This window comes from Blastomyces gilchristii (genome assembly GCF_000003855.2).
Source record: "Blastomyces gilchristii SLH14081 genomic scaffold supercont1.1, whole genome shotgun sequence".
Taxonomy (NCBI): Eukaryota; Fungi; Ascomycota; class Eurotiomycetes; order Onygenales; family Ajellomycetaceae; genus Blastomyces; species Blastomyces gilchristii.
Window position 1 is genome coordinate 3,699,934 of NW_003101682.1, and position 72,089 is coordinate 3,772,022.

A 72,089-nucleotide genomic window follows, 5' to 3' on the forward strand; every position below is an offset into this window, starting at 1 on the left:
TTTAATGTATTGTTATTAGAATTAATAGGTGTTGTAGCTGTTATAGCTGTTATAGCTATTGTAGCTGTTGTAGCTGTTATAGCAGAGTTAACTGCAGAATCTGTACTCTGTAGATTCTCTTTATTCTTTGAAGAATTAAGTCACAAGCAGATCTTCTTTATAAGAAGATTATTATTCAATATCACAGCTGTGAATTTAAAATCCTGTATCTTCTCTATCTTCTTTTGAACATAATTTCTTCAATTATTGAGTAGAACTGAGTAGAAGATATCAAATATTCATGCATCTGAGAAGAAAGTATTCATTATCTTTAATTTTATAATAGTGAATCAGAACTTATTAAAGAATATGTATAGATTAATAATCTATATATTATTAAATAACATGAATTTCAGAACTGTCTCACAGAGTAACTGTGTTTTTCAGACAGTATTTCTATTCAATTACATTTCAGAGAGTATAAGTAATCTGATTTTCATTATATTTAAAGAAACATAATCTAACATCTGCACTTAATAAGTTTGAGATGAATATATAGAGTTATCAGTTTCTGATATCTCAGAATAATACTTATTCAGTATTTCTTTATAGCAGGTTCTTTGTCTATTATTTCTCTATTATATATTAATACTATATATTAATCAGTTTCACTTTCATGAAGATGCTTTATATAATGTAATTAAATGTATCAGTTAGACTGTTTAATCTCACAGCATTCTTAATATCTTTCTTAAATTAAGAGATTGTCTTACTAACACAGCTATCTGATTCATAGTGACTGAATTTTAATCTTTCACTGAGATTAAAATCTTATATAACTGTATAAGCTATTAAGATAATAACAGAATAATTGTTAATATTCTGAGATTAATCTGTAGAGAATCTCTGTTGACAGAGTTTTTTCAGTTGTAATTTAAGCTCTAGAACTCTTCATCTCTTCTTTATTTTAAATATTATCTTAAGATATTTCATCTGCTAATCTGATATTATCTTATCTGAATAGTAGATATCTAAGTGTTCATTATTCTCATCATAAGAATCAGTATTAAGCTATTAAGTAGATCAGAGAGCCAGTCTGATTATATCAGAAACTATATTGAAATCAGCTTCAAATTAAGAGAGTGTTTCAGAGTGTTTATTAATAAAGCTTTTAAATACTTCAGAAGAATGTTCACTGACAGAGTATAAGTGTGAAAAATTATCACCATCAACTGTCACTGACTCAGTGAATAGAATATAAGATTATAAACATGTATATAAGTGAGATTTTATTAAATTCATTATCTTGATATTTATTTATTAAATTCTTGTTAATATTGTTCTCTTTTTCTTACTTTTTTACAATGTGATGTATTTTCTATAAGCTTCTTTTTAAGTAAGCAGTAGTATTATTAATCAACAAGATCTCAAACACATTAATACTGATAGAATAAGATAATTTTAATACCTGATAAGCATATTGAATGAAGCAGTAGTTAAAATAATGATTATATTCACAAGGAATCCCGAATTAGCAGTGAGTTTGTGCAAAACAGATCTCATAATCTGTGAAAGGTGTAAAGCTTGCTTGATTGAAAAGGTTGCTAGCTTGTGAGAAGTTGTTGACTGTTACAGCTGTTGCAGTTAGTGATCTCACTAGATCATATAACCCATCACTATATTATGTTCTTGTAGATAGATCTATCAATACAACCTTCAACTATTCTACAGGTTATAGTCTGAATAGCATGTTTTTCTTTTTAAAATATTACACCAATATTTTTGACAAGAGTAGTTCACTTTTTTTTGAAAAGACTCTTACTTTTTATTAGAGATATTTCATTTTCCCTGAATTCATCAGTCAGCAGATTCATATACTTTTGACTTTTGAAAAGCATGTTCTCTATTGTGAAGAATATCACTTTTTTTTTTTTTACATATCTAGAAGAAGCAGAGTCATCTCAACATGAGTGATACACCTGTTACTTCAGAGTTCAGCTCAAGACTCAGAATCACCTGCTCTACTAGATGATTTATTGATGGAATGATTACTCATTATGAGAAAGTTTCTGAGTTGCAAGATAAGACTGATGTCAGTTTTTACCAGAGTATGAAATTTAATGATGAAATAATGAAGAAGCTTCAGAATAAGAGAAAGCAGAGTTAACATTCATCTACAGAATCTTTCAACTCAATAAATTCTTCACTATTCTTCATCTCTGAAATGCTGACTTTTAATGATGATTTGAATCAGCTCATCTATTGCACCGCAGGTAATCTTATGAATCTTATGCAGATGATACTTCAGAATCAAATAACTGTAGCCGAAATCACTCAACATCTCACTACATCTGTTTCTGTATAAAGAGATACTACAAGAGATGAGTTACAGAAATATCAGAAGGAAGTCAAATATACACTAGATATTAAATCAGTGATTACATTTAATGACTTTAATTATGAAGCCTGATGTGTTAATATGTTGACTGATATAAAAGTTATTGATGAAACTGACATTCTATTGAGAACTCAATAAGAATTCTCTTTTACATGTTATATTAATTCTGAGAAGTGGAAGATCTGTTTCAAGTCTCTATATAGATGTATACTATCAAGTCTTGTTGAAAACATTTGAACTACTATTAAAATCTTGAAAGCTGACAATACTGCAGCTCTGTGAGATAAGATTAATATTGAATATGTAATATCACTGACTGAAGAATGAGTTAATATCTTCAAGAAATTGACAAAATTGTAAGTCAAGAATAGTGACTATCTTACTTTTCAGAGACATTTTCACTATCTTGTTATCTGTTACAAGAAGCTCTATCAGAGCACTGAAGATGTATATTATAATTCTTTTCTCAATAATCTACAAGATTATCAAAAATCATTTATTAAGACATGTTTGAATAAGTTTTTCTTCACTGATCAGAGACTCATTGTTAATATTAATATCAATGATTTGATGAAGAAACTAGACTGACCGTGTGACCGTGTCTGAGACCAGGATCAAACTTTACAGTTGTCACATTGTCTAAAAGCATTACTTCTGGTCATGATTTGTGTTCATCACATTGATCTCAAATCACATTATTTCAAATATTAAAGATCTCAGATTCACTTTTCAAATAAAAATCTAGTCTCAGATAAAAAATATATTTGAATTCTTAGTCACATTTTCATTCTGATCTCATTATTGAGAATGACATTAAATGAGACTATGAAATCACTTCTCACTTACATAATATCATAACATAGTACTCATTTGTTGAAAATTCAACAGAGAGTATTATCAAATATCATTACTTTTCTGAACACAAATCATAATTCATATAATTTTAATTATGAAAAAAATATAAAATATAAAAAAAAAAACAAGAAACAAAAAATAAAACAAAAACAAGAAAAAATCAGAATGAACAAAAAAAAAAAAAAAAAAAAAGAGAAAGAAAAAAAAAAAAGAAAAGAAAAAGAAAAAAATAAAAAATAAAAATAAAAAAAATCAAGGTCACAGAGCTGCAGTACTCTTAAAATACTCACTTCTCAGAGTCTTTACAATGTTCATCATCAACTGTGTATTTCTCACAGTGAGAATAACACAGCTGCAATGAATTATTGTCTTAATATTATCTAACAAATAATCAGTATATATCTGTATAAATGTGAATATTTAGAAAACATACACTTAAAAAGTGTGACCAGAGTGAACTCTGCTGTCACTTGAATGATATCAAGAACAGAATACTGAAATCAATGATTTCTCTCATTGATTTCACAGACAAGACAGATGAAGATGATCTTGAAGAATATAAGATTCTCTGACTTCTGATAAAAACAGATCTCATACAGAGACTCTATTTTCATAATATCAGAGACTGAGTATTATCAAAAAGTGTTACTTTCATGCAATGTATATACACTTACTGTGACAATTCATTCTCTGCACATGTGACAGAGAGTTGTGGCTTTTTCATGTTGCACAGCTCTCTCTGAGATACTGACATCAGTTTGCAACTTATACAGTCTCTCAGTTCAGCACACACTGTGTGTATACAGCTCTGCATACTGAGACTGTATTAATTATTATAACCTGATGTGATACTTGCTTTTCACAGGCCATGTTTTATTTGAGAGAGAGAGAAGAGAAGATATGACTGTGATTTTATTAAGAAAGAATAGATAATTAGTAATATTAAATATAATTTAATTCTTCTACATTTAAAATTTGATTAGTCTATACTCTTCAATTTGAGAGTTTCTAAGAGTGTTTTAATAGTTTTCATATCAGCTTGAACTTAGTGATGAGTTGAAGAAGAAGAGAAAAGAGAGAAGAAAGAAATGAGAATAACTTATCTTTATAATATAAAAACAGAGAATTACTGTAATCATTCTCTCTAGTAACAAAGATCTGTTTTCTGCATGTATCTCTAATATAGATTATATGATAACTGCATACAAAGAATATTAACACTGCATGCATTGAATGAAGATGATATTGCTATATAACACTGTAGCTGTTTCTGTATGTCTCTGAAAGCTGTTAATATTTTCTTTATCTCTTTATATTTGATAAGTCAGTAATATATTTCAATGCACTCTCTCTTCTATTATCATCATTATCATCATCATCATCATTATTATCATCATTATTATCATCATTATTATCAACATTATTACTATCATTATTATTATTATCATCATCATCATCATTATTATTATCATTATTATCATATCATTTCTGATCATCTCTTCTGTCTTCATCTCTCTTTAACACTCACTGAAATCAATCATGTCATCTCTCTTCAAATATTCTGCAGTTCTGCAGATCATCAAGGCATGTGAGTGCTATCACAGATTGAAGAAAGAGAAGAAGAAGATATTCAAGCAAGAGAAGACAGATTGTAAGACATATTATAATGTCTTGAAGAGACTCTGTAAGAAAGTAGAATAATAACAATTTTAAGTAACACTTCTGATAGATTTAGACTGAACTAAGTATAGAAATAATACAGATAATGTCATCTGTGAGAGATTGAAGAAGAAGACAGTAAAGAGTCTCATACAGCAGCAGTGAAATCAGAAGAAGTTCTGAGAATGATTTGAGTTCAAGATAAAGAGAGAGAGAGAGAAGAAGAGTATTACTATAAATAAACAGTAGCAGAAGAAGATTGAGAGAGTATTGAAGTAAGAGATAAAGAAGTTAAAACTGATAAGTTTTTTATTTATTGAGAGATAATGATTTTTGATAATACTTCTATTCTCTAATTAATTAGCAGGAGCTGACAGAGAAGAAGAGAATTGAGGCCTTGTTCAGGTCTCAAATGCACTTCATGATTCAGAATATTGAGAAGACAGTCCTGCTCTCTGAGCATGTCAATCTGCTTACTACTGAGATGAAACCTGAGACAGCAGATCAGAAAATGCAGGATTTTGAGATACAGATTGATCTGGCTAAGAGAGAGCAGTGAAAACTCTTCTCTGAGAAGACAGTTAAGAAAGATTTTGAGGTGATTATTATCTCAGATGAGAAGAAGAAGAAGAAGAAGAAGAATGAGAAGTGAATTATGAAGAATGATAAGAAGAATGAGAAAGAGAAGAAGTAGATTTTTTTCTTTTTATATTAGTTAGTTATAAGTTTAAGTTTTTAATTATTAATAATTAAAATTGATTTTGAGTTTTCAAAAATTATTGTACAAGTTGTAATTAAGTCAGGAATGATATATATATATATATATATTTAACTATCATGATTCATAAATCACTATAATGTATAAGTATCAACATTTTTTCAACATTAATATTCACAATATTAATATATTTTTAATGATATCATCTGATAATGCAATTTGATAATGCTCTCTTTCACAATATTAATATATTTCAAGAAATATAACAGAGATTAATCAAGATTGTTTATTTACTTTTATACATTAATGATATTCAATCTGAGTTAGTACTAAAATTATAACTAAGCTAAGAAACAAGATTATTTTCTCTTATATTAATTCTTCTTACACACATCAGTGATTAGTTATTGAAAATAAATTATCATCTTTCTTAAATTATTATTATATCTTCTGAATTCACTTCTTTCACTTCTTTTACTTCTATTGAAGATTCATAAACTCTTCAAGAAATTACTGTGAATCACAAAGTCTATGTTATTTACAATTCAATATAGAATACTCTCTTTTAATTATAATAAATAATTACTTCATTCTTCATATCTGATTCCAGGTCACAAAATTTATGAAAAACTTAACACAAATACTGAGATGAACTATGAAATAATTATTAACAGATTATATTGTAAATTACAGAAGAGTCATCTCTCTGCTATAATCACTGTAACTTTATTCAGAAATATTCATTATAAACTGATCATGACTCTGAAGAAATTTCTCAATATCTGAAGTCATCAGAATGCAGATAATAAAAGAAAAATAATTAGAAAATTACTACTGAGCTGATAAGTTACTCTATCAGATAACAATTTTTGATAATACTAACTTTCTAATTTGAAGAAAATTATGCAAAAATAATCATATATCAGTACTCTGATTTCATAACTCTTATCTGATAACTTTCATGAATAATTATTTTGCATGTGTATATCTCTGAATTTTTCTCTTTGATCAATTGAAAACCCTGAATTCTGAACACTTCTTTAAATACTTAATTCAAATCTTCATATTTCATATCAATTCTGTCTTTGATTCAATCTCAAGATACACTACATAGTTAATATATAATATCTAGAATCAGAGTTGAAGAATCATCAAAGAGTGTCTCTCACAGTGAATATATGAACTAGTACAAACAATCTTACATTTATAAGAGTTATATATTATTACATTGATAAGAACTGAACTTATCAAGAGACATTAATTGAATTTGAATTATTGATTAGTAGTCATACTGAGAATTATATAACAGAGATATTAATAACTGTGATTAAAAATGATTAAAAATGATTATTAAGATATTAGTCTCAGTCTTCTTATAATTACAACTGATAATGCTGTGAATAACTACACTATAATGAAGAGTTTGAAGCAAAAATTGACTTTGCATTTCTGAAATGATAAACAAGGTCATATTTTCTGCATTACTCATGTGATTCAACTTGTGATACAAACACTGATAAAGAATCTTAATATTGAGATAAAGAATAATGAGATGACTGATTCTTGAGATAAGAATGAGATGAAAGTAGTTACTTAAGTAACTTTTGTATTCACTTTACAAAAGATAATGTTTTTTGACAACACTTTTTAATATTGCTTTTTAATAATGCTTTTTAATAACACTACTATTAATTTTGAATAGATTGACTAATAATTTAAATATCACAGATTTGAAACATTATTAATGTGATTTGTATCTTCTCTAAACAATAATAACAATTTTATAATATTCAATAAATAAACAAATCAATCACATCACTGAATATGATACAGAATGTTAGAATATAATAAAGTTTAATATATAAGATGACTGTTCAGACTCTTCAATTATGTCAGATAATTGATTATTGAGTGCAATACTCTGATTGAGAAAAGATTCAGATATTGAAACTTTCTAATATGAAGTGAACTCAGTTGAAATATATAATTAATTTACTGTTTCAGTTTTATAAGATAATAAAGACAGTCTCAATCACTTATATATCAATGCTGCAGTCAGTCTGATAAGTGTATAACAGTTTATTTACTCATCTTAAGAAGCAGTTGAATCACTTAAAAAGAAATTCAGTCTGAGATAATGCTATAGCACAGACTATTATTACTGTAAGAAATAAACTAGTATATTACTACAGTAAAACTGAACAATCTTTTACAGAGTACTATGCTATAGCAGCTCTACTAGATTTCTCTCATTGAGTTAATATCTACACTTCTCAAGATTGAACAGAGAAGAAATGAGACTCATATATCAAATTAGTCTGAGACTACTACAATGTCAACTATCAGAGATTTGAACAAGCAGATGTTCAAGATGTGAAGACAGTGAAATACAATTCTCTAGTAAGTAATGATCTTTGATAACACTTCATATTTCATAGAACTATAATACTAACTTTGAAATAGAACTTGCATATATTAATTGCAACTGAAAATCAGGCAAAACTACATACTTATAAAACTGAATTTGACTGCTATCTTCAAGATGATCTGATAAATTTACACACTAAATCAATTCTAGAGTTATGAAAAATTATTAAGAGTATATATTCAACTGTTACACTGATGATGCATGATATTCTGATAATTTCATTGACAGAGATGAAAATGAAGTAAAAGTTCAACTCAAGTCAAGATATTTATCACTATCATTGAGAACAATTATAAGAAGAAACAATCAAGAAACTCATGATTATAAAACATAAAATTATCAGACAGTTTAATACCTCTGATCACAGTATATTAGAGAAGTGTAGTTTTCATGAGAAAGTAAAGAATAAACTTACACAAGAATGTATTTAGTTATTTCATAAGTGTTATCAATAATCATTATCAAATTCTGATTATATAAGCAATCACTGAATGAACTGAATGAGACTGATTTTGATCTTCAGTCTCAGTCTCATTCTGATTTTGAAAGAATGATCATCTTTCACAGTTTATTCTAAGAAATTACTCTCATTTCACTGTTCTTGAATTAAATCTGGTTATTTTTCACATCATTTCTCTCAGAAATGATCTATTTTCAGATTTTTTTGAGACTTGGTCCTGGTGGGACTCACGCCAAGAAATGTATGAGACCAGATCAAATGGGACTAAATGTGAAATTCATGGTCTCGCTGGCCAGTCTAGAAGAAACTGATCAATCATACATTCAAGAAGATCATCACTGAGTGAAAAAAGCAGTCTCAGACTGATTCTGTGACTGTGAAAAAGAATAAGAATAAAGATGAGAATAAAAGTATATCTGTATGAAAGTGCATTCACTGTAGAAGATATGAACATACTGTTAACAGATGTTTCATCTTACACTCTGATAAAAAGAAAAAGAAGATGAACAAGAAGAATGATGATAAGAAGAAAGAGAAGAAGAATGACTTGATAAGTTCTTAATCAGCAGTAAATACAGTAATTACAAAGATTAAGTTCTATTTCTCTTTCACAGTCACTGAAAAATCATTCTCTAGATCTTGATATTTGAACATATGTGTAAGTCTGAATATGACTGATGAGCTTCATTTTTTTTCAAATATTAAACCTTTTAATAGTAACATCTCTGTTGATTCTGCAACTGAGAAAACTGAGTTTGTTAAGAAGATTGAGACTGTCACTTTAAAGATTGAGAGTGATAATGTTAACTTACAGAATATTCACTATATTTCTAATATTACAGTTAACCTGCTCTTATTTGCAAAGCTTAAAGATCAGAAATTCTGATTTATATTATCTTTCACTATTCCCTCATTTTTCATTTACAGAGCTCTGAATAGTGTCATTTTTCATGCAGTTCAGATCACTCAGAACAACATATATAAGATTAATAAATGAGAGTTCAATGAGAATTTCAATCATCTGAATAAGATAGTCAAGTATATCACAATGTCTTATAAGTATGATTTTGACTGAAAAGTTGATCTTTCTGTGACTGTTACTACTACTGTTAATAACATTGATTCTACAGTTCTGAATACAGGTCTCAAAAATACAAGAATATCAAAGACTCTTTTGAACTGATACTGTGATCTCAGTCACATTCACACTGATGCTATAATTATTATAGTCAAGAATTCTTATACTGAAGTCACTATTAAAGGTTCTAAGACTAAGTTCTTTTGTAAGGAATATGTCAAGACAGATATGATATAAGATTATTCAAAAACACTGATGCCTAGATCTATTTAACTCATTGAGAAGGTTTATATTGACCTTATAGATAATGAATGTACATTGAAAGATCTCACTGATTATCTCTTAGAGTTTCATCAGAGAATTAAATACTGAATACTTATCATCTGTGATGTGACTCACTACTGTTAAGTATATTTTTTAAAGTTCAAGAATGAGACTATTCAATACTTTGAGATATGGCTCAGATTCATAAATAATCTCAGATATATAGCTTCTACTTTTCTACAGACTGATATTGATAGTGTGTTCTGATTCATATGTATACACACAGTTATAAATTCATATAATATTAAATGAGAATTAATAACATCTTATTTATCACATCAAGATAATATTTCTGAATGTGAGATTTGCACTATTATGAGATAGATTAGAGCTGCTCTTTTAAAAGATAATCTCTCTAAGAAGTTCTGAGCAGATGTTCTAGAGACAGTGATTATAATAATTAATAATACTCTCATATCTACAGTTCTTTATAACTTGAAATTTTAATCCTCTACTGTAAAGACTTCTATAATTTCAAGTTCATATAAGATTTCTTGATGTATACTTATAAACATCTCACTAAATGTGAGACATTTTCACTGATTGAGTGCAGAGATTTTTATTCACTTGCATGAATTTCAGAAGTCTGTGAATGAGCTTTCTTCATATACTGATTTCTATCATATCATTGAATTCAGTGACATATTAATATATTGTCTATGATATCTCAAATCTGAAAAAGATTATTGTCAGTAGTGATGTGAGATTCTTAATTACTGAAAAACTGAAATCAGTTGTTATATCTGTAGCATTTATTAATCATGTCAGTGAACTGAAATCTGATATTCATCTAGTTAATGATGAAGATGCTTCTAATATTAATAATCTGAATTCTACATAATTGCAGTCTGTGAAATTACTGACTACTTACACTCTGAGCTCTGTTACAGATAATCTTCTGAAGTTCTACAAGAATATCACATCTTAGTTAGAGAGAGTAGAAGATTATTGAAAAAGTTCATATAATATAAAATTACTGATCTGAAGAGATATAATATATAAAGTTTAATCTCTAGATCTGATAATTTGAGAGATGAACTGATTACTTCAGACTGTTAAGTATTTCTTGAGAAAGATAGATCTGTGAACTCAAATACTAATTCTGATAATATTCTTAGAAAATCATATTGAGTGATTTATAATAACTGACTTAAGAGAAGTTCTAGAGAAGAGACTTATACTTCTGTCATCACTGATACTGTTAATTATATTCTTTTTACAATAGCAGTACTATGCAGTTGAACACTCTATCAAGTGAATATAGTGATGATATATCTGTATAAGTATCACACTAAGAAGGTCTATATAAGATAACTCACTGAATTTAAGACAGATTTACTAAAAACACTTATCTATATAATTGAGAGTAGTCTATACAGTCTGAACTCTGCAGTGAAGATCTGATATAATTACTTAATAACTCTACTGAGTAATCTTGAATTTACAGTCAGTGTCTATAATTCAGCACTCTGATATTATATATTCAGATATCATCTCTATGTAATAATCTATGTTGATAATTTTAACATTATATCTGAAGTTTCTGAGAATGCTGATTATTTAGTAAGTATACTCAGTGAGAAATTAAAAGTCAAGAATCTATATTAACTGACTAAGTATTTAAGTATAAAAGTCAATTATTCAGACAAAGAAATTGATTTGATATATTATTAATATATTAAATATCTTATTAAAGATTTCTATCTTGATAATACAGCTATTATTAAAATATTAATAAAGAATGAATTCTGTATTAATAATTCCTCTATATTAGAGAAAGAGACTGATTTCACAATTCAATGATATTAATATAATATAAGTTACTTATAATATCTTGTAGTTAAAACATGTTCTGATATTACTCATACTGTTTTACTACATATTTAATAGAACATTGATTCAACATTTCAATGTTGAAAGACTCTATTATATATTATATATTATTTAAAAGAGATTATAAATCTGAGTATTTTCTATAGACACAGTTTATATAAGAGATTTATTTCTATTAATTCTTCTATTCTCTCTGATTTCTCTGATGATTTCTATCTACTCTTCAGCTACTCAGATTCTGATTAGACCAGTCTTTTAAATAATGATAGAAAATCAATATTCAGCTACATTTTTAAGCTTGCAGATAGTCTGATTTTATAGTATTCAGTAAAGCAATCTTGTATATCTCTAAGTTTCAATGAGACTGAATATATGACTCTTAGTAAGATAGTTCACAAAGTAATATAAATTTAAAACCTCATGATTGAGCTTAGCTTCATTACTACATCTCTGATACAGATTCTCACTGATAATAAGAGTACTATAGATCTTATAAAGATAACAGTTATTACAGTCTGAAACAAGTATATTAATACATGTTTTCATTTTTCATATTAACAGTTAAATCAGAAGATCATTGATTTAGAATATATTCTTATCACTCAGATAACAGTGAATAAACTCACTAAATTTCTAGACACTGTGATATTTATATAATTCATGATTTTACTAGATCTTACAGATGTAAAAGTTGGGAATATTTAATTTTACATTTGTATTTGATTTTAACAGACTATCTTGATGGTTTGAGTGTTTTTGTATGTAATTCTTATTATCTTGAGAGAAGGTGTTGGCCGTTACAGCTGTTGCGGTTAGTGATCCCACTAGATCACATGACCCATCACTATATTATGTTCTTGTAGATAGATCTATCAATACAACCTTCAACTATCCTACAGAAGTTATATGGTGGAAGGATTAATAAGCCATATCATGTGACCTGACAATAAATCGGTTATATACAAAACAAAGCTTCTAGCTCATTAGAGACGACGAGTGTCATTAAATACACGGAATTCGTCGCTTTGACAAGAGTGGAGCGGAGCAGGGAGCGCTGTCGGAGGAGTGTAACGCCGGGCAAAATAAGAGTTTTAAAAAGAAGTGATAAGGGAAAGGTGTCGCAGGGGGTTGGTTATGTCAGATTTGATTACCATCCTCTTGGAGTAGTTTATTTAGATACCGAAAAATTTCACCCATTGTAATTGTCTTTGTTTGTCGATGTAGATGGTTGTGATGTCGATTGTGCGCTGTTGTCAACAAGAGGGAAATTGTTTGTTCCCGGCAGACTGCGGGGAGCTTTATCGGCGAATACTGTTTTGTTTACGCCAAAAGTGGATCGTTAGAAATTGTACGCTGCCCTCAATAATATATATAGGTGTAGATCTCTTGAAGAGTAAAGGGAAGACCGGCAAAAAGATTCACAGTAAACGCTTACCTCGCTCATATAGTGCGTAACTGGTGTAAAGCAAAATTGGGAGTGCGACCACTGCCGATGTCCATCTGCAAGAAAGTAAATAAATGAGAATTGTTGGTTATAAAGCGGAATGGGGATGATTTGTTCCTAAAGGGAATCCTGTAAGCCCCTACCTTCGTGCAAGGCTTTTATACTGCTTCGTATTTCTGATATCCTGCGGCTTAACACCTGGAGCTGGTTCCGGTCTCTGCGGTTTTACCCGCTGTGTCTCTCTGCGGGCGGAGGCAGCCTGTGCTAACTGTGGTCTGATGGCGGGTGGATGAGGGGGCGGCTGTCGAGGGCCGGAAGGTGAGGCCTTCTTGGATGCCAGGGTAGCCATGTCTGTAGTTATAGCTTGGCCTGAAGATTCGATGGGCCTTGGCGCTGAGGCCTTCTTAATCTTATCTTCTATGAAAGTTGCCTTTCTTGTTGGTTTACTGCTGCTGGCCGCCAAAGCTGTAAGGATTTTGGAACCTTGCACCGTAGCAACAGTGGCGTCAACGGGGTGTGCGGGAGGAGGTGGTGTCTGCTCCGCCACTCTTTTTGGCTCAATTGTTCTCTCCCTGCCTCTAGCCGATTGAGCAGGAGGTTCAGATATCTCTCCCGCGGCCTGAACGGAGTTTCTAGCCTCTGGCTGCCTCCTTCCAGTAGCCTCCTGCTTCCCAGCTAACTCCGTAGTTTCGGAGTGGGAAATCGACTTGGATTCTGCGGACGGCGTTCGCGGCGCAGGTGGCTGTTCGGCAGCTGGATTGGATGCGGAGGTTCTAAGCCTGGATTTCACGCCCACCTGGTCGCTCTTTGCCCTGCTATTATTACCTGGTATTTGCGATGGCGCGGAGGGAGGCTTCGGTAGTCCTTGCGCGGGGTCAGGAGCCGTGACGGATGATTTCTTTTGTCGAGTGGGAGCGCTTTTCTTCTTCGCTGCTGGTTTCCGATCGATTGGTGCACTGGATGCGGGTTTGGGGTCGGATGCTGGCGGTGAATTGGCTTTGGGCGAGGATTTGCGGGTAGTTCGCGTGGTGGATGGGGTTGACTTCTTGGTTGTGCTTGTGCCTGTGCTTGTGGTTGTAGTTGTCGACTCAGAGGTTGCGGTGGATGTTTTGGTTGCGGCGGCGACGGCTTTCTTCGGCCGGCCACGCTTTTTGGCGACAGTGTCTGGAGTGCTGGACATGAGTCTGGATATATCTAAATACTGCACTCGATTCCTATTTGTTATTTTCGCATTTATCTATTCTATAAACGAGATTAAACATAGGAATAAAAATATAGAGCCAAAAAAAATAGGAATGCAAGCACTTTTTCATGAAACGCGAGAATAACCCTCCCCCCTGTAATTACATAGTCACAGCGTCCAGCCAATTCTGCCTACTGTCAATATGTTCCTGCGCTAAATCCCCAGACCAAGAAACTTCAAGGCAATTTAATCCGCACGCGCGTTCGGCAGACGCGATATGGCGGCGGCCCAGGGAGACTAATTAACAGGCTACCGCGCCCGCAATTTTTGGTGTCGGTTCGGGCGATTGCCCCAGCTACCGAGAGCTACGACATACACTGGGCATAAAGATAGCAAATGAAGAAAAGGCCCTATTGTCAGAAACTCGAAACAACCGTGGTGGATAGAGCAAAAGGCTCCAGTGTACGGAGTAGGTAATTGATATGTTAGGGCTTACGACCAAAACGGAAACCCTAGCCTTAAGCTGATAGCAGGATATTTCCAGCAGAAGCTACATGAACAGCTTGTGCTGCATCCAGCCTTCTATTGATAAATGATGTGACTTGATTTTCATGAGTGAAATGGGAATTCACATAATAGTTAGGTGGACTTAACAAGAACAGGTTTATTCACCATTATAGTGTCTTAAAAACGATGGAATCATGGCCGCTTCCATACGCACGCCTCTCTTCCCAGCTCAACAAAATGAATAGTATAATGTGGGGTTATTATTTACATCCTTATCCATACCTGACTATAGTGGAGGTAATAGAGTATGGTACATGAATGAGAGAAGTAACTAAGGGTAGGATGAATAAAATAAAGGGCCGCGCGGACTTGTAAATTCACCGCCATACAGCGCAAGGTCAAAAACAGCCCACGTCAAAATTCAAGCTTGTAAAGCATATGCACAGGGTAGAAGGATACGAGAAGCAAAACAATAAAACTCCAAAACAACTTGAATCACCGCCAGCAGTGCCTTCATGTTTGTACCTCATTCCACGATAATGTACGCTTCCCAGGCTCTATATTTATTCCCTGAGGCATCAAGCTTGATGAATTGGAAAAAAAAAAGAAAGAAAGAGAGAAAGAAAGAAAAGAAAAGAAAAGGAAAAGGAAAAACAAAAGAAAAACTCCAAGATTGAGTGAACCTTAGTCCCTCTTGCACCACCTCTGTCTGTCTCGTAAGGAAATTCGTTTCCATAAACAGTCCGGACATGGAATAAAAGAAAGGGAGACTTCAAACAAAACTCCAACTAACTCCAAAATCATGCAAAAGCAATTCATCGACTTTTCCCAGTTCTGTTGTATTGTACAGTCATAATATGGGGTTTCTCCCTATCATTTCCCTTTACTCTCGATGGTTATTTTCCGGGGAGGTACGATAAAAATGACCTTTCCCGGCGTGACGAGATATAAAGACGTAGGGTAGATTGACATGTAAACAATGAAGTAATGAGGAACGAGAGCAATATGAAAAGCATATCGGCATTTGCCCCTTTGTTTCAGAGCGGAGTCTATTCCTGTCCGACCTGGGAAGTGGTGGGAGCAGCATCTTTCTTCTCAGCGGAATCTTCCATTCCACCAGCAACAGCATCATTCACCATTTTTCTCGCGGCTGGAGTAATGGATTCGAGACAAGTCTGGCGTGCAGCTCGTTTGCGCCGCTGACGAGGCTGTGTGGTCTCACGAGTTGCAGCGGTCGCTGCAATAGCAGCCGCCCGCCTCGATGGGCGACCGGGGCCACGGGTTGCGAGCAAGGCAGGGTTGGAATCCACCTCCATGGATTCTGCATCTGCATCTGCAGGACTTCCACTTCCACTTCCACTTCCGTTGCCTACGCTGCTCGTCTCGGGAATTGGCGCATCTATGTTTAGGCGACGCTTTTTGTTTCGGGTCGTTTTACTCACGTTGTCCTTAGGTTCGTCATCATCCTCCCTTTTCGGATCAGCGCTTTCCAAGGATTGACTAGCAGCAGCCCGCTTCCGCGATGCTCTCACTCTCTTGCTTGTTCCAGTAGATGTACCGGATGGTTTCGCGGGCGTTTTCATCTTGCTAATTTCGTTTACATCACTTGCACTTGCAGCTGCCCCCTGAGCAGTGTAAATTTCATCATATTTCTCAATAGCATGCTGAATATCTTCCAGCGATGTGGAACGGTCAATAACGATACCTCGCATACGAGCTGCGCGGAAAATCTTGACTTTTGCCGTTTCCAGCGCAACATCCTCTGCGACGAATGGGCCCTCTAGATCCTCGGGAAGGTTTGGCTTGCGGCCTTGGGGAGGATAGCCAAATACATCGTCCAGTTCGATCTGGATAAGGGACTTTATCTGGGGAGGGGATGGGGCAATACGTGGGTTATTGAATGAATCCCTTGGTCGGACCCATGCGTAGGTGGTTGGAACAATAACATTTTCTTCGTTATGTTGGTTGCCGCGCCCGGTATGGACCCAGCCATCACCGTCAGTCCAAGGGCGGGGGAGGTAGGAATGGGACAAGACACATGGGTCAAGAAACTTCTGGTCCGTGATAGAAGTAGGCCATTTGGGGGTATCATGCTCAACAACTTCATCAGAAACGTATCCTTCCACCATAGCTGGCTGTCCAAAGTTCGTTTGTTCACCAATGTTGTTTTGCTGTGCGGATGAGATGGCGATGGCAGCAGCCACGTCTGCAGAGGCACCGGTGTCCTTAACCACACCATTAGCGGAATTAGCTTGACTAGATGCGTCAACTGCAAAATCTTCAGCAGGGGTGGCGGGCGTAGCAACGTCAGTCTCCAACGAAAGAACATTGGCAACGGAAGGGGTAGGCTGCGAAGAAAAGGGACTTTCGCCTGGGACCGTCTCTTCACTTGTTCGCGTGGACTGGGTTTTCAGGGATTTCTCAGCAGCAGCATTGTTCAAAGCGGTTGCCAACTGTTCAGCGTACCAATCCCGACGAACCCGGTGGAGATCGATTTCCAATGTTGGTTTGAAATCGGGTTTTGAAGCAGCAGTTGCTAGATCAAGGAATTGCTCCATGATAGCGTCTGTTTCTGGGGACAAGGCTCGCGATGAAGGAGAAGGTGCTGAAGCATCTAAAGGAGACATCGTTGTTGTGGACGTGCATAAGCGCCTTGGTTGCTGGTCGGGCACACGGAGCCCAGATGCACCTGTGTCAGTCACACTTTGGAGACTGACTGCCGCTGCGATCTCATCAATGGAGCGCACGGTCATCGATCTGTTTGACGACGCAGGAGCCATATTTCCAGCTTCAACGGCGTCAGAGGCTGCCTTGTTCGTAGTGTTCGTAGCGTCTATGTCACCTTTTGCACCATTAGACTCCTTGATGGCGCTTGCGACAGAATTCTCTTTAGCCTGAGTAGAGTGAAGTTCAATCTTTTTCGAGGTTTTTGGAGCCCGGGCCCTGGTGCCTGATCTCGCCTGCGAGCTCAGTTGCGCCTCTATGGCCCTAAGCGTGGGCTTTCTGATGCGGGTCGATTGACGGGGAGGCATTTTGGAAGATATTTTGATTTCGGGAACAGTTTTGTTCCGACTTTCGAAAGATACAGACGTTGTGTTCGTGGGAGTGCTTTCTGGGAGGAAGTGGCCCGAAGAGTAAGGACAGGATGAGAGGGATGAGGAAGTAGACGGGCGGCGCTGGGGACCGTCAAGATGATTCTCCAAAGCCCTAGCATCCATTGATTGTTGTTTGTCATTGACACATTGTGGTGAATGGGATGCCTTGGGGCTGTGGTAGCTTGACAATCCGCTAAATGCCGCATATTCACTATCCAACCCCAAGGAAAATTCACAAGAGTTGATTTGTGCAACAATGACACGCACAGCCTTTGTCACATCAGGATCGTTTGATAGTATCGCAAACGCCTCTGTGAATCTCGGGGAACGAGAGGATTCCATATCAAGGACCTTAATCAGGGCATCTGTAGATGCTTGGTATTCCGATTGTAACTCTGGGTAAGTAAGCGTCGCAAGGACATCTACCACAAGTTTCCCTGTAGCAGCAGTGTCAGCATCTATACAATGATTATCAGCCATTGTGCCAAATAATCTGTCTCCAAATCCTGGTTTGAAGCTCTGCAATTTGGCTAGCCTTGGTGCAATTCTTCTTGCCTCCAAATCCATCTGGCAATGAAAGGATTTGGTAGAAAAGGAATCCACCGAAGGGCTTCGTTCTTCAGGAAGACGTTCTATACCCATTGTTGTTTGGCTCTCGTCTTCGTGCTTGCTAGTATACTCTATAAGGATTGAAAATAAAAATTAGACAAACGCCCTCACGCCACGAGCGGAGAGATATTTTACTTACCATGAAACTTGCATGTATCGGAACAATGAACCCCACTAACAAGATACAAAATATCATCATTCCGTACCCGGCTTCGACGGCGCCTCGGTCTTTGAGATACGTTACTTGTTGGTGAATTCTGCTCTGAGTCTGGGACCCACGGGTACGTAGATTGACATTTCTTGGTGCTGTCGATTTTTTGAGCAAGCCAAATTGCGACAGCAATTGGATTATTGTCCCAAGGATAATTTACAAGACTGAATAAATCCGATTTCGATGCAATTGCGGATTGTATATCACGCTCCTTAGCCAGGGCGCCACTATGGCGGCCTGCAACACGGCTAAGTGAGGAGGAAAAAGAAGGCCCAGTTGATGGACGGCTCTGCGTTTCCTTCCGGGAAGCAGAAAATACATTAGCATCCCCACTTTCCCGAACACTGCTAGAGTGTTGAGAATTGTAGTTATTAGTCCTTGGACGCTTTGCTGAGCGAGGACAATCGGATTGAGTTGAGGAATACGATGTGTGCGACGAAGGAGAATTCCGTGAGAAGCTCGAAGAATCGGTCTCGTCCTCCACCAACGTTACTACAGGCCGCTCCACAACCAGCGGCTGGGCATGGTTATATGCCTACCATCAATACCAGGATGTTAGATCAACAGGGAGCTCAGAAAATGAGCATGATGGCCAAAGACAGTTAAGAGTTGGTCAAATACCAGAATAGTCCCTCCCATAATCATTACGAACTGCGATATATGAGGCCTGAAAGAACAGAGTAAGATGTCAGAGAAATCCCAAAGCAGATAAATATATATAACACAAAACAAAATGGATCTGGATTGGGGCATTCATGTGCCATATCTAGAGTTGTTTCAAAATCTTCACTGGAAAGGTGGGCTATTGACTTGTTGAGGTTCAGTCACTACTCACCTCTTAGATAGCTCTTCCGATCAGCCAGCGGAGGTCAAAGAACAATGAAACATAGACTAGGAAAATCGCGAGTTACTTGCTATTCTGTTTGCCTGTTTTGCCTGTTAAATAAAGCTCACACCGCTTCGTTTGGTGGAGATGGGAGACTGCGGGAAAGTCCAGTTGCAGCCACAACCCTAAAGAATTGACGAAGGGACGAGGAGTGCAGAGCTCACAACTTTCCAAGGCATTTACGGTAAAGTGCATGTCAAGGACAAGAGAAGGCTTTTGTAGAGCACAGCAGTTGTATGGCGGAGATGTGGTAGTGAAGTGCAGAGTGCAGGCCGCAGCCAAATACTGTGATGTCTTCCGCGCATCTCTGGGAGAAAACAATTAGGGCTTGCGGCCCTACGTGACTTGTGCTAGGGTTAGCTCGGCGCTAGGCCAGATGCATCGACAGTGGCCAGCTTTCCAGTCCAACGGCCAAAGGACAGACTGCGCTATTACAAACAACAGCTAAACTACAAATCCAATAACCAATACTGACCGCTAGGGTGGCATTGATCGCTCTCAATTGCGGTGGTTTCATACTTTGAACTGCCATCCAGAAAATCTTGTTAGAGAAAGACTCCCTCTTTCTCTGAAATCCTCTCACCTCTCGAGGATGCAGTTGCGGGAGCTTCTCCGAGCTGGTCTCCTTATATCTCCCCTCCCCTCTGCCTGGGCTGCTTCTGGCTGGGGATTTGATGATGCATCGGTCTCAATCGCACAGAAGGGCGCTGGAGTTGGCAGTGGACTTAAAGAGAAGTGCGCTATATACATATTACCCTCACTGCTGGTGCGCCCAGTAGTTAAAGCACTGTTGCTAACTATATTCATCTATATTGGGGGTATTTAGGCTGCTAGAGAGCAAACCACTATCGAAGCCGTTCTCGTTCGGAGAGTCAGATATCCTCAAGCTTAGCTTAACGACACGGGAAGGCAGTGCTACTAAGAGACCTCACCAGGCTTTCTTGCTACTGAAAGAGCACGATAGCGGACTCGACCTATCATACCCATTAAGTGTGAAGGAAACCGGAAAGGCAAAGATAGAGTTGGTTAGTTGGGCAATTCCCCCACAGTAACGCTATACAAATGGAATAGGCCGCAATGTTGACAGCCCCACGCTTAATTATGTAGGCACAAAAAGACCTTCCTGGTCAATTTCTCCGGTCCTCGAAACCAATCGATGCCAGTGTTGTGATCGCATCGTTCGGATCTGCAATTGGATATGACAGCCGTGTTTTCCAGTTGGATGTCACCCACGACAATGCTGCCAGCGGGCCACTCCCTTCCGAAGCTCTCAGATATGGCAAGCGCGATGAAATCCACCATACCTTCAAGGCTGATCCGAAAAGCCCTCCTGTCATCATAACATTAGTGTTTGTCGGAGCAGTCTTAGCTGCACTTCCGATCCTTGCAGGTTGGGTACGTAAAGTGGACTAATCCAACGTGAGCTTTTAAAGAAAGGGGGAAAGGTTAGCTGACATTTCTACAGTGGTTTTACCTAGGTGCGAATTTGCATCACCTCCCAGTTGCACTGAAATCATCACCTATTTCGCATTTCCTGTTCCTTGGTTCGATTGTTGGGCTAGAGGGCATATTCTTCCTTTACTACACGGCATGGAACCTGTTCCAAACCGTACCCATTGCGTTGGCAGTGGGCGCCATTGCTTTTGTCAGCGGAAGTCGCGCATTGAGCGAGGTCCAGGAGAGGCGCCTCGCAGGGCTGCGCTAGGGGGTCTGGTTTTGCTAATGCTTTTTCGTCATGCTATTCGGGGCAAAATGGCATATGACAAAGAATCTTCACTTTGGAGCTGGAATCTTCCTAGCGCTTTTTTCATGAACAGATGTATCTCTAGGTCGTTATTTATTTAGTAGAACCCATGCATGCGATTCCTAGAACACCTGTGTGTCTTATTTATTCTGCTCTCCCCTCCCCACCTTCTAGCCCTAGACGCAAATTAGCGTTCCACCAAACCTACATTCCTGTCAGCTTTGGCCCCCGTAGAAGCTTGGACCGTCTCCGCAAAACCATCCATCATTCTCCGCTCACCGAGCTAGTTACTGTACAGTATCGTTCTCCGACTCCCCAGTAACGCTGCACACACAAAATTGCAATGGGCGCATCATCGTCGAAACCCATAAAGGCGGCAGCTAATGCAGCTGCACGGCGTCAATACCCCAAGAAACCCTCCGCACCGACCACCGGGCCCGGTGGTGCCAGAGCCGCGGATCCAGCGGCCAGGGCATCAAGCCGACGGGAACAGCCAGGACCAGTATTCCATGCAGAAGAGAAGGCGAGCGCTGTAAGATTAGAAGGTAGGCTCATAATTTCTTTGTGTTTTTACATATTTGCGCGAAATGAATATTAAAAAAAAAAAAAAAAAAAAAAAAAAAAAACTAACAACCCGGCCTCAAATAACCACAGCCATCGACCTCGAAGCCCGCGATCCTCAGTTCGCCGCCTCCCTCCGCTCCATCGGGCCCGTCACCCCCAACCCTTTCAACCAACCCCAAAACCCGCAGCTTCAGCAATCCCTCTCCATCGTCTTCCCCCCCTCCACCTCCTCCTCCACATCCTCCAACCCAGCCCTCCTCGTTCTCTCCTCCCGCGCCCGGTTAGAGAAGGCCGCCGAACTCGAACTCGAGTCCGTTGGCCGACCGAGCCATTCCGGGCGCGAGTTTTTGGATGTCGTGAGTATTAGGCATATTTTGGCGATGAGGGATAAGGGAGGGGTGTCGGAGGAGGTGATTGAGAGGCAGTTTCGGCTGAAGAAGGGGGTTGTGCGGTCGTTGGGGGGAAGGGGGGTAGTAGGGCTTGTTCGGTGATATTGGCGGAGGGGAGGTTTCTCTTTTTCTCTAGCTGGCTTTTTTTCTTTTGATTTTTTTATTGGGATTAAAAGGTTGTACATTTGCATTTCGACAGGTGCGCTCTATGTATGAATATGAAGGTATGGTGGATATTTTGGTGATGATAATGAGCTTTTGGCACGGAGTATATTTGAGTAGTTGGAGGTTTGCATGGGATTGAACTCTGATCACTCAATTAATACCCATTTGCTAGATAAACTCTCTGAGAAATATCCAAGACATTAGTTTAGAATTGCATTCTCGTAAAGCTCTGTGTCAACTTATCAATTTGATATGTGCCCAATCATATACTCAGATATGATCACGGTAAATAGACCAATAACCAACCCTAAAAAGCAAAATCAAGATTTCAAAATACCACTAATGACAGAGCAATGACTGTACTATTCCATACTGACTTCACAACCTCCATAGCATTTTCCACAACTTCCCCGATCCCAAGATACCCCCCTTCCCTTCGACACGATATATACGCAGATATCACTCAGATATAAAACATAGTATCCACCAGGTCAGAATGTATGCGAACATCGTCACCAATAGGCACAGGACCCACATCACTAGCACCAGACGAAGCAACACTGGTGTCAGGCGTGACGTCGAAATATCGACTTAGGTAGCGCCTGGCGCGCTCACAGACTAGATCCGCATAGTACGCCGGCGGGCAGACGCTGACGGCCTTGGTTGCTCGTCCGAACAGGTAGCAGAGATTATGGGTTAGGTCTTCAAGCTCATCGGCAATGCTGTCGAAGCGGCCTGCAGTCTTCCGCCCGGTGAATATCTCATCGAGGATCACGTAGTAGTGGGCTGGCCGAGCGGTCCCCTGCAGTGCGGTGTGGGCTTGGAGGAAGAAATCCCAGTGGCGCGATTCGGTGACGCCGCGGTCGACGACGGTTCCGCTGTTGGGATTTGAGTTGTTGTCCGCGTCCTTGAGATCGGTTGGGTAGAACCGCGTATTGTGCCGTTTGCCGACGATGATGATGGTGAATTTGGGGAGGCCTTTCTTGGTTTTGTCGGCTGGGTAGATAGCTTTGCACGCGCTGCGGAGCAGGGGTAGTTCTTCGTCCAGGACTTTGCCGTATTGGCCTTCTGATACCCCGTCGCGGTAGATCAGGATATTCTCCGGGAGGCTCTTGGAGTTGTTCTTCTGCCAAAGGCGAAGACGAGATTGGAGCATTATATCAAGATCACTCACCATCTCTGCGCGAGCCTGCTGTTGAAGACGGATGGTGGCGGGCCATTGACCGAGGACTTTATCCACGCTTGCAACCATCCCGGCTATGCTTGGTGCAGTGGAGAGCGAACCCGGGGCAGGATGCGTGACATCAATGCCCACAACCATTGTCTTACCTTCCGATATAACCCCCAGTTTGGACGGCTGAAGTTTGTGGTTGACTCCTCCGAGCTTCAGGTTGAATTTTAGCGCAACGTTGGCGAAGTATTGAGGCTGATTCTTCCTGAACTTTTCTGCGACTACGCAAATAGTATGGATGCCGTCCTTGATATCTCCCCTATACTTTACCTGGCTGTAAATTTGAGGGCTTGCAAAAGGTAGGATCACCAGAACCAATCTCACTCGCGACTGCTGGCGAATCTCGGCAAAGATGGGGTCCAGTGGTATATCCTCCACATCTCGACGAGGGGGAACGTTGACAGCGATTGGACGGCTAGGCACTGGAACAGCGAGCCCTTGTACCCTTGCCATATCTATAAATCTATCAACGCTCTCCATAACAACCGCTGGATCGGTTCGGCCGTCTTGGTAGTAAAGGAATGTCCAGGCAGGTAGCTGGGACCCATGTGAGAATGCGACTTTCTGAAGGTTCCAGTTCCCGCCGTGAGGGCTTTTAAAGCTCTGTCCCTTGTACTGAATAATAGCGGGACCCTCCAGCACTCGACCAGGAACAGTAATCAAGTTTGGCAACAGAGATAATCCCATACCAGCCTAAGTAATTAATGTAAGCAGGTCACGCTAGAGCTTGTCGCTGTAGAAACTGGGTCAACTTACCAGCATAGGATTCAAATGTGGGGTAAACCCGAGCACCTGGGTTCCATTTACGACAATCGACTTGGCATTTTCCACGGGTCTCCGGACTGCAAAGCGAATCATGTTCTGAGTCTGTTGGGGGGAGATTTTGGCATTTGCCGGCTGGCCAGGCAGAACGTGGCAGACCTCAGCAGGCAGGTAGATCGGCTCCTCCTTGCTGCCAACATTGACAACTGGTAATGCGTTGTTCAACTCGGGGATATTGGGGTAATCTATCACGAGTAAGAAATGAAGGGGGAGGTTGGGGCTTTTTGTAATTTTTGCTTACTGCGTTTAAAATAGTCGTAGACGCTAATATATGAACCCGTAGAAGAATCTCCACCCGGCTTCACAGGGCCCTTTTTCTGTTTTTTCCCGTTCTTCTTGCTTTGGCCCTCTGCCGGGGGTGTTGGTCCATCAGGAAAGAACTTGACATCTTTCGGACCTGCTCCTAGCCAAGGTACCTGTGGCGGGTTCTGCAAATAACGCCCATCACTCTGATGTGCAAGACCTTCAATAGTTTTGATTCGCAATATGACCCTGCCTGATTTATTTTTGCGGACGATATGATTGACGCTCACGCGTACTCGCTTAAGGAATCGGTTGAGTTTGTGAAAGTGCGTAGGGCCTCGTATGCTGGCTGAAAAGCTGTTCATAATATCTGGCAGGCTCCCTTCACTGTAGCACGGGGTAGCTTTGACTTGGACATTCACAAGGAGGCGGGAAGTCGTGGCACGGACGCTGACGAAGAAGCCCTTGAGTGCAGTGAGTCCACCAGAAAGATCATAGCTTTCCCCGCCCCGGCCAAGTGGAAAGTGTTTGTTTGCGCCAATTGAAAGCAATTCGCGATTTGTCTTGGGGTTGTGGCCCAGGACGATATTCAATGCCTGGATGATCTCTTCTTTGGCCGGGAGTTGTTCCCCGCTCCTGGGTGAGGAGAGATATTGGAGCAACGGTGCCACATCGAGAGAACCAATTGCGACGACCCGAACCTTGTAAGTCCTGGCTCTGGGAGCAGGTTCATCTTCATATTCGAGACGATACGTTATCGAAAACATCTCCTGGGGAAGGTTGATTGCGGTTTTGCAGACCAGTGTTGCTTTGTAGTCAGTTGCAATTTGGTTTTTCATGTTTCCGAAGTGCTCTTCCAACAGAAGCTCGATAATACGCTTAAGCTTTTTGCCAGCAGGGGTTTTACCGTCCTGTTCCTGGACTTCCACCTTATAGCGGTGCAGGGTGAGATTGAAGCTTGAGACGATTTCGAAATAATTGGCCCACAGTAAGACTGGTCTTCCTTGTGTCCCGAAGGCTGGTCTTAGAGGGAAATTCCTGTTAATTGAAAGAGATTCTAAACTCAATTCCTTTCCGGAGCCAGCAGGTCCTTTATAGCTATTCTCGACCTTTTTGACCTTGGGATCCGGAGCAGGAATACCCCCGCTAGCTTGGCTGTGACGGGTGGAGGAACGGTAAGCGGGATCATTTTTTTTTAAATATTCGAAAGGGATTATGATGCATGCGGATGATTGTCACTTACGAATACACCTCTGGCCCACGAGTTCCGCCTCCTCGTCCTCCGCGAAACCCACCACGATCACCACGGCCGCCCCGATCTCCCCTAAACCCGCCACGGTCACCACGCCCTCGTCCGCCCGATGGCGCATCGAAGATAGGATGTGGACCTCGGCCACGGTCAGAGCCGCGTCCACGTTGTCCACCTCGCTGACCCCCGGGGTCTCCCCCCATTCCCCTCCCTCCGCCCCGCCCTCTCTGACCTCGAGGCTGCTGTCCTGACATTTGGCTGCTTGGTTAGGGAAAAGAATGATACAATCAACTATTAGGAAAGTTAGTGGGCTGTATTAATTTTCATCTTTGTGTAAAATGGATAGATGAATATTAAATAAAAGAGAGTAGGGGAGGGGACTTACAAAAAATCGGGATTAAGCTGACTACTGTATATCCTTCAGACCAGCCGTGGATTTGAGATGAGGCTCCAGTGAATGACGGGACCCCTGCTGGAGGCCTCAATCCCAGCGCTAAGTTTGCAGGGTATGTAACTCGTTGCCAACTGTCTCTTTGCCATTCTTGGCATGTTTTGTTTGTTTTTTTGTTGGGGTGTAACCAACTAAGTGTAGCGGCTCCAGTGGCGTTGCCGTAGGGATCCTTATGGGAAGAACGTAGGGTTATTACACGACCGGATTATGGTTGTTCCACCATTTCAATCGGCGACACGGTCGCTGAGCTGTAAATCATAGTATAATGATGAATGAATGATGGAATCACTGTAAATAAGTGATAAACTGAAAAAATCAATTATTATATTAATGATGTTGCTGAATTCAATCTATATAATCACTAATTCTAAAAACTGTCTCATTCATCAGTATTGTTCTCTATTGAAAATTATAGATACTTCTATCTAAATTCTTCTGAATTAACTGAATTAAGTTTCTTTCATAGTCTTTATTTCTAGTTATATTACTCTCATTGATCACATCACTGAACTTATGAATTGAGATTTATAAATTAGTTATAATCTGAGAGATACTATTATCAGTTATCTGATATTTAAGAGTTGAGATTTCAGAGTAATTAGATACTGAGTATTTAAAAGTCTATATAATTATTAATTTCTGAATAAATCTGAGAATTATTTCACTGACTCTAGTTTACTGTTTCAGTGATTATTTCATAAGTTCAGAGACTCAGAACACTTATCAGAGTCAGAAAATTAGAGAAGAAAAGAGAGAAAGAATTAACAGCAGTAGTAGAAGAGTCAGTGAGAATTATAAAGAAGAGAAGAGAATTATTACTATTAATAAATTTCTTATTACTACTACTCTCATTAACTGTATTACTGAGAAGTTTAATAATTATTTTAAATCAGTTTATTATTTCAAATATTTCAATGAAAATACACTGTGCTTTCTCTCTGATACTGTTAATCAAGTTTATAAGATTCTTTATCATTGCTTTTTAACTCTTATAATAATTATTAATTAATCTCAAGATATTCTGCTGAATAGCAAGCTTTGTATTTTTAATATTTAATTTTTTCTTTTTAATAATAATTTTCTTCTTCTTTACAGTAATTTTCTTCTTTTCAATCTTTAATTTAACTCTTTTAATATTCAACTTAATCTTCTCAATTTCAAGTATAACTCTTTCAGTGAGACTGATAGATATATTTAGAACTTTTAATATAATAGTTATACTCTTCATATTTTGATTTTCTGCTTTCTGTTAATATATCTTTACTTTCTTGATTTACTTGAATAAATTCTTCACTGTCTTCAGTATAACTGACTTAACTGATTTCTTCATAACTGTTAGAGTGATAAGATAAAACTCATGAGTTTAGATCAGATTTTCAATTTCATTATTGAATTTATTAGAGTATATCACACAATCTTTCTTTTCATAGTTACAGTTTAAACATGACTTTATACTTTCTTTAACTTTGTCACAAACAGATTCAATATAATGAGAGAAAATATATGAGACACAGTACTTATATATTATTAACTTACTAGATTTGATGAGAGTATTCAGCCTGCTTACTATCTCTTTCTCTGATGCTTTTACTACTGCTGCATATGTATGCTTAGAAGTGTCTTCAGTCTTTTTAATGTTGTTGCTACTGCTGTTATTACTACTGTTATTACTACTACTGCTGCTGCTATTACTGCTACTGCTATTGCTGCTACTGTTGTTAATGTTACTGTTATTGATGTTGCTGTTATTACTGTTGCTGTTGTTACTGTTACTGTTATTACTATTACTACTACTGTTGAATGAAATAATAGATCACTGATATTCTTGATATACTATACACATTAGATATCTTGACATTAGAACTTTTAATATTCAAAGCTTTCTATTACAACTGACAGAATACTAATCTTACTGAAGATGAGAAGAGCTGAGTAAACTGAAAAAATTGATATTCACATTATAATATAATTGTGAGAAGAAGAAAGAAAGAAAGAAAGAAAAAGAAGATAATAAGTTATTCTTCTTATATATATTGTTGATTCATCTTTGCAGATTATCATGCAATAAATATAAATATTTTTATATTTCATTTCTGAGTGTAATCAATATATCTGACAGATTTTATTCATATCTTAATACTTTCTGTGCAGACTATCACTGAATAAATTACAGCTATTTTGAATATAAAATCATTTCTATTAACTAGAAACAAGTGTTCAACACACTGTTAGAAATATATCTACAGAATTTAAGATTTTCTGATATAGTGAAATCAGTGAATTCTCTGCAGTCATAACTATATAAATTGTAAGATAGAGAATATAACAACTTTCTTCAGTGAATATCAAGACAGATAGATTCTAATTATATATATTAAAGTATATATTAACTAATTTATATATAAAACTCATAGAAAACTAAATATATTGAAATATAAATAGATTATGTTGAAAATCTCTACATCACTGATCTGTCTTTTGCTAAAAGTATCTCTGAAAATTTGATTTTTTTTCATATCTTCTTCTCTGCATCTTTCATCAGATATCTCTTTTTTACTGTTAGAGTATTCTGAATCATCTCAGCAAAGTCATCTTTAATAATTTACTAATATTCAGAAATATCACTTATCAGATCTCAGAATATCAGAATATTTTATCATTACAGTATAGCTGCAGTGAAATTTTCATTTATATCAGTATTATCAAATATTTTAATCTGAGTTACAAGATTGATATATATCTCTATTTTTCAGAATCAGTTTCTAGTTTTTCAATCTGAAGTTTTCAATTCAATATCTTTAACTAATGAATATTTAACTTACATTTCATATATCATTATTCTTGCTCAGAGAATTGATCAAAGTCAATAATTTCTCATACTTAGTAAAAAATCAGAAAGAACTTTTCAGTGATAAATAAATCATAGAAGTATTCAAAGATAATTAATTCTTCATAGTAGTTATGTAATCTGATTACTATTAAACTTTCTCTGCTCTTTGTCTTCTTCTATTGAATATGATTCTATATTAATAAATAGTTAGCTAAGTTGATCAAAAATTTTTTAATATATCACTGAAAAGTTTCAAATTCTTCTAAGATATTTCACTGAAAAGTTGATATATTTGCTAAAATCTAATACTACTTGTCTTTATTTCTTTAAGAGTTTGAGACTTTCATGTTTTAATCACATTCAGCATCATCATTCTGCTGGATGAAAAGATGTATAATGTTTTATTCTTTATTTTTATCACACTTGTAACTGTTCAATCCAAATTATCTTTATTAAAAGAAAGAAAATATATTTATTTTATCTTCAGACATAGATGCTGCTCTGTCAGCTGAATTTTCTTCTTATACATTTCTGTATCTGAATGCTAAATTCAGTGACACCTTTTTAGTAGACTGTTTAATATCAGTGATAAGTTTGACTTCTTCTTATCTAACTGATATTTATTATTACTATCATTGATTCATTATATTCATTCTATATTCAGGTATATTAATATCAGATTTCTTTTAAAATTGATGATTTGTCTTATTAAACTTATCAGATGAAAGAGTTCAGAGAGATCTAGTAGAGCAGAATTTATAATAATATTTATTTTCAGAATCTTGATAGAACTCTGATAAATTTGTGATATGAATAGAAATATAGTGATTTGATTCTTAATATTAAATTAATGTAGATTGTTGCTGATTGCAGCTCTTATTAATATATCTCTTTTCAGTAATTTAATCTTATCTCTTTATTTTATCAAGATCACTTATTCACTTCATTTATATCTTTTCAACTATGTAACTTTTTTCTACAAATTATATCAGAAAGTAAAATGTTGTGTCTATTTAATTAAAATCTGAAACACTATCTGCTATCTGTCTCTAGACAAGAATCTGAGAATGATTAATATCTCTCTTTCTCAGAAACTGCAAATGAAGATTTTATTAACAGTGATTCAGATATTGATACTTCTGATAAAGAAGTATTACTATTTTCAGTAAGTTTATCACTTTTGATAACTCTATTATTATAAAAACTAACATTCTCTAAAGACAGAGTCATATAATGAGAATGCTACTGATAATATTAAGTATATTAAGTAACTTTTAAAAGCAGCTGCTGAGAAGAATATTTCTGAAAATAATGATTAAGAGAATTCTGATAAGTCAGTTACTGATGATATTAAAATACCAGCTGCTGATGCAATTGCTATTACTATTACTAATCAATTTATTGATTCTGATCCAGTAATTGATATATCTCACAAACACAGTAACTTTGAAATGAATTCATTTATTCTGATAATAAGACTCTGAGCTGAAGAGTCAGATATTTTCTAAAAAAACTATAAATCACTACTATAAATTCTTTATTTATTGAAGAATATATTGCTGATAAGTCTGCTCTCTGAAGATCTATCAACTCTGAAAAAGCAATACAGAGCATAATTTTCAATTTCATCAGTTAAGAAAACCTTAATTTCAATAGTATCATTAATATAAATGTCAACTCTGAGTTCTGCTGAGAAAAATCTCACTGAATTCTTCATGAGATTACTATACTTTCAAAATTCAATTCTCTTGATATCTGCTCTTCTTAAATCCTCAACTTTTCAATGACAAATGTATATAGAAATGACAGAAATTATCAACAATTTCACACAGTTATAGTAATCTCACAGTTGAGAGAGCTCTGTCAAATATTATTTCAGTGAATTTATCTGATATTTATTAATAAATAAACCTATTTTTTCTTCTGATTTTATTCAGTATCAGTGTGAGAATCTTGAATGCTACTGTAAATCAGAGTTGAATGATATATCTCATATTAAAAGAGTGTATTTTATCAGACATGATCACTGATATTTAGACATGAGATCTTATATAATAGTTCTAGAAGTTTAAGAAGCTGTTTACTATACTTTACAGACTATACAAAGATTATCATTCTTGAATTCATTATTTAGTTTCTTCAAAATAATTGTAATGAAGAATGAGATGAAATATATCTTAATTATTCAAGTTCTTAATTAACTTGATATTTATATAAATATAACATTTGAATCAGGTTCTGATCTGCTGATATATAAGAGTCAAGATCAGTATTTTCTTCATCAGATCATAAGAACTAAAACTGAAGTGATTGAGATATAATCATATTGTAAATCTTCACTGATTCAGACTGAGTTAAAAATTGCAGTATATGAATAAGATCTTTTGAAAAGCATATTTTACTCTGATATACAAGTTATTTCTCTATTATATCAATTATTTATTGATAAATTTGATTTATATTGAAATATATATTGAAGCTTGATAAGTTTTTATTTGATTTCTGCACTATATGCTGTCAAGTGCTTAAAGTGAAACAATATTTTTATTCTAATCTTTGATTTTCATAATATTAATTTTTCTGACACAGTTACTGCATTGTCACATGACTTATCTACATTAAATTATGAGAGAATTATGATGAATATTGATGAAAAAAAGATGAGAGTGATTACATCTTATATTACATTTCTTGAAAATATGTCACAGTAAAATAGTAATGCAGAGATCAAAGAATTAACAGTAAGAAGATTATATTAAAGCTGCTTTATCAATGATAAGAATCAACTGAATCTGAACTATAATCTATATAATAATGACTGATTTCACTATTATATATAACATCTTCAGACTAAACTGAATAATCTGCTGAATTTCACACACAGAGATTAAATATATCAAGAGTAAGAAATAACATTACAGATCATATCTCTTTTTCAGATATATTTAAGTTTAAATTTAATCTCTTTTTTCTTATCTGATTTATGTTATAGTGAGTTCACTGATATATCAGAGATTTCATACTCATTACTGATCAGTACTGTCTTATTACTGTATAATTAGCTAGAATACTTCTAAATATTACAGATATTCTCTTTTTCTCACAGTTGAAATTGTCTGCAGTCACTGATCACTCATCTCAAGAAGTATCAGCTTTAAGAACATGCTTGAGCTTTAATTATTATATCTCTTATCTTACAGTGTAAGCTCAAGAAGAAATGACTTAATTTAGTAATTAAGTAGATCATTTCTGCAGTATTTTCAGTATTAAATTAATCATCTATTAATCTTATTATTCAGATATATGCAGTCATTGTAAGAAATAATAGTCTATTAATGTCTCAATCTCTGAGAGAAAATAATTCTGAAGTGACTTATTAAATCATACTTATAGCTCACTGATAGCTATAATTTCTTATTAAAGCTGCAGTAAGAGTAGCAGTGATATTTAAATTATTCTAAGCTGATTCAGTTATTAGTTATCAGTTATTCTCTGCTTTAATAATGAGTACAGTTACTATACATATCAGTGATTATATTAAAAAAGTAACACTTATATAGTATATGAAGAGTCAGCTGAATATATATATTAATTTACACTATATTAAGCTGATTAAAGAATACACTGTATCTAACAACTGTAATATTCTGACAGAGAAGAACAAGTATCAAGACTATAAGAATCTAGTACAGTGAATAAATTATCAGAATATAAAGAAGACACTGCTCTTGCAGAAGAGCTTTCACTGCATTTTATAACTAGTATTAAGAGATTCTTTTGACAGATATAACTTATATCTGATACAGAAGATTTAACAGCTATATACAGTTTATTCAGCACTGTTTAATAATCTGTTAAGAATGAATGAAGAATCAGATAATAATAATAATTTATTAAACTACTCTATTAAGTTAGAGTTAATAAAAGATTATATTACTCTGAAGATTTTTAATTATCTATTATTAAGTAAGATATCAGAGAAAGTCAGTATATAATTTATAAATCTCTTAAAGCTTGAACTTCTTCATCTCTTTCTTAATAAACTGTGAGAATTCTATAATACTGATTAAAATAGATTCTCAGTTTTAAAACTAGATTACTATCTGATTCTTTTCTATAATAAGTTAACATTCTCAGTTCAGTATATCTATTAATTAATCAGTTATTAACTTATTACTAGCTTATAAATCAGAGATCATGTTTACTGAATCTCTCTTATGAAAGAGAATATTATTTAATATTAAGAGATAGAGCTTGACTGAATTATAATTATATTTATTTATAAAATAAGAGAAGTTAAGTGAATTTTCTTTACACTTATTTCTCTACATCATGTTATACATAATTATCTACTGAATCTGCTGATATTATAAGAGAATTCTGATAATTACACTATTATCAGACTGCTGACAGTTTAAAAGACAGTATTATATAATATTCTGATATAGAATAGTAATAAAAATAATAATTATTTAATATATAAGTCTCAGATAATAAGATATTTATATTATAATTGAGATATCTCATTTCTTTAGATAGAATAGATAGTTAATGAATAGCAGTCATTGTACTGAGTAATAGATAACTAACTAGCTTAATAGTATTGATTTCACTGTTCAAACAGTATATAGTGTCTTATAGTATCTTAGTAGTATTCTGATAATAACATCTGTCAATTATACAGTTACTGAGTAGTGTCATGATAATGTTAGAAAGTTCTGCACTGTCTCAATACTATCTTGACATTTAATATTCAGTGACATGTCACTGAATATAATGATGGAACATGTGTTACAATCAGTGACACGTGACACGGGTGGAATGATGAATCCATGGTGTAATCACCGTAAATTAACCCTACGTTCTTCCGGTATGGATCGCTCAGCCTGCACGTGATCTCATATGTTCTTGAAGAATAACATTGTTGTGTGTGTAATCTATCTACGCGAGTTACACTAAATACCATACCGGAAGAACGTAGAGTTATTACACGACTGGATTATGATTGTTCTATCATTTCAATCGGTGACACGGTCACTGATAGACTGGCCGCCGGGATCATGAATTTCATGTTTGATCCCATTTGATCTGATCTCATACATTTCTTAGCATGAATCTCACTGGGACTAATTATTAAAAAAACATGCAAAGTGACTATATATCAGATCTCAAAATAAGATCATGACTTAGAAAAAATAAGAAAGTGATCTCATTTAATTTTATTTAGTCTCATTCTTAGTATAAAGTGACTATTTTTAAACATTTTAAGGTTTTTTTTAGACTATTTTTAATTTTTTAAAAAGTAATGCTTTTTAATAATACTTAAATAAGATTTAAAGTTATTTAAAGTAATAAAAATAATTTAAATTAAGAAGTAAAAATCATGATCTTATTTAAAAAATGTAATAAGAGTAGACAGTAAGTCTCACTAAGACAGTATAAGACTACTATTTAATATTAAAACAGTGTAATAAGATTAGTTAAATTAGTAATAAAATTATTAAATATTCTGATTCTGATTTCAGACACAGTCACATAATCAGTCTAGTCACTGAGCTGTTATTATCTCTCTATATATTAAAGAAAAACTAACTTTTTCATGTAAAAAATGCTGTAATATGACCTTATGTGTCATTATATGCATCTTATTAAATTTATAATTGAAATTAACAGCTGGCTCTGCAGCCTGGATAACTCTGATAGATAATCTTCATTCTTTTCTTTACAGATGTTCTTTATTATATTTACATTCTTTATACTCTTATCTACATTCATTATAATCTATATATTTATTAATATACTCTTTCATGTGCTGCTGCTTGATATGTGAGAATTCTCATTCTCTCAGTGTATTTAAATATTCTCAATTGAATGCATTAGTTTGTATATACTCTATGTGCTGTTAAGCTCAGTGTTATGCATATCAGATACATTCAGTTTAAATCTCTTATCTGCTATTAGAGAATGTAGCTGCTTCTGTACTTATCTCACAGTAAGTTAAGCTATCACACTGTGATATATACTGTGAAAACTGTTCATCTCATCTGTTTTACACTGTTAATTACATGTTCAAGAACTGTAACAACTTCTGAGCTCTTAATTATAAATATATCTATGATATTACATGCTGTTATCTGACAGCTTCTGCAGCAGTTTATACAGAGTATATATATATAAATTTATCAGAGTGACTGTCTTTTGATATTCTTAATAATTGAACTAGCTCAACTATTTTTGAATCAGTTATTAATTCTTTAATTACTTACAGTTACTAGTTTATTCTCTGTGACTTCTGATTCTACATCTGTTATCATTAATTACTTAATTTTAACTGAATAAATGTCTGCTACTCTGTTTACAGAGCTAAGTATTAAATTAATAAATATATACACAGACTATCAAAGACTTTATCAGTGTTTTTCACATGCTGTATAAGAGATGCTATAAGACTGCTGTCTATCAAAGAATTTTCATAAGAGTTATATAAGCTGTTTAATGATAATACAGAGAATATAAAGCATTTCTATAAGTATATTTAGAACTATAACTCTGCTCTGGCATTTACATCTATCTCTCTATATATTAAAGAAAAATCAACTTTTTCATGTAAAAAGAACTGTAATATGACCTCATATATTATTATATACATTTTATTAAATTTATAATTAAGATTAACAGCTAGCTCTGTAATCTGTATAACTCTGATAGATAATCTTCATTCTTTTCTTTACAGATATTCAGACTAGACTGATCATATAACCGTGTCTGAAATCAGAATCAGAATATTTGATAGTCTTATTATTAATTTAACTGATCTCATTACACAGTTTTAAGATTATAAAGTAGTCTCATACTGTCTCAGTGAGACTTACTGTCTACTCTTATCACATTTTTCAAATAAGATTATGATTTTCACTTCTTAATTTAAATTATTTTTATTGCTTTAAATGACTTTAAATCTCATTTAAGTGTTATCAAAAAGTGTTACTTTTTAAAAAATTAACAATAAGCTAAAAAAATCTTAAAATGTCTAAAAATAGTAACTTTATATTAAGAATGAGACTAAATGAGATTAAATGAGACTACTTTCTTATTTTTTCTAAGTCATAATCTCATTTTGAGATTTGATATATACTCACTTTACATGTTTTTTTAATGATTAGTCTCAGCAGAATTCATGCTAAGAAATGTATAAGATCAGATTAAATGAGATTAAACATAAAATTCATAATCTCAGTGATCAGTCTAAATCATATTCTCTACTATATTTACATTTTTTATACTCTTATCTATGTTTATTACAATTTGTATATTTATTAATATACTCTTTCATACACTGCTGCTTGATATGTAGAGATTCTCATTCTCTCAGTGTATTTAAACATTCTCAATTCAGTGCATTATTTCATACATGCTTTATATATTATCAAGCTTAGTATTATACATATTAGACACATTCTGTAAGAGACCTACACTGAATAGATTAGTATGATATTTATAGATCTTATATAACAAAGTAAAAAATGTTAGAGAAGGAAAAAAGAGAAAGTGCAGAAATCTGTGATCAGAGTGAATATTTATATATGTACATAGTAAAGCTTTGAAGTAAAAGAATAGAAATTGAATGTATATGATAAAGTCTCAAAGTGAAAGAATAGAAATTCTATGAGTTTTTCAGTTGAGAATCAGTGACTGAGAATCAGAGCTTTCAGTAAAATCTATAAAGTATAATGAAATAGTTTATATAATTGATTGAGTGCAGCTCATCACATTAACCTTCTCTTTTCAGAAGTAATATAGAGTCATGAGTATGTAGTTCTCATCAGTCAAGAGCTGCTGTCTCAGATAACACAGAGCTCAGAGTTCAAATCAGATAATTATAACTGACTTATTTTACAAAATATTATCAGTTACAGTTATAGAGTCTCTTATTAAGAATATCTTTAATCTCTTATTTAAGTTTATTATCTTCTTCTATGATCTCTGACAGCTATCAGTCAGAAGTTAGTTAAGATGAGAACAGATCAGTGACAGCACAGCAGAGTATGCTTGTAATGAAAGATATTATAAATCTCTAATAATAGACTAAGATAATAGTTATAACTGTCTAGAACTTCTATCACTTCATACTTGACATGATCATAATTCAGTGTATGAGATGAGTGTGTGATCTGTATATTTTTAAGATTTAATCATATCAGGTTTTCTATTTTATATTGCTTAGTGAGATCTCAGTGAACATTGATTTAATTCTCTTACTCTTATTTAGTGCTTGTCATGAAGATCTCTGCTCAATGACAGGCATCTCAAAGCTTTATTACTATATTATCAGTGATTTGAATCAGACTGCAGAGATTCAGTGTGAACTGTATATTCTCTAGAAGATTCAACACTTTCATATAATAACTATGTATAAGAAAGAACAGGCTTACACCTGTTAAGATAGTATCTCAGCTATTGATAGCAATCTCTGTATGTAGAAGAAGATCATATCAATCATCTTATAAATATTTACAGAACTTATAAAGATAATTCTTTACAGTCTGAATTATTCATTCTGATGCATTATAAGTCTCAGAGTGATAAGCAGGTAACAAACAGCATATAATCTTGAGAACTTGACAGATTCTTGTTCAGAGAATGCTTATAAATTGATCATCTTGATCTGATACTATAGATCTCAGCAATTCATGCATTCAGTAGAACAGGCTTTATAGAAAGACTTTGATAACTTATTCAGTATTTATCTTATTATAAGGTTTTAATATTATATCTTTACTCAATTCATTCATGATAATTAGAACATTGTTGCAACTCTTACTCTCAGAGAGATCAATAGTGAAGTCAATTACTACATCTCATCAGATTATATCAGAGATATTGAGTGATTTTAGTAGATCTTTTCTAGAGTTTTTTCACAAGATGATGAAAGAACAATAGTTGCGGTTTTAGATAAAAGATCTGATACTGTTTAATATCTCAGATCAGTAGAACTCTTAAGACATTATTTAATATAGTTACTCACAACCTGAATAACTGATTATACACAAATCATACAGCTCTTGCATTATTCAGATATGTAAGAGTTCAGAGTGAGAGACTCAGCATTGTTTATGAAATCACAGAGTATTATTATTATTAATTGAGTATTCTGAGATGTCAGTTCTTATACATAGTTCTGAGAGAAATCAGAGTGCTTCTTGACATACTGCTTCAGTGAGTGCTTAGAGAAGTTCATCAGTTTGAGCTGTTATATATTATAATTCATTTAGTGTAGATTTGAAAAAAGTTGAGAATATCAGTATCAGTGTCAGTGTCAGTATCAGTGACAGTTCAGAGAGAGAGTGTTCTAATCAGAGAAGTGTGTATAGTATCATGAATTGTCTTATTATAATTAACTAGTATTTTCAGATCTAAGAGCTGATACTCTCAGTTTATTCAGCAGGTGTCTGTTACATCGGAAGATATATCTTACTCTTATTATAAAAGAGCATCTGTCATTGAGTTCTGACTGCTGAGGCAGTAGTGTATTATGAAATGAAAATAACTTAATAGCTCAGATTATCACATCTGTCATTCAGTATGCTTGTAAATGATAGTCAAGTGTTTGAGATTCTTATAATCTGTGATTATCTCAAATTTGAAGACACTTCAGAGTTCAGAGTTTCATTCTTCTAGATTGTGTATAATTATGAGAAGTTTCTTATCATAGATCTTGTAATTGCATTCAGTGAGACTCAGTTTCTTAGATATGAAGATGTATGATTGTAAGACATCTTTCTCATTATATTGTAATATAGCTTCTTCTGTGACATAGTCAGAGTATAAGAATAAGTACTCGCAGGTGATTATTCAGGTGTTTGCAGCTTGACATGATATGTACTGTTAACTACTAGAAGTATTCACAGTAGAAAGATAAAATATAGAGATTAAATATATAATAGTATTCAAGCTGAGTTATAAAATGTAGTGACAAACTTCAGTCTATATAGTTGTATGTAGTCAAGAGCTGCTAACCCTATTAATTATACAAGAGATAGAAATAGAGATAAAGAATTCATGAAAAGTGAGATTTCTTTCATACTCTCTCCTCTCTAAGACTTTATCTGTGAAGTCTTTCACTGAGTGATTTCATAGAATCAGACTCAGCACTGCAGTGATACTCACTAAAAACTCTTTGTATCTATAAAAAATCTCAGTGAGGAAAAATTCCTTGTTATTATGAAGAGAAAAGAGTCTGTTACTCAGTTTTTTATTTCATAAAATTCTTTATAATCTGCAGATGTTTCTCTGACTATTATACAGATTCATTTTTTATCTTTCATACAGAAGAGTTCTGATTGACTCTCAATTATTTCTACAAAGTTCTTGTGTGATTATTACACAGATTTATTCTGCATCTTTCAATCTGAAGAGTTTCAGTTGATGTTTCAATTATTTTTCTGTGAGATTCTTGTGTGATCACTACATAGATTCATTCTGCAGATGAATCACTTTCTGTGAGATCATTCTCATTAAAGAGAGGTATTCATAAGTTACTCTTTTTCTCATTCTTATGAATCATCATTCTTTAACACTGTAGAATTGTGAGAAATTTTTCATTCTTTCATCAACTCTGTAGAATTATAGAATCAAGATATTCATAATCTACAATCACTCTTTATAATCACATAGAAAGATTCAGACCTGTAATTTGTAATTATTCTTTGTTTACTAGAGTGATCTGACTATTTTATAAGATCACTCATAGTATAAACAAATCTCTCTAGAGTAGTATAAATATCTCAGATCTGTTCACAGAATCTCATCTTCTTTTTTCTTTTTCTGTAACAGCTTTCATTGTTACAAACTGTGAGTATTCTCATTCATTCATGAAGTGTTTTCACTCAGATGACAGAGAGAGAGTGTTTCTGACAATGTTCATATATTGATTCAAGAACTTCTCAAGAATAAAAACTTTTTCAATTTTAATATCTTTATAAATAATATCTGACTACTGCTAAGCTTCTTATAAGTATTTATACAACTTCTCTGATCACTTTTTACTGACTGATGAAGCAGAGATATCATCACTTATAACAGCATCTTCACTCTCTTCAGTCTTATCACTGCATCTGATCTTTGAGTCAGCAGTCAACTCTGTGTCTTTCTCAGATCAGTCTCTGACTTTTAGCAGTGCAGTTCTGCTCTTTACTGTAAGTCTTCTCACAAGTAATTTTTTACAGACTCTAGCTGACAGTTTCTGTTAGACTGACTGATGAAATCATGAATTTCACATTTGATCTCATTTAATCTGATCTCATACATTTCTTGATGTGAGTCTCACCAGGACCAAGCATTAAAAAAATCTGAAAATGAATCATTTCTGAGAGAAATAATGTGAAACATGATCAGATTTAATGCAAGAATAGTAAAATGAAAGTAATTTCTTAGAATAAACTGTAAAAGATGATTATTCTTTCAAAATCAGAATGAGACTGAGACTGAAGATTAAGTTCAGTCTCATTCAGTTTATTCAGTGATTGCTTATATAATCAGAATTTGATAATGATTATTAATAACACTCATGAAACAACTAAATATATTCTTGTATAAGTTTATTCTTTACTTTCTTACAAAAACTACACTTCTCTGATATACTGTGATCAGAGGTATTAAAATATCTAATAATTTCATATTTTATAATCATGAGTTTCTTAATTATTTCTCCTTGTAATTGTCTCTGATGATAGTGATAAATATCTCAGCTTGAGTTAAACTTTCACTTCATTCTCATCTCTGTCAATAAAATTGTCAGAATATCATATATTATCAGTGCAACAGTTGAATATATACTCTCAACAATTTTTTATAACTCTAGAATTGATTTAGTGTGTAAATTCATCAGATTATCTTGAAGATAGCAGTTAAATTCAGTTTTATAAGTATGTAGATTTATCTGATTTTCAGTTGTAATCAATATATATAAGTTCTATTTCAAAGTTAGTATTATAGTTCTATATAATATGAAGTATTATCAAAGATTATTACTTATCAGAGAATTGTATTTCACTGTCTTCATATCTCTAATATCTGCTTATTCAAATCTCTGATAGTTGATATTATAGTAGTCTCAGACTAATTTAATATATAAGTCTCATTTCTTCTCTGTTCAATCTTGAGAAGTGTAGATATTCACTTAACAGAAGAGATCTAATAGAGCTGCTATAGTATAGTACTCTGTAAAAAATTGTTCAGTTTTACTGCAATAATATATTAGTTTATTTCTTGCAGTAATAATAGTCTGCACTATAGTATTATTTCAGACTGAATTTCTTTTTAAGTGATTCAACTGCTTCTCTGAGTAAATAAACTATTATACACTCATCAGACTGACTGCAGCATTGATGTACAAGTGATTGAGACTGTCTTCACTATCTTATAAAACTGAAACAGTAAATCAATTACATATTTCAACTGAGTTCACTTCATATTGAAAAGTTTCAGAAAATGCCCCGGTGGCTGAATGGTTAATGCGGCCACCCGGTAGCGCCTTGGCGTGGGAAACCAAGACGCGTGGGTTCGAAACCCGCAGGGAATACATTAAATCCGGAACTCAAGCATCTCAGGTTTCTAATAAATACAGAGGTGTACAAATCGCTTCAATGAATCACTCTATGTTCCTGAGCTGAGAAGTTATTATTCTATGTATCTAATTGTCACTTCTTTGTATTTTTCTATGTTCTTGTCATCTTGATGTGATCTCAACATCTGTATTTTCTTTTGTATAATTAACACTTGATCTGTATTTAACATCACACAAGAACTCATTATAAGCTCCGCTTGTATATGAGTATAATGAAAGAATAATAATAATAATAATAATGAAAAGTTCCAATGTCTGAATCTTTTTCTGATCAGAGTATTGCACTTAATAATTAATTATCTGACATAATTGAAGAGTCTGAACAGTTATCATATATATTAAACTTCATTATATTCTAATATTCTGTATCATATTCAGTGATGTGACTGATTTGTTTATTTATTAATTATTATAAAATCATTATTATTGTTTAAAGAAGATATAAATCATATTAGTAATGTTTTAAATCTGTGATATTTAAATTATTAGTCAATCTATTCAAAATTAACAGTAGTGTTATTAAAAAGTATTATTAAAAAGTAATATTAAAAAGTGTTATTAAAAAACATTATCTTTTACAAAGTAAATGTAAAAGTTACTTAAGTAATCACTTTCATCTTATTCTTATCTTAAGAATCAGTTATCTCATTATCTATTATCTTAATATTAAGATTCTTTATCAGTGTTTACATTATAAATTGAATTATATGAGTAATGCAGAAGATATGACCTTATTTATCATTTCAGAAATGCAAAGTCAATTTTTGCTTTAAGCTCTTCATCATAGTGTAGTTATTCACAGCATTGTCAGTTGTAATTGTAAGAAGACTGAGACTAATAGCTTAATAGTTATTTTTAATCACTGTTTTTAATATCTCTGCTATATAATTCTCAGAATGACTACTGATTAATAATTCAAATTCAATTAATATCTCTTAATAAGTTCAGTTCTCATCAATGTAATAACATATAACTCTTATAAATGTAAGATCATTTATACTAGTTTATGCATTCACTGTGAGAGATACTCTTCAATGATTCTTCAACTCTGATTCTAGATATTGTATAGTGACTTTGTAGTGTATCTTAAGATTGAACTGAAGATATAATTAATATGAAATATGAAGATTTGAATTAAGCATTTAAAGAAGTGTTTAAAATTCGGGGTTTTCAATTGATCAAAGAGAAAGATTCAGAGATATATATATATAAAGTAATTATTCACAGAAGTTATCAGATGAGAGTTGTGAAATCAGAGTACTGATACACAGTTATTTTCATATGATTTTCTTCAAATTAGAAAGTTACTATTATCAAAAATTATTATCTGATAGAGTAATATATAAGCTCAGTAGTAATTTTCTAATTATTTTTCTTTTATTATCTGCATTCTGATAACTTCAAATGTCAGAAAATTTCATCAGAGTTATAATCAGTTTATAATGAATCTTTCTGAATGAAGTTACAGTGATTATAGTAGAGAGATAACTCTTCAGTAATTGTAGCAGGCTGCGCCTGATCAATCATATAGACTATTTCATTACACTTCATAGATTCTTCTGCTTCACTCTCAAACACATACACTCTGATTCTCAGCCATTCTTGATCGCCGATTCTCAGCCGCCATGAACGCGTATATATTCTTCCACCTCAAAGCTTCACTGTGTATGCCATCACATACATGTATAAATATTCACTCTGATTGCTGATTTCTACACTTTCTCTTTCTTTCCTTCTCTAACATTTTTATCTTGATTATATAAGACCTATATATTATACTGATCTATTCAGTGTAGACCTCTTACACTATAAAAATATTCATCATCTCCTTATTAGAAAATGATTATTCACACATTGTCTTCTCATTAGAAATAATTATTTATCAAGAGATATCTGAACATGTAATAACATGTAAGAAATAGAGAAACAGTCAAATAGTTAAGCAGACACTGAGTTCTCAGATAGAAGCTTGCTCACCAGTCACTCTGACCCTGTAACAAGATCTTATAAAGAGAATAAGATGTTATAAGAGAATATCAGCAAAAGACTTAAGAGTTCTGACACTCAGATATATGAGAATACAATTACACTTCTTCAGATTTCACAGATATCACACATTTAATAATTGATATAATCATGTCTAACAATAATATGAAACTCTCAAACATGAGCATAGACACAATGTCACAGTGGCTTCAAGCAATGTTGAAATTATAACAGCAATAGATAGCAGATATACATGTAACTCAACAACTTCAATATGAAGAGATTCATCAATTAATTCATGCAATTTCAACACCTACAGAATCAAATATAAAAGTACTGAAAGAATACTTAGATACTTCTATATACTTCAATACTTTCAATCTCACTCTCTACTCATCATGAAGGATGAAAATGCTCATAAAACTGAGTATAGATGAAGATGCTATCAGTTCACTAATTAATTAAGATTGATATATCAATGAATGATTGAAAGATCACATAAAACAGAAATTTCACTCATGAATGAAAGCATGTGAATCAGTGTTGTGAATATCTGATAACATCATAAAACATCTTGATATTCTGTTTCAAGACACTATCATACAATAGAAAGTATTAGATTGATTACAGAGCATCTGACAGAGAAACACTTCTCTTACAACATTTATCCCTGACTTCAACATCAAGATTCTAGAAGCAGATAATCAATCTTAAGAGAATTAAATAAAGATTAGCATGCTCAAGAAGACATTGACTTTCAAACTCTTATAGATTCTCATAAGTATAGATAAAGACCAGACTTATGAAGACTTCTGCACACAGCTCTGAACATTGAATGACTATCTTATCAAGCTTAAGAGTATACAGAACAGTGACAGAAGACATTACATCTCAGTCACTCATACACTCACACTGAAGAGAAGTGACAGTAATGATACAGATGCTATGAACTGAATAGATTCAAATGTCTATGCATAAGCAAGAGTTTTTACCATTCAAACAGGCTTTCAAGTCCCTGAAATCACTTCTGAAGAAGTCATCAATCAACATCAATATAAAGTGTGCATTAACTGTAACTGATCAGAACACATTACTTTCAACTACTAATCAATCTATATACCTTCTTATTCAAAGAATGAATCAGTGTCTGTCTGCATCAACCACATTACATTAGAGAAAGATTTAGAAGATAACTATAAGAATATCTCAGTGAAACAGAGAAAAGATTAGCTTCTGTTCAACTTCATAAACAGAAGCTTGAAGAGATCAGATAACAACAATTTGAAGAGAAGATGATAATGAATGTGATTCTTATATCTACTGTAATTGATAATATGTATAATATGAAAGTCATGATAGACAGTGGTCTATGTCACTATGCAATGATAAAATCTTCAGTCATAAGACATCATAACCTTCAGTATATCTCTTTATCAAAACCCTGACTTCTCACAGAATTTGATAATTCAAAAGACATTTGTACCTGTTACATGATGAAGCTAATCATGAATGTGAAAGAACATTAATATGAAGATATCTATACATGTGAAGTTGATAATCTTGATTATAATCTTATATTAGAACTTGTCTGACTATCTGAATAAGACATCTTATTGAACACTTAAAACAGAAGCTTGATATTTTCTAACAATGATAGAATTCATGAAGATAATATTCACAAGACTATGAATCTTACACAGATTTCTGCCAATGCTTATAAAATACTCTGAAAAAGAAGTCATTATCAAAATCACTGACAGAGTCATTAATAAGTTCACTGACAGCAGAATCATGTGTCAATCTATTCTATCAGTCTGGTCAATATTAAAAAGACTCTAGAAAAGTTATTTCATGTTATAACAACAGATTCTTATACAAAACTCTCTCAATAATATCATGAATATCTAGATGTCTTCTGACAAGATAATATTACAAATATACTCTTCTTACAAGGTTCTGAAATGAATCACAGTATCAAGTTAGAGAAAATGAATGATAAGAATCTCAAATTATCATGAGACTCTCTTTATAACATGTTCTGAGATGAACTTCTTCTTCTTCAAAAGACACTCAATGATCTGTTAAATAAGAGATTCATACACATTAGCAACTCTTTCACTGCAGCCTCTATTCTCTTTACAAAGAAATCAGGTGAAGAACTTCAGTTCTGCATGAATTATCAAGAATTGAACAGATTAACAAAGAAAGATCATTATTCTTTATCTCTTATCAATGAAACTCTAGCTCACATTGAATAAGCTCAATAATTTACAAAGTTAGATATCATCACTGCATTTCATAAGATTCACATCACTGAAGAAGATGAGTAACTTACAGCATTCTGAACACAATATAGTCTCTTTGAATAAGTAGTCACACTCTTTGAACTGATCAATACTCTCAGTACATTTCAGAAGTATATTAACTGAGCAGTTTAAGACTTTCTTGATAAATTTGTAGCTATTTATCTAGATGATATTCTCATCTTCACTGATGAATTCAGAAAGGAATATTAAGAGCATGTATAAAGAGTATTACAATAACTATGAGAAGCAGAACTATCAATTGATATTGATAAGTATGATTTTGAAGTCAAGAGTACTAAATACTTAGATTTCATCATAGACACTAGTAAGGAGATCTGAATGAATTCTGAGAAGATCTCTGCTATTCTTGAATGAGAGGTCTCATGCACTGTGAAAGATGTACTTTATTATTATTATTATTCTTCCATTATACTCATATGCAAGCGGAGCTTATGATGAGTCCTTGCGTGATGTTAAATACAGGTCAAGTGTTGGTTATACAGGAGGAAATACAGGTGTTGAGACCATGCCAAGATAACAAGAACATAGGAAAATACAAAGAAGTGACAATTAGATACATGCGATAATAACTTCCCAGCCCAGGAACATAGAGCAATTCATTGAAGTGATTTGTACACCTCTGTATTTATTAGGAACCTGAGGTGCTTGAGTTCCGGATTTAATGTATCCCCTGCGGGTTTCGAACCCACGCGCCTTGGTTTCCAACGCCAAGGCGCTACCGGGTGGCCGCATTAACCATTCGGCCACCGGGGCAGTGAAAGATGTACAAAGCTTCATTAGATTTACTAACTTCTATTGATAATTTATACAAAACTTCTCAGATATCATGAGATCACTTACAGAACTCACTAGAAAAGACTCAGTATTTCAATGATTAGCAGATACTGAAGCTGTATTTACACAGATGAAGAACATATTCATTAATACTTCTCTGCTGATAATATTTAATTCTGATCATAAAACAGTTGTTGAAGCTGATTTCTCTGACTATGTAATAGAAGAAGTAATATTATAATATGATGATGAAGATGTTCTACAATCATGTGTCTTCATGTCTAAGAAACTGAGTCTCACTGAATGCAATTATGAAATCTATGATAAGAAACTTCTCATAATTATACACTGTTTAGAAGAATGAGACTTTGAACTCTGAAGTGTCTCTGAATTTGAGATAGTCACAGATTATAAGAATCTCAAATACTTCACAACTACTTATAAACTCACTGAATAACAGATGCAATAATCTGAGTTCTTAAGCTGCTTTCATTTTACAATACACTATCATTCTGACAGTCAGAACTTGATGACAGACATTCTCTCACAATAAGAACAAGATATATCACTCAATGTGACAGATACACACTGAATGAACTGAGAACATCAGCTCTTAGACTCAAAGATATTGATCAACTAAGATAGAACAACTCATGACACTATACATATTTCTCTGATTAGAACACTCTCTCTCTGAACTGACACTGATATTGATATCTTCACTTTCTCTACACTGAATGAACTGTGACATACAGCAGCTCAGACTGATGAACTTCTTCAGACTCTCATTAAAACAGTACATCAAGAAGCACTCTGATTTCTTCTAGAACTATATATAAGAACTGATATCTCAGAATATTCAATCAATGACAATAACACTCTGCAGTTTTATGAATGATATTGAGTTCTCTACTTCAAATTCTTACACACTCAGATAATGCAAGAGATGCATGATTTATGTATAACTGATCACTCAGGTTATGAATAATTGTATTGAATGATCTCTCAAGAGTTCTACTGATCTGAGATATTAAACAGTATGAGATATTTTATTTGAAACTGCAATTATTATTCTTTCATCATCTCATGAAAGAATCATAGAAAAGATCTACTGAAATCACTTGATATCTCTGATAGAATCTGATAAGATGTAGTAATTGACTTTATAATTGATCTCACTAAGAGTAAGAGTTGTAGAAACATTCTGATCATCATGAACTGATTGAGCAAAGATATAATATTGAAACCTTGCAATAAGATGAATACTGAACAAGTTATTAAAGCTTTTCTACAGAGCCTGTTCTATTAGATGTATAGATTGCTGAGATTTATAGTATTAAATCAGAGCTGTCAATTCATATGTATTCTCTGAACAAGAATCTGTCAAGTTCTCAAGATTATATACTGTCTATCAACTGTCTATCACTCTGAGACTGATGATGCATCAGAACAGACAATTCAGACTGTAAAGAATTATCTTCACAAGTTCTGCAATCACTTATAAGATGATTGACATGACCTGCTTCTACACACAGAGGTCACTATCAATGAATAAGATGTTATTTCAACAGATGTAAGTCTGTTCTTTCTTATACACAGTTATCACATGAAAGTGTTGAATCTTCTAAAGATTACACAGTTCACACTGAATCTCTGCAGTCTGATCCAGATCATCAATAATATAGTAACAAAGCTTCAAGATGTCTGTGATTGAGCAGAGGCCTTTATGACAACTGTAAAACAAGATCAAGACAATCAAATCAATGTTTATCAAGATCTCACTGAACAATATAAGATAGAAGATCTGATATGATTGAATCTTAAGAACATACAAATCACACATTCATCTCATATGCTAGATTACCGTCATGTCAGGTATAAAGTGATAGAAGTTCTAAGTAGTCACAACTACTGTCTTGACACATTATCAGAGATTCATGATGTATTTCATACAAGCTTGTTACACTATGCTATCATCAATTCATTTCCTTCTCAACTGACTTCTGACTGACAGTTACCAGGCATTATAGAAGAAGATAATAAGCTTGAGTGAGAGATTGAGAATATTCTCAATGAGAGACCCCGCAGCCGCAGCCAGTAATATCTCATGAAATGAATTAACTATAATCAACTGATCTGAACTCTTAGTTCTGTGTTATTCAAAACAGTGACTCTTGACTGATGGAAACTGCTTCTGAAAGAGAGAGGCTAATGTGATGAGCTGCACTCAATCAATTATATAGACTATTTCATTACACTTGATAGATTCTTTCACTCTACTCTCAAACACATACACTCTGATTCTCAGTCATTCTCAATCACTGATCCTCAGCCGTCATGAACATGTATAGATTCTTCCACCCCGAAGCTTCACTGCATACATCATCACATACATGTATAAATATTCACTTCAATTGCTAATTTCTACACTTTCTCTTTCTTTTCTTCTCTAATGTTTTTATCTTTTGTTATATAAGATCTATATATTATACTGATCTAGTTAGTGTAAACCTCTTACAGTAATCTATAATATAATCTGTTAATAATTATTTCATAGTTCATCTCAATATTTGTGTTGAGTTTTTCATAAATTTCATGACCTGAAATCAGATGTGAAGAATGAAGTGATTATTTATTATAATTGAAAGAGAGTATTCTGTGTTGAATTATAAATAATACAAACTTTGTGATTCACAGTGATTTCTTAAAGAGTTTATGAATCTTTAATAAAAGTCAAAGAAGTGAAAGAAGTGAATTCAGAAAATATAATAAAGATTTAAGAAAGATAATAATTTATTTTTAATAAAGATAATAACTGATTACTGATGTATGTAAGAAGAATTATTATAAGAGAAAATAATCTTCTTTCTTAACTTAGTTATAATTTTAGTACTAACTCAGATTGAATATTATTAATATATAAAAGTAAATAAACACTCTTAATTAATCTCTATTATATTTCTTGAAATATATTAATATTATGAAAGAGAGTGTTATCAAATTATATTATCAGATAATATTATTAAAAATATATTAATATTATAAATATCAATGTTGAAAAAATATTCATACTTATATATTATAGTGATTTGTGAATCATGATAGTTAAATATATATATATATAGTATTTCTGACATTGATTACAACTTGTACAATAATTTTTGAAAACTTAAAATTAATTTCAATTATTAATAATTATGAACTTATAACTAACTAATATAAAAAGAAAAAAACTTTTTCTACTTATTATCTTTCTTCTCTTTCTTATTCTTCTTATTATTCTTTATAATTCACTTCTTATTCTTATTCTTCTTCTTCTTCTTCTTATTCAAGATAATAATCATCTTAAAATCTCTCTTCACTATCTTCTCAGAAAAGAGTTTTCACTGCTTTCTCTTAGCTAGATTAATCTATACTCTAAAATTCTGCATTTTTTAATCTGCTGTCTCAGGTTCCACGTCAGCAGTAAGCAGATTAATATACTTAGAGAGCAGAACTGTCTTCTCAATATTCTGAATTATGAAGTGCATTTAAGACCTGAACAAGGCCTTAATTCTCTTCTTCTCTGTCAGCTTCTGCTAATCAATTAGAGAATAGAAGTGTTATTAAAAATCATTATCTCTTAATAAATAAAAAACTTATCAGTTTTGATTTCTTTATCTTCTACTTTAACACTGTCTCAATCTTCTTCTGCTGCTACTTATTTATAGTAATACTCTTCTTCTCTCTCTCTCTCTTCATCTTAGTCTCAAATTATTCTCAGAACTTCTTCTGATTTTACTACTACTGTATAAGACTCTTCACTGTCTTTTTTTTCAATCTCTTACAGGTAATGTTATTTATATTATTTCTATACTTAGTTCAGTCTAAATCTATCAGAAGTATTACTTAAAATCATTATTATTCTACTTTTTTACAGAGTCTCTTCAAGATATTATAATATGTCTTACAATCTGTCTTCTCTTACTTAAACATTTTCTTCTTCTGTCTCTTTAATCTGTGACAGTGATCACACATAGACTGGCCGCCGGGATCATGAATTTCACATTTGGTCTCATTTAATCTGGTCTTATACATTTCTTGGCGTGAGTCTCACTAGAATCAAGCCTCAAAAAAATCTGAAAATGAATCATTTCTGAGAGAAATGATGTGAAAAATGACCAGATTTAAGTCAAGAACAGTGAAATGAGAGTAATTTCTCAAAATAAACTGTGAAAGATGATCATTCTTTCAAAATCAAAATGAGACTGAGACTGAAGATTAAATTCAGTCTCATTCAGTTCATTCAGTGATTGCTTATATAATCAGAATTTGATAATAATTATAACACTCATGAAACAACTAAATACATTCTTATACAAGTTTATTGTTCACTTTCTCATGAAAACTACACTTCTCTGATATGCTGTGATCAGAGGTATTAAACTGTCTGATAATTTCATGTTTTATAATCATGAGTTTCTTGATTATTTCTTCTTATAATTATTCTCAGTGATAGTAATAAATATCTCAGTTTGAGTTAAACTTTCACTTCATTCTCATCTCTGTCAATGAAATTATCAGAATATCATATACTATCAGTGTAACAGTTGAATATGTACTCTCAATAATTTTTCATAACTCTAGAATTGATTTGATATGTAAATTTGTTGAATCATCTTGAAGATAGTAGTTAAATTCAGTTTTATAAGCATGTAGCTTTATCTGATTTTTAGTTATAATCAATGTATACAAGTTCTGTTTCAAAGTTAGTATTATAGTTCTATATGATATAAAGTGTTATCAAAGATCATTACTTACTAGAGAATTGTATTTCACTGTCTTCATATCTCTAACATCTGCTCATTCAAATCTCTGATAGTTAACATTGTAGTAGTCTCAGGCTAATTTGATATATAAGTCTCATTCTTTCTCTGTTCAATCTTGAGAAGTGTAGATATTAACTTAATAAGAGAAATCTAGTAGAGCTGCTATAGTATAGTACTCTGTAAAAGATTGTTCAGTTTTACTATAGTAATACATCAGTTTATTTCTTACAGTAATAATAGCCTGCACTATAGTATTATCTCAGACTGAATTTCTTTTTCAGTGATTTAACTGCTTCTCAAGATGAGTAAATAAACTATTATACACTCATCAGACTGACTGCAGCATTGATGTACAAGTGATTGAGACTGTCTTCATGATCTTATAAAACTGAAACAGTAAATCAATCACATATTTCAACTGAGTTCACTTCATATCAGAAAGTTTCAATATCTGAATCTTTTCTCAATCAGAGTATTGCACTCAATAATCAATTATCTGATGCAATTAAAGAGTCTGAACAGTCATCTTATATATTGAACTTCACTGTATTCTAACATTCTGTATCATATTCAGTGATGTGACTGATTTGTTTATTTATTAAATATCATGAAATTATTATTATTGTTTAGAGAAGATACAAATTATATTAATAATATTTTAAATCTGTGATATTTAAATTATTAGTCAATCTATTCAAAATTAACAGTAGTATTATTAAAAAGCATTATCAAAAAGTAATATTAAAAAGTATTATCAAAAAACATTATCTTTTATAAAGTGAATGTAAAAGTTACTTGAGTAATCACTTTCATCTCATTCTCATCTCAAGAATTAGTTATCAAATTATTCTTTATCTCAATATTAAGATTCTTTATCAGTGTTTACATCACAAGTTAAATTATATAAGTAATGCAGAGAATATGACCTTGTTTATCATTTCAGAAATATAAAGTCAATTTTTGCTTCAAGCTCTTTACTATAGTGTAGTTATTCACAGCATTATCAGTTATAATTATAAGAAGACTGATACTAATATCTCAATAGTCATTTTTAATCACAGTTATTAATATCTCTGTCATATAATTCTCAGTATAACTACTGATCAATAATTCAAATTCAATTAATGTCTCTTAATATGTTTAGTTCTCATCAATATAATAACATATAACTCTCATAAATGCAAGATTGTTTGTACTAGTTTATACATTCACTGTGAGAGACACTCTTTGATGATTCTTCAACTTTGATTCTAGATATTGTATAGTAACTTTGTAGTATATCTTGTAATTGAACTGAAGACAGAATCAATATGAAATATGAAGATTTGAATTAAGTATTTAAAGAAGTATTCAGAATTCAAGGTTTTCAATTAATTGAAGAGAAAGATTCAGAGATATACACATGTGAAGTAATTATTTACAGAAGTTATCAGATGAGAGTGATGAAATCAGAGTATTCATATATAATTATTTTCACATGATTTTCTTCAAATTAGAAAGTTACTATTACTAAAAATCATTATCTGATAGAGTAACTTATCAGCTTAGTAGTAATTTTCTGATTATTTTTTCTTTATTATCTACATTCTGATGACTTCAGATATCAGAAAATTTCTTCAGAGCTATAATCAGTTCATGATGAATACTTCTGAATAAAGTTATAGTAATTACAGTAGAGAGATGACTCTTCAGTAATCTATAATATAATCTATTAATAATTATTTCATAGTTCATCTCAGTATTTGTATTGAGTTTTTTATAAATTTCATGACCTGGAATCAGATGTGAAGAATGAAGTGATCATTTATCACAATTGAAAGAGAGTATTCTGTATTGAATTGTAAATAATATAGACTTTGTAATTCACAGTGATTTCTTAAAGAATTTGTGAATCTTCAATAGAAGTAAAAGAAGTAAAAGAAGTGAATTCAGAAGATATAATAATAATTTAAGAAAGATAATAATTTATTTTCAATAACTGATCACTAATGTGTGTAAGAAGAATTAATATAAAGAGAAAATAATCTTCTTTATTAACTTAGTTATAATTTTAGTACTAACTCAGATTGAATATTATTAATGTATAAAAGTAAATAAATAATCTTGATTAATCTCTGTTATATTTCTTGAAATATATTAATATTTGTGAAAGAGAGTGTTATCAAATTGTATTACTAGATAATATCATTAAAAATATATTAATATTGTGTATATCAATGTTGAAAAAATGTTGATACTTTATACATTATAGTGACATGATAGTTGAATATATATATATATATTATTCCTGATATTGATAATTGATATAACTTGTACAATAATTTTTGAAAACTAAAATTAATTTCAATTATTAACTAATAGTTATGAACTTATACTACTAATATAAAAAGAAAAAAACTTTTTCTATTTATTATCTTTCTTCTCTTTCTTATTTTTCTTATTATTCTTCATAATTCACTTTTTATTCTTATTCTTCTTCTTCTTCTTCTTATCTGAGATGATAATCATGTCAAAATCTTTCTCTGCTATCTTCTCAGAGAAGAGTTCTTACTGCTCTCTCTCAGTCAGATCAATCTGTACTTTAAAATCCTGCATTTTCTGGTCTGCTGTCTCTGATTTCATCTCAGTAGTAAGCAGATTGATATATTCAGAGAGCAGAGCTGTCTTCTCAATATTCTGAATCATGAAGTGCATTCAAGATCTGAACAAGGCCTTAATTCTCTTCTTCTCTGTCAGCTTCTGCTAATCAATTAGAGAACAGAAGTATTATCAAAAATTATTATCTCTTAATAAAAAACTTACCAGTTTTGACTTCTTTATCTCTTACTTTAATACCTTCTCAATCTTCTTCTACTACTGCTTTTTTACAGTAATGCTCTTCTTCTCACTCTCTCTCTTTATCTTGATCTCAAATCATTCTTGAGACTTCTTCTGATCTCACTGCTGCTGTATGAGACTCTTCACTATCTTCTTTTTCAATCTCTTACAGACAGCGTCATCTGTATTATTTCTATACCTAGTTCAGTCTAAATCTATCAGAAGTATTACTTAAAATTGTTATTATTCTACTTTCTTACAGAGTCTCTTCAAGATATTATAACAGGCCTTGTAATCTATCTCTCTGTACTTGAACATTCTCTTCTTCTCTTTCTTTAATCTGTGACAGTGCTCACGCGCCTTGATGATTCACAGAACCGCAGAATATTTGAAGAGAAATAATATAATTGATTTTGATAAGTGTTGAGAGAAGATGAAGGCAGAGAAGGCAGCTAGTAATGATATAATAATAATAGTAATGATGATGATGATGATGATAGTGATGATAATAATAATAATGATGATGATGATAATGATGATAATAAAAGAGAAAGTGTATTGAAATATATTATTAACTTATTAAATATAAAGAGATAAAGAAACTATTAACAGCTTTCAGAGATGTACAGAAATGACTACAGTGTTACATAGTAATATTATCTTTATTTAATACATACACTATTGATATTCTTTGTATACATTTATCATATAATCTGTATCAGAGATACATGCAGAAAACAGATCTTTATTACTAGAAAGAATGATTACAGCAATTCTCTGTTTTTATATTATAAAGATAAGTTATTCTCATTTCTTTCTTCTCTCATTTCTCTTCTTCTTCAACTCATCACTAAGTTCAAGCTGATATGAAAACTATTAAAACACTCTTAGACACTCTCAAATTGAAAAGTATAGACTAATCAAATTTTAAATGCAGATGAATTAAATTATATTTAATAATACTAATTATTCATCTCTCTCTTAATAAAACAACAGTCACATCTTCTCTCTTTCTTCTCAAATGAAACATAGCCTGTGAAAAGTGAGTATCACATCAGGTCATAATGATTAACATAGTCTCAGTACACAGAGCTGCATACACACAGTGTATACTGAACTGAGAGACTGTGTAAGTTGCAAACTGACAGCAGCATCTCAGAGAGAGCTGTGTGATGTGAGAAAGTCACAATTCTCAGTCATATATACAGAGAGTGAATTGCTGCAGTAAGTGTATATATATTGTATGAAAGTAACACTTTTTAATAATACTTAGTCTCTGATATTATGAAAATAGAGTCTCTCTGTGAGATCTGTTTTTATCAGAAGTTGAGAGATCTTATATTTCTTAAGATCATCTTCACATGCCTTGTCTGTGAAATTAATGAGAAGAATCATTGATTTCAGTGTTCTGTTCTTGATATTATTCAAGTGACAGCAGAGTTCATTCTGATCATACTTTTTAAGTGTATATTTTCTAATTATTCACATTTATACAGATATATACTGATTGTTTAATAGATAATATTAAGATAATGACTTATTATGACTGTGTTACTCTCACTGTAAGAAATACACAGTTGATAATAAATATTATAAAGACTCTGAGAAGTGAGTATTTTAAGAGTACTGTGACTCTGTGATCTTGATTTTTTTTATTTTTATTTTTTGTTTTTTTCTTTTTCTTTTCTTTTTTTTTTCTTTCTCTTTTTTTTTTTTTATTGTGATTTTTTCTTGTTTTTGTTTTGTTTTTTATTTTTTATTTTTTTTTGTATTTTATATTTTTTTCATAATTAAAATTATATGAATTATAATCTGTATTCAGAAAAGTAATGATATTTAATAATACTCTCTGTTAAATTTTCAATAAATGAGCACTATGTTTTAATATTATGTAAGTGAGAAATGATTTTATGATCTCATTTAATATCATTCTCAATAATGAGATCAGAATGAAAATATAACTAAGAATTTAAATATATTCTTTATCTGAGACTAGATTTTTATTTGAAAAGTGTATCTGAGATCTTTAATATTTGAAATAATGTGATTTGAGATCAATGTGATGAATAGAATCATGATCAGAAGTAATGCTTTTAGATAATGTGATAACTGTAAAGTTTGATTCTGATCTCAGATATGATCACACAGTCAGTCTAGTCACACATCTTGATAATTCACAGAACTGCAGAATATTTGAAGAGAGATAACATGATTAATTTCAGTAAGTGTTAAAGAGAGATAAAGGTAGAAGAGAGAGTCAGAAATGATATAATAATAATAATAATAATAATAATAATAATAATAATAATAGTAATAGTAATAATAATAGTAATGATAATGATAATGATAATAGTGATGATAATAATAATGATGATAATAATGAAAGAGAGAGTGTATTGAAATATATTACTGACTTATCAAATATAAAGAGACTTAAAGAAAATATTAACAGCTTTCAGAGATGTATGAAAATAGCTACAGTATTGTATAACAACATTATCTTCATTCAATACATGCACTGTTAATATTCTTTATATACAGTTATTATATAATCTGTATCAGAGATACATGCAGAAAACAGATCTTTGTTACTAGAATAAATGATTGCAGTAATTCTCTATTTTTATTTTATAAAGATAAGTTATTCTTATTTCTTTCTTCTCTCTTTCTCTTCTTCAATCAATCACTAATTTCAAGCTAGTATGAAAACTATTAAAACACTGTCAGAAACTCTCAAATTGAAGAGTATAGACTAATTAAATTTCAAATACAGAAGAAATCAAATTATCTTCTACAGATTCAATTACTCATCTTCTCTTTAAATAAAACAGCAGTTGCATTCTCTCTCTCTCTCTCAATCAAGCAAAACATGATCTATGAAAAGTGAGTATTATATCAGGCTATAATGACCAACACGGCCTCAGTATGCAGAGCTATATACATACAGCATGTGCTGAACTGAGAGACTATGTAAATTGTAAATCAGTAACAGCATTTCAGAGAGAGCTGTGCAGTGTGAGAAAGCTGTAATTCTCAGTTATATATGCAGAGAATGAATTACTGCAGTAAGTACATATATATTATATAAAAGTAATGCTTTTTAATAATACTCAGGCTCTGATATCATGAAAATAGAGTCTCTTCATGAGATCTGTTTTTATCAGAAGTCAGAGAATCTTATATTTTTCAAGATCATTATCACATATCTTATCTGTGAAATCAATGAAGAGAATCATCAATTTCAGTATTCTACTCTTAATATTATTCAAGTGATAGCAGAGTTTATTCTGATCACACTTTTTAAGTGTATGTTTTCTAATTATTCACATTTATACAGATATATACTGATTATTTATTAGATAATATTAAGATAATAACTTATCACAGTTGTGTTATTCTCACTATAAGAGATATACAATTGATAATAAACATTATGAAGACTCTGAGAAGTGAGTATTTTAAGAGTATTAGAGATCTACAATCTTGATTTTCTTCTATTTTTATTTTTTATTTTTTATTTTTCTTTTATTTTTTGTTGTGATTTTTTCTTGTTTTTATTTTATTTTTTGTTTTTTTGTTTTTTTTTTTATATTTTATATTTTTTTATAATTAAAATTATATGAATTATAATCTGTATTCAGAAAAGTAATGATATTTAATAACACTTTCTGTTAAATTTTCAACAAATGAGCACTATGTTATAATATTATGTAAGTGAGAAATAATTTCATAGTCTCATTTAATATCATTCTTAATAATGAGATTAGAATAAAAATATGACTAAGAATTTAAACATATTCTTTATCTGAGACTAGATTTTTATTTGAAAAGTGAATTTAAGATCTTTAATATTTGAAATAATGTGATTTGAGATCAATGTAATGAATATAAATCGTGATCAGAAGTAATGCTTTTAGATAACATGATAACTGTAAAGTGTGATTCTGGTCTCAGACATAGTCACACGGTTAGTCTAGTTTCTGTAAAGCTTTCAGTGCTGTCAGTGCTCTCTGCAGCTCTGCAGGCCTATAATTATCTTCTCTCTACTCACACAATCTCTGACTAGGCATATGAAAATATGTCTAGATTTCCTATCAATGATTCTCGCATCACAGTGCATTTTCATAATCTTATTATCAATGAGAGATAAATCTCTGAGTACCTGTAAAATCTGAGTAATTAACGCAATATGAATGTCATGAATTTGTGACAGATGTTGATCTGAACAGATGAGCTCTCTCTCTACATGTCAATTATTTCTGAGCTAAATACTTCAGTATAACTGAGAAAGTGAACACAGCTTTGTAAGAGATATCTGATTACATACATAGATAGTTAGTCTTTAAGAATCTGCTGCAACTGTGTACACTCTGATATTCAGCTCTTCTGAAGTCTGTGCATTTCTGATAATCTTTGCATTAAATACAACAATTGTCTGTACTACAGATATAATGCTCTCTGCTTCTTTAAAAAGCGGTATTAATAGTCACAGAAGAATTGAGTGTTACAGATATTCAGAATATGAGTATGAATTTTCTTTATTTTTTCTTTGTTAGTCTCTAAATTGTGTTCACAGTTCTGTTGTTATTTTCTTTGTTTTTTAGCTTTTAATAAGAACATGATTTCTTCTTCTCTTTGTGTACATTATAAACTGTTCATCTCAGTAGAAACTCATTATCTTATAGACTAGAGTTTAAAAAAACAGTGTTAATATCTTTATTATAATCAGGTTCTATGTCATTCTGACTTGTCAGAATTTATAGTATGAAAGTCATGTCTTAGCTTCTACAGATGTCTTATCTGTCTGAATAATTCTCAAGTAAACTCATTCATCTTATCAGAATACTCTTATCACTGAATTTTGAATCAGAGCTTACAATCTTACTTCTCTGAGTTAATAATTTTTTTGATCTGATATTCTCTTTCACTCTAATACTTTGTAAATAGAGTGATGAGTCACAGAATTCTCTTCTGAGAATTTCTTATATTTACAGAGCAAAGAGATATGAAAAACATTGTACATCTGTAGCTTAGATAGTAGTTTCAATCTGTAGAATTGTGAACTAACTTTCTTCATAATCTTATAAGACTCTGTATGCAAGAGATTCAGCTTCTTACTAGATCTTTATATAATAATATTTTCTAGACTCAGCTAGACTCTATTATCTTTGTTGAAACTCTTTTTAATATACTTGAAGGCATAGTATCTCTTCTAATACTCTTGAGTCTTTCTTAAGAATTTATGAGCTTTCTTCTGAATATTCTGAATTCTCTCAGCTTATTCACAGGCATTATTACACTGTATAGTGTACTCTTATAAATTCATTAAGATCATCTGAAGATGAGTTTCAGTGAGCATCTCAAAGAGAGTTTTATCTGTACTGATATACTTTGAGTTGTTGTATATATACTCTGTAAGTGATAATCAATATACTCAGTTATTCTGATTGTAATTGACAAAGTATCACAGATACTACTTTAATATACTTATCAGATATTCTATCTGATTATCTATCTATTGATCAGGCCATGAGAGAGTTATACATAGCCTGTATTACCTCAGTAGCTGATTATGAAGTTCAAGTTTGATGAAACAATCAAGGTAATTTCACTGAACTCTTTCAAAGTCTACAAAACAGAGCTTTGAGAAGAATTATGAGAGCATTCAAATCATCTCCTATTAAAGCAATAGAAATTGAAGCTTCAATTCCACCTTCTGCTATTTAATTTGAAAAGGCCTGTATGAACTATGCTCTGAGAGGCATGAAGATGAGCTCAAATTATATAATCAGAGAAAGAGTCTCTTATTTATATTCATCAGTTAACTCAGGAAATGAACTGGATTGAAATAGATTTCTTAATTGAAATGAGAATAATACTTTAAAGAAAATGCTCTCTCAACTCTATAGACTATGTTCACTTATTAAAAATTAATTTTCTTCATTAAATATTGAGAAAATTAATCATGAGAAGATATCTCTCTGAAGAAATAAGCTGAAATCTCTCATAGACTTACAAATAAGTGAACTATCTAAAGAGAGAGAATATGAACAGCATTTGAAGAAGATCTCTACAATCAATATAAAAGACTCTATTCTGATTTACTCAGATAGCTCAAAAAATGAGAATTTGCATAGATTAGACATAGGCATTGCTTATACTGAAGATAATATCAATTTTATCTCAGATTTCTGAAATTTAGGCTGTGAATCTGAAGTCTTTGATACTGAACTATTTGTAATAGTGAAAGCTTTCAAACTCATTGAAATAAAATCTCATAAAAGAGAAAATAGTTTGAAAGAGATATAAATATTCTCTGATAGTCAAGCTGCTTTAAAAAGACTTAGAAATAGTCAGATTCATATTAATCAAATGAATCTTGAACTGATTTTAAACTCTGTTTTGAAAATTCAAAAGAAAAGAACATCAAAACTGATAATTCATCTGCATTGAGTTCCTGCTCATATAAATCTTCATGACAATGAATTGGCTGATTCAGCTGTAAAAAAGAGTTCAGAATTAAGAAGATCTATTCAAAAAACAGTGTTCTGATTCTTTATAAAGAGAAAGATAAAAGAATCTTGTTTAAATAAGTGAAATGAAAGCTGGCAGAAACAAAAGAAGAGTATACATTATTCAAGATTTGAGATAAAATCAAAGTGAAAATCCTGTTTAATTAAATGTAAAAAGAAAATATTCTCATCTATAATTCAGCTGAAATTAGAACATGATTATTTCAAATCCTATATACAAACATTTAATGATAGATTTGATTCAACAGAGTGATTATTATTCAATGCAAATGAAAGTTCTGAGCATATTATAATGCATTATGCATTATACAATAGTCTCAGAGTCAGATTAAAGAAGAAGTATGATTTAAATCAATTAAATATGAGGTTCTTATTCTCAACTGAGACAGAAATTAAATACTTAATAGACTTTCTATCAGAAACTCAAGCAGCTATAAGAAAATGACTGAATTCAGAAGTATCTGAATATGAAGAGGTGGAAATTAATTAGATATAGTCTGTTAAAACAGCTATACACTATCTTTTAATAATTTTATTTTATTATAGTCTCTCTTTACTGTACTTGTTTCTTTCTGTTCTTTTCTATCTCTCTATTTAATGTGTCTATCTTTAAGACTATGTTCTCTTTTCCTTTGTCATAATATTTTCAAATGATTTCAAAGTATCAGAAGGTGTTAAAATACTGCAATTTGTAAACAGTTTTTGTATTTTGGGCTGGAATTTTCTGATTTTGCATATCTGAAATTGATAAATGTATAATAGTTGACTCAATAGATATAGGAAAAACCCTGAGAACTAAACATTCTCAGGTAGATGTCATAGTCTCTGACTGTATACATCTATAATTGAAGAATAATAATAATAATAATAATCTATCTATTGATAAAAAGCTGTGCTTAGATCTTATAAGATCTTCAGTATAGTTATCAGATCAGATCAAAACTTCTCTGTGAAGATTGATTCTCTGTTTAAGATAATGTTTATAGACAATTCATGCAACTGAATTATATTATAGATGAAGATATAAGTTAAATTCTTTGACTTTAAAATCTTACAGGTGGATATAAAGTGTGTCATCTTAGTAAAGTAATCTACTATCATCAGCACACTGTCAAAGCAGGCATCATACATGTTCTTACTTTCAGAGAGTCTCATGACAGTATTTATTTCTAGCTGTTTTCAAGGTTTCTGTGAGATGAATGAAGAAGTAAGTTCTTTATATAGTCTGAACTGCACTATCTGTGAATTCTGATAAACAGTATAAGAGTTCACTATCTTCTTCACAAGTTCTTGCATTTTCAGTGAGAAGTATTTTCTTATAAGTAACTTATAAGTTCTAGTATCTGTAAAATAACTTACTAGAGAAGAGTCATGATATCTTTTAATAAGTTCTACTCATAGAAACTTATTTACAGGTATATAAATCTGACTCTCTCTTTACAAGAGATTATTTAAGTTTCATCAATTCTTTATTTCTGCAGTCTTAATCTCTGCTATGAGTAGTTTCTGAATATGCTAAGTATATTTATTCTTTAGTTACAGTTCAGACAATCTGAACAGAAGATCTTATAAAGACTTATATTCTGTTTTTTCTTACATCAGATCTTTCATAATACTTCTTCAAGTCTGCAAACTCTTCAGATTATAGATACCTTCTTCAAGAATTTTCACAGAGATTCTCAGAGTGTTGACTCTCAGTGTTATAGAGAGTAGTTATACAGACTTCATTTCTCTCTCTTTCTTCTTCTCTTACAGGGAATTGAGAGACTCTTCAGTTAATCTCTTTATAATACTCAGTCTGAGCCTTCTATAAAGCTTTTCTATCTTCTGTAGTCTCTCTGTATCTGTTGTCCTGGTCTTCTTGATATAGTCAGACTGATAAGAGAGTCTGTCTACTGAGTTCTTAATTCTCTTAATATACTCTATTCTGAATCAGAACTCACTCAGTCTCTAAGCTCAGCAGATCTACTAATGTAAGAATAAGTGCTCGCAGGCGATTATTCGGGTGTTTGCAGCTTGGCGTGATATGTACTGTTAACTACTAGAAGTATCTGCAGTAGAAAGATGAAATGTAGAAGTTAAATGTATAATAGCATTTAAGCTGAGTTATGAATAGTATTCACAGACTTCAGTCTATATAGTTGTGTATAGTCAAGAGCTGCTAACTCTATTAATTATATAAGAGATAGAAATAGAGATAAAGAATCTGCAAGAAGTAGAATTTCTTACATATCTCTCTCTCTCTAAGACTTCATCTGTGAAGTCTTTCACTGGGTGATTCTATAGAATCAGGCACAGCACTGCAGTGTTACTCACTAAAAACTCTTCACATATATAAAAAATCTCAGTGAGAAAAAATTCCTTGTTACTGTGAAGAGAAAAGAGTCTGTCACTCAGTTTCTTATTCTGTGAGATTCTTTGTAATCTGCAGATCTTTCTCTGTCTATCATACAGATTCATCTCATATCTTTCATATAGAAGGGTTTCTGTTGACTCTCAATCATTTTCACAAGATTCTTATGTAATTATTACACAGATTTATCTTGCATCTTTCAATTATTTTTCTGTGAGATTCTTGTGTGATCATTACACAGATTCATTTCACAGATGAATTACTTTTTATGAAATTACTCTTATCAAAGAGAAGTATTCATGAGTTAATATTTCACTTATTCTTGTAAATCATCATTCTTTAACACTGTAGAATTGTGAGGAATTTTTCATTCTTTCATCAACTCTGTAAAATTATAGAATCAAGATATTCACAGTCTGCAATCACTCTCTATAGTCATACAGAAAGCTTCAGATCTGTAATTCACAATCACTCTTTATTTTCTAGAGTGATCTGACTGTTCTGTGAGATTATTCATAGTGTAAATAACCTCTTTAGAGTAGTATAAATATCTCAGATCTGTTCACAGAATCTCATCTTCTTTTCTCTTTTTCTGTAACAGCTTTTATTTTTATAAACTATGAGTATCTTCATTCATCTGTGAAGGGTTTTCACTCAGATAATAGAGAGAGAGTATTTCTAACAATATCTATATATTGATTCAATAACTTTTCAAGAATCAAAAACTTTTTCAATTTTAATATCTTTATAAATAATATCTGATCATTACTGAGCTTCTTATGAGTGTTCTTATGACTTCTTTAATCACTTTTTATCAGCTGATGAAGTACAGATGTTATCACTTATAACAGTATCTTTATCTCTTTCAGCTCTGTCACTGCATCTGATTTTCAGGCCAGCAGTCAACTCTGTGTTTCTCTCAGATCAGTCTCTGACTCTAAGTAGTATAGTCTCACTCTTTGTTATAAGTCTTCTCATAAGTAATTTCTTACAGACTCTAGCTGATAGTTGCTGTAAATCTTCTGATGCTGCTAGTATCTTCTGCAGCTCTGTGAGTCTATGATCACTCTCTTTCTATCTGTATAATCTCTGATCAGATCTATGTAAATATATCTAGATTCTCTATCAACAGTTCTTGCACTGTGATGCATTTTCATAATCTCATTATCAATGAAAGATGAGTTCTTAAGTACTCACAAAATCCAGGTAATCAAGACAATGTGAATGTCATGAATTTGTGATAGAAGTTAATCTGAACAGATGAGATCTCTCTTTACATCTCAATTATTTCCAGGCTGAATATTTCAGTATAACTGAGAGAGTAAATATAGCTTTGTAAGAAGTATCTGATTATATATATAGATAATCAGCTCTCAAAACTCTGATACAACTGTATAAACTCTGATATCTGACTTCTCTGAAGTCTGTGCATTTCTGACAGTCTTCACATTAAATGTAATAATTGTCTGTATCACAGATATAATACTCTCTGCTTCTTTAAAGAGAGAAATTGATAGTCACAGAGAGATTAAGTGTCATAGATATTAAGAATATGAGTATGAGTTTTCTTTGTTTTTTCTTTATTAATCTTCAAATTGTGTTCACAGTTCTGTTTTTATTTTCTTTATTTTTTAACTTTAATAAGAATGTGATTTCTTCTTCTCTTTATATACACTGTGAACTGTTCACCTCAGTAGAAACTTATCATCTTATAGACTAGAGCTTTTAAATAACAGTGTTAATGTCTTTATTACAATCAGGTTCTTAATGAAAATTATATTATACTGACTTATTAGAATTTATAGTATAAAAGTCATGTCTTAACTTCTACAGATATCTTATCTATCTGAATAATTCTCAAGTAAACTTATTTACCTTATCAGAATACTCTTATCACTGAATCTTGAATCAGAGCTCATGATCTTCCTTCTCTGAGTGAATAATCTCTTTAATCTGATATTCTCTTTCACTCTCTAGTACTTCATGAATAGAGTGATAAGTCACAGAATTCTCTTCTAAGAATTTCTTATATTCACAGAGTAAAGAGATATAAAAAATATTGTATATCTGTAATTCAGATAACAATTTTAATCTATAGAACTATGAACTAATTTTCTTTATAATCTTATAAGACTCTATCTGTAAGTGATTCAGCTTCTTACTAGATCTCTATATAATAATATTCTTTAGACTCAGTCAGACTCTATTATCTTTCTTAAAACTGTTTATAATATACTTGAAGTCATAGTATCTCTTCTAATACTCTTAAGTCTTTCTCAAGAATTTGTGAGCTTTTCTCTTGAATATTCTGAATTCTCTCAGCCTGTTCACAGGCATTATCACACTCTATAGTATACTCTCACAAGTGTATCAAGATTATTCACAGATAAGTCTCAGTGAGTATCTCAAAGAGAGTTTTATCTATACTGACATACTTTGAGTTATTATATACAAACTTTATAAGTGATAATCAATACACTTAGTCATTCTGATTATAATTGATAAAGCACTGCAGATACTGTTTTAATATACTTATCAGATATTCTATCTAATTATCTATCTATTAATGAAAAGCTGTACTTAGATCTCATAAGAGCTTCAGTATGATTATCAGATCAGACTAGAACTTTCTTATAAAGATTAATTCTCTGTCTGAGATAATATTCACAGACAATTCATATAACTGAATCACATTGTAAATGAAGATATAAGTCAAATTCTTTGACTTTAAGTTCTTGTAAGTGAATATAAAGTATATTATCTTGATGAAGTGATCTACTATTATTAGCACACTGTCAAAGCAGATATCATATATATTCTCTCTTTCAGAGAGACTTATAAGAGTGTTTATTTCTAGCTATTCTCAAGGTTTCTACAGAATGAGTAGAGAAGTAAGTTCTTTATATGCTCTGGTGGCCGAATGATTAATGCGGCCACCCAGTAGCGCCTTGGCGTGGGAAACCAGTGCATGTGGGTTCGAAACCCGCAGAGAATACATTAAATCCAGAACTCAAGCACCTCAGGTTTCTAATAAATACAGAGGTGTACAAATTGCTTTAATAAAATTACTCTATGTTCCTGGGCTGAGAAGTTATTATCACATGTATTTAATTGTCACTTCTTTGTATTTTCTATGTTCTTGTTATCTTGGCGTGGTCTCAACATCTGTATTTCCTTCTGTATAATCAACACTTGACCTGTATTTAACATCACGCAAGGACTCATCATAAGCTCTGCTTGCATATAAGTATAATAGAAGAATAATAATAATAATAATAATAATAATAAGTTCTTTATATAATCTGAATCACACTACTAATGAATTCTGATAAATAGTATAAGAATTCACTATCTTCTTCACAAGTTCTCATATCTTCAGTTAGAAGTATTTTTTTATAAGCAACTTATAAGTTCTAGTATCTGTAAAATAACCTGCTAGAGAAGAGTTATGATATCTTTTAATAAGTTCTATATATAGAAACTTATTCATAGATATATAAATTCAGCTCTCTCTTTATAAGAGATTAATTAAATTTCTTCAATTCTTTATTTCTGCAGAGTTGATTTCTGCTGTGAGTAGTTTCTGAATATACTGAGTATATTTATTCTTCAGTTGTAGTTCAGACAATCTGAATAGAAGATCTTATAAAGACTTATACTCTGTTTTTTCTTACATCAGATCTTTCACAGTGCTTCTTAATACTTATAAACTCTTCAGATTATAGATACTCTCTTCAAGAATTCTTATAGAGATTCTCAGAGTCTTGACTCTCAGTGTTATAGAGAGTAGTTATACAGACTTCTTCTCTCTCTCTTCTCTCTTCTCTTATAGAGAATTGAGAGACTCTTCAGTTAATCTCTGTATAACACTCAGTCTGAGCATTCTGTGAATCTTTTTTATCTTCTCTAGTGTCTCTATATCTGTTATTCTGATCTTCTTAACATAGTCAGATCTGTGAGAGAGTCTATCTACTGAGTTCTTAGTTCTCTTGATATATTCTATCTTGAATCAGAACTCACTCAGTTTCTGAGCTCAGTAGATCTACTGCTGCAAGTGTTTCTTAATTAAAGTAAACTATTATAAGCTGTTATAATCAGTTCTAACAGTAATCACTGATATAAGACTCTCAAAGTAGTGATATCAATGATAAAAGAATTTCACTATTATAGAAAGCTTCTGATTATAAATGTTATAATTAATCTTTATAAGTTATATCTTTCATAAGAAAAAAGTCACTGAAACTCAGTTCTTAGTTAACTGTAGTTATGAGACTATTTCTGAAATTGTAAAGAAGAAGATATCTGTCTTCAATCTGATTAAGAGTAAGAGATTAAAGTAGAACAGTATTACTGTATTTATAAATATTCATTTTAATCTTGTAAAGATCTTATAAGCTTCTGAGATAAGAAAGTTCTTACAGTTCTCTCTTCTTAATAATTTTTTCATTCTTCATTTATCAGATAACTTCTTCTTGTTTTCACTCTTCAGTATGTCTGTAAGAATCAAGAGAATTCTTATAAATATAAAGTTAAATCATCTATAGAAATTCACAAAGCTCAGAAACATCTAAATCTTATAAATACTAGTTAGTTCTGATAATAATAGAATAGTCTTCACTTACAAAGATTTTATCTGAATATTATTCACAGTGATTATATATTCTAGAAAATTAATTCAACAAGTACTGAAGTTGTACTTTATAAGCTTAATATATAGTTCTATCTCATCTAAGACCTTTAACACAGTTTATATATACTCAGTGTGTTCTTTCTTCTTCACAGAGTTTATTATCATATCATTCAGATATACTTAGACTGGCTGCTGAGATCATGAATTTCATGTTTGATCTCATTTGATCTGATCTCATACATTTCTTGCTGTGAATCCCGCTGGGACTGGCTATCAAAAAAACATGTAAAGTGACTATATAACAGATCTTAAAATGGAACCATAACTTGAAAAAAATAAGAAAGTGATCTCATTTGATCTCATTTAGTCTCATTCTTGGCATAAAGTTACTATTTTTAGACATTTTAAGGTTTTTTTTAGACTATTTTTAATTTTTTAAAAAGTAACACTTTTTGATAATGCTCAAATGAGATTTAAAGTCATTTAAAGCAATAAAAATAATTTAAATTGAGAAGTGGAAATCATGATCTCATTTGAAAAATGTAATAAGAGTAGACAGTAAGTTCTACTGAGACAGTATGAAACTACTCTCTAATGTTAAAACCGTGTAATGGGATCAGTTGAATTGGTAATGAAACTATTAAAAAATCTGGTCCTGGTCCCAGACACGGTTACACGGTCAGTCTAGATATACTATCATGAAAACATTCAGATATACATGAAGTGTTTTATTAATAAAAGACTGAAATACTATAAGAGTATTAGTCAAATCAAAAGACATTACTAGATATTCAAATAATCTCAGTACAGTTCTAAAGACAGTCTTTCATTAATTCTCAGACTGTATTCACAGCTGTTATTATTATTATTATTATTATTATTCTTTCATTATACTCATATACAAGCGGACCTTATGATGAGTCCTTGTGTGATGTTAAATACAGGTCAAGTGATGGTTATACAGAAGGAAATACAGGTGTTGAGACCACACCAAGATAACAAGAACATAGGAAAATACAAAGGAGTGACAATTAGATACATGTGATAATAACTTCCCAGCTCAAGAACATAGAGTGATTCATTGAGATGATTTATACACCTCTGTATTTATTAGAAACCTGAGGTGCTTGAGTTCTGGATTTAATGTATCCCCTGCGGGTTTCGAACCCACGCGCCTTGGTTTCCCAAGCCAAGGCACTACCGGGTGGCCGCATTAATCATTCGGCCACCGGGGCTATTCACAGCTGTGTATTTACATTGATCACATTCAATTGTGTGAATATAACAGCTTTTATAAGACAGTTGATTACATTCTCAATCAGAGATAGAGCATAGTAACTCTTTATTATCTTGAAGTTCAGGTTACAGTAGTCTACACATAATCTGAGATCTTCATTCTTCTTCTGTACAAATATCACAGAATCTTTCATAAAGATCTGTGAAGATTGAATGAAGTTATTCTTCAGATTCTTCTTTATATAAGTCTGTAAGATCTCTGTCTTATAATGAGAGAGCTTGTATCTTAATTCTCAGAAGAATTTCTACTCTTCTATCAAATCTATTATCAGATTCTTCTCATAGTAAGATAAAAGCTCAGCTGTCTTAGCTGAACTGAATATCTCTATAAGATCTTGATATTTCTCTGATATCTGAAGCTCAGTTTTTATAACTGTGAAGTTCTTATACATTTGTAAAGTTATTATATAGATGAGCTTATCTTCTCTAATTAACTCTATAGTATTAACTGATTCTATCTCTGTAAGTGAGTCTGTCAACACTGATTAAAAGTATAAACCTAACTTATAAATAGCTATGTGTGAATTATGTCTTTGAAGTTATATAAGTTTCAAGTATATATTATCTATGATATCTGTGATAATCACAGTTTCTGTAAACTTTCTTCAGATTTCAGAGAGATCTTACAATTCAAAGATAACTCTTATAAGTCTCTCAGTTCTCAGATCTGAGTTCTCATATTCTGCTTATTATAAGAGTAGATTCTCAGTTTTCATCACTTAGCTTATTCACTTCATGAGCTTTAGAAACACTACAGTGATCTGAGATTCTGAGTTCATTAATACTTCTCATACTTATAAAGTAACAGTATTACAGTGTAGTCTCTCTTCATAAGTATATATTTTTATTGAAGAAGTAACAGATTCAGATATCAGCTTTAAGACTTTTAAGAAGACTGTTACTGACTCTGTCTATGACTTGTTAAAATTCTATTTTAGTTTATTCAGACAGTTTGTATGAAGATATTCTAATTTAGAATAGATGAAGTAGAGACTCTTTTTCTTATTCTTTCTATTATACACTTCATTTATAAGAGCTTATAAAGCTCTCTCTCTCTACTTAGTAGTCAGATATGAATCTCTCTATATCTTATTTTCTTTTCTCAGTAAATCTGTTCTCTGTTATTCTGACTCTTATAAGACTGATTAATAATTCAATCTCTGTAAGTCTGTGACTCTCACAGTAATCTATAAGCAGTGAATAAGAGTGATCAGTTTCTTCAGAGTCAAGAGCTTAAAGTCTTGCTTAATGAGCTTATTCTGTATATCTTTATTCAGTCTCTTTATAAATATTATTATTCAGGTCTTGTTTCAGAGCTCTGTTTTCACAGATCTTAATTCATATCATAATTTCATAAAGTGCTATGAGTAGTCTTCATCAGACTTCTTATCTCTTTTTCTAATATTAATAATTACAGCTCAGATGTCATCTATCTAACTCACAGAGTCTGTTAACTTATTCTCTAGATAGATCTTAAGAATAGATTAGTGAGATCTCTCAGAATTATTCTCTCAATAATCTAGTCAGTTCTTGACTTCAGTATAGTAGAGATCTGTTATTATAGAGATGATAGCTTTTTCATCTTTCATATCACACAGCTGAGCTTGTGAGTCAATTTTAAATACAAACTTACAAAAGTTTTTATAGATTGTGATTTAATAAATAATCTTAAGTGATTGTAACTTAAGAAAGTGTCTTTTCAGTTCACAGATATCTCTGAAGATTATATCTAGAGACTTGATTTAAGATTGTTTACAGATAATAAGTATTTTTTGTAGAAAAATAGCTTAATTCTGTGAGAGATGCTCAAGAATGTTCTTCACTGAGATTGATTCATTTGTGAGTTCAGAGAGTTTCTCTGTTACAGATGTAAAAAATGATGTTCTATAAGTAATTAATAAGTTCTCTAAGACTTCTTTCACAGAAATTATTCATAATTCAGATGACTGCTTCTAAGTATCTGCAGTAGAGTTTACAGAGATTGAAGTATATAAGTTTCTAGTTCTTTCAGTCATAATAAGTGATTGCTGACTGACAGAGCTTGAAATGTAAGAATAAGTACTCACAGATGATTATTCAGATATTTACAGCTTGATATGATATATACTGTTAACTACTGGAAGTATTTACAGTAGAAAGATAAAATGTAGAGATTAAATGTATAATAGTATTCAAGCTGAGTTGTAAAATGTAGTCATGAACTCCAGTCTATATAGTTGTATGTAGCCAAGGGCTGCTAACTCTATTAATTACATGAGAGATAGGAATAGAGGTAAAGAATTCGCGAGAAGCGGGATTTCTTACACAGAGAAATCAGCTTCAACAACTGTCTCATGATCAGAATTAAATGTTATCAGCAGAGAGATATTAATAAATATCTTCTTAATCTGTATAAATGCAGCTTCAGTATTCACTGATCACTGAAATACTAAGTTCTTCTTAATAAGTTCTGCAAGTGATCGCATAATATCTGAGAAGTTTCATATAAATCACTGATAGAAGTTAGTAGATTTAATAAATCTTTAAATATCTTTTATAATACATGAAGGTTTTCATTCAAGAATGGCAGTAGACTGGCCGCTGAG

General features: G+C 32.2%; 5 protein-coding genes across 6 annotated transcripts; 2 read left to right on the forward strand and 3 right to left on the reverse strand.

The window, feature by feature from the left end:
• Positions 1-12,630: 12,630 nt before the first annotated feature.
• Positions 12,631-14,882, reverse strand: BDBG_00519 (uncharacterized protein). Its single transcript, XM_002629227.2, has 3 exons — positions 13,320-14,882; positions 13,168-13,232; positions 12,631-13,043 (listed from the first exon to the last, which is right to left on the reverse strand). The coding sequence occupies exons 1-3, from the start codon at positions 14,354-14,356 to the stop codon at positions 12,922-12,924; spliced, it is 1,224 nt and encodes a 407-aa protein (XP_002629273.1). The 5' UTR covers positions 14,357-14,882; the 3' UTR covers positions 12,631-12,921.
• Positions 14,883-14,892: 10 nt separating this feature from the next.
• BDBG_00520 lies at positions 14,893-20,061 on the reverse strand. Of its 2 annotated transcripts, XM_031719923.1 has the most exons (5): positions 19,832-20,061; positions 19,617-19,708; positions 19,403-19,448; positions 18,710-19,316; positions 14,893-18,641 (listed from the first exon to the last, which is right to left on the reverse strand). In XM_031719923.1, exons 3-5 carry the CDS (start codon positions 19,424-19,426, stop codon positions 15,916-15,918), a joined length of 3,357 nt encoding a protein of 1,118 aa, XP_031575845.1. In that variant the 5' UTR covers positions 19,427-19,448; positions 19,617-19,708; positions 19,832-20,061; the 3' UTR covers positions 14,893-15,915. The 2 variants fall into 2 exon arrangements, with proteins under 2 accessions (XP_031575845.1, XP_002629274.1); XM_002629228.2 differs by having other exon boundaries at positions 19,617-20,061.
• A 198-nt stretch (positions 20,062-20,259) lies between these two features.
• Positions 20,260-21,372, forward strand: BDBG_00521 (oligosaccharyltransferase subunit ribophorin II; the record flags this gene model as incomplete). The annotated part of the gene is made up of 4 exons (XM_002629229.1): positions 20,260-20,402; positions 20,494-20,692; positions 20,775-21,062; positions 21,133-21,372. The coding sequence occupies 4 exons, from the start codon at positions 20,260-20,262 to the stop codon at positions 21,370-21,372; spliced, it is 870 nt and encodes a 289-aa protein (XP_002629275.1).
• Positions 21,334-26,694, reverse strand: BDBG_00523 (RNA interference and silencing protein). Its single transcript, XM_031719924.1, has 6 exons — positions 26,460-26,694; positions 26,069-26,365; positions 24,824-25,980; positions 24,517-24,767; positions 22,043-24,453; positions 21,334-21,941 (listed from the first exon to the last, which is right to left on the reverse strand). Exons 2-5 carry the CDS (start codon positions 26,326-26,328, stop codon positions 22,993-22,995), a joined length of 3,129 nt encoding a protein of 1,042 aa, XP_031575846.1. The 5' UTR covers positions 26,329-26,365; positions 26,460-26,694; the 3' UTR covers positions 21,334-21,941; positions 22,043-22,992.
• Positions 21,649-22,897, forward strand: BDBG_00522 (uncharacterized protein). The gene is made up of 2 exons (XM_002629230.2): positions 21,649-21,956; positions 22,066-22,897. The coding sequence occupies exons 1-2, from the start codon at positions 21,755-21,757 to the stop codon at positions 22,464-22,466; spliced, it is 603 nt and encodes a 200-aa protein (XP_002629276.1). The 5' UTR covers positions 21,649-21,754; the 3' UTR covers positions 22,467-22,897.
• Positions 26,695-72,089: the final 45,395 nt, after the last annotated feature.

What these genes read in the sequence shown, in the direction of transcription:
- BDBG_00519 (XM_002629227.2), bottom strand. Translation starts at nt 14,356, where the DNA reads ATGTCCAGCACTCCAGACACTGTCGCCAAAAAGCGTGGCCGGCCGAAG. An exon ending in TATAAAAGCCTTGCACGAAG is followed by an intron (nt 13,233 to 13,319) that starts GTAGGGGCTTAC and finishes ACTTTCTTGCAG; the next exon opens with ATGGACATCGGCAGTGGTCG. An exon ending in TTACGCACTATATGAGCGAG is followed by an intron (nt 13,044 to 13,167) that starts GTAAGCGTTTAC and finishes TAAACAAAACAG; the next exon opens with TATTCGCCGATAAAGCTCCC.
- BDBG_00520 (XM_031719923.1), bottom strand. Translation starts at nt 19,426, where the DNA reads ATGATTATGGGAGGGACTATTCTG. An exon ending in TTATGGGAGGGACTATTCTG is followed by an intron (nt 19,317 to 19,402) that starts GTATTTGACCAA and finishes TATTGATGGTAG; the next exon opens with GCATATAACCATGCCCAGCC. An exon ending in CGATACATGCAAGTTTCATG is followed by an intron (nt 18,642 to 18,709) that starts GTAAGTAAAATA and finishes CAATCCTTATAG; the next exon opens with AGTATACTAGCAAGCACGAA.
- BDBG_00522 (XM_002629230.2), top strand. Translation starts at nt 21,755, where the DNA reads ATGGGCGCATCATCGTCGAAACCCATAAAGGCGGCAGCTAATGCAGCT. An exon ending in GAGCGCTGTAAGATTAGAAG is followed by an intron (nt 21,957 to 22,065) that starts GTAGGCTCATAA and finishes AAATAACCACAG; the next exon opens with CCATCGACCTCGAAGCCCGC.
- BDBG_00523 (XM_031719924.1), bottom strand. Translation starts at nt 26,328, where the DNA reads ATGTCAGGACAGCAGCCTCGAGGTCAGAGAGGGCGGGGCGGAGGGAGG. An exon ending in CGTGGGCCAGAGGTGTATTC is followed by an intron (nt 25,981 to 26,068) that starts GTAAGTGACAAT and finishes CACCCGTCACAG; the next exon opens with CCAAGCTAGCGGGGGTATTC. An exon ending in CACATTTGAATCCTATGCTG is followed by an intron (nt 24,454 to 24,516) that starts GTAAGTTGACCC and finishes TTAATTACTTAG; the next exon opens with GCTGGTATGGGATTATCTCT.